General features: G+C 38.0%; 1 protein-coding gene across 2 annotated transcripts; it reads right to left on the bottom strand.

Moving 5' to 3' along the window:
• Nucleotides 1-28,451: 28,451 nt before the first annotated feature.
• On the bottom strand, nucleotides 28,452-50,141 carry tmem74b (transmembrane protein 74B). 2 transcript variants are annotated; one of them, XM_053683595.1, is made up of 4 exons: nucleotides 49,804-50,141; nucleotides 40,626-40,761; nucleotides 39,747-39,835; nucleotides 38,420-39,601 (listed from the first exon to the last, which is right to left on the bottom strand). In XM_053683595.1, the coding sequence occupies exons 1-4, from the start codon at nucleotides 49,835-49,837 to the stop codon at nucleotides 39,435-39,437; spliced, it is 426 nt and encodes a 141-aa protein (XP_053539570.1). In that variant the 5' UTR covers nucleotides 49,838-50,141; the 3' UTR covers nucleotides 38,420-39,434. The 2 variants fall into 2 exon arrangements, with proteins under 2 accessions (XP_047014650.2, XP_053539570.1); XM_047158694.2 differs by lacking the exons at nucleotides 38,420-39,601; nucleotides 39,747-39,835; nucleotides 40,626-40,761 and adding an exon at nucleotides 28,452-31,706 and having other exon boundaries at nucleotides 49,804-50,140.
• Between the last annotated feature and the right edge of the window lie 21,948 nt (nucleotides 50,142-72,089).

The following is a 72,089-nucleotide window of genomic DNA, read 5'->3' as shown; positions in this document are numbered from 1 at the left end:
CTGAACAAGTTAAAGGAGGAGAAAATGTAGATTTACTGTTCATTGGAACTTTATTGTTTATTTAGATCTGTCTTGTCTTTGAAGTATATGGCTGTACCATCTGTCTATTAAATAAATGCCGGTCCTTCATGCTGAAAAAGAAGGATCCGAATATAATACCAGTAGTTTGGCACTGTGACTCAAAAAGTTGTTTTATATTTGACATCTGAAAGCTAACTACTGTCCCCAACTGCCGTACAATACTGATGATGCTCTTACAGTTAAGAGGGCTGAATGGCAGACCTTGTTAAATAATATTTTATGTTTCTTCCTCATAATGTGTTATATTTTATAAATATATTCTTATACATCTTATATTACTTTTTGCCTTTTCTTATACGTTGAAATGGGAGAAGAGGGGATCAATGCTGGTGTGAAGGTAATCCTGCACAAGGACATGTCTTTGTAACTGTAAGGGACGAGTCAACGTAATCCTTCACATGGTATTCATAAGGTGCCATAAGTTTCTGCTTCTCTATGGGTCATGCTGAAGTTTGAACAAAATGGTTTGACTTAATATCCGCAGCAGTAGTGCACAAGTCATTTCTTCCTCATTTTTTATTAGCTTTTATTGTATGCCTAAATGCAATAAAAGTTATTTGCCAGATTCAGATGCTCCTAAACAAATTATTATAAAGTATGAGTTGGTAACTGATCAACAAAGACTGTACTATCATTTCTAATATAATGCATTAAATATGGACCACTATTTTCACTGAAATATTTCAGAGATTTTTTTTTTTTTTTACACTAGTTTACACTAAATGTCTAATATTCTGTTCTGTTGGAAATATGCCTGAACTGTAATCCCCCCCTCCCCCGAACCCCCAGATCAGGACTGGGTAAAGACAGACTGGTGATCTGATCTATATTATATATACGTGTACCATAGATAACGTCTCTCTGAACGCCATGGTGGGACGTTCCCGAGCTGAAGTACTGTACAAGTCCTAAGCATTAGATCACCCCAATTACTCTTGTATACACTTTCCATACCATCGTGATCTTTGCCTGACGAAGCCATACACAAACATATTTGACATTTGGGGCCTAATTCTAAAATCACCACATACCAAATGCACAACCGTTTTGTCTTGCTGCCATCACAAAATAATAATGTTTAAACCTTAAGTAACGTAGTCACGGAGGGTGTATATATTTTTCCACACTACATGAAGTTTGGGGATCCTTATAGACTGTGGAACAGAAATGTACTCAGTGTGTCTCCACCGTTTTATTTCATATTGGAGTACAACCATTTTTCTTTTTTACCATTAAGGATGAAACACTTGTTTCTTTTAAAACATCATCTTTAAATGTTTTTCTACCTCCTAACTAAACCCTCGGACTTAAGACAGGATCTTTGGAGCTGTTGACGCCCTGCTCAGGGTTAAACAACAACGTCTTTACATTACCTTCATTAATAAATTGTCAAACTAACCTCTTGGTTTTTAAAAAAAAAAATTTTTTGGAGCAAAAGTCAGGTCCTCTCTCATTTCAACAGGTCCTCTTGTTGGTGAATACACAGCAATCTTCTAAGGGTATTAGGATTTCTCGGAGCAGACATTGTAACAGATAGTTGCAGAGTTTCTTCTGTGTTTTAACTACGACGTCTTAACCATTATTTTAACACTTTGACACACGACTCCCTTTAATTCGTTAACAAACACATTTGTAAGAATTCTGGTCAGCAAAACCCCCGAAAGAACACCTGTGTCTCTCTCTCTCTCTCTCTCTCTCTCTCTCTCTCACGCCCACCCCCGCACACCCACATGGTCATCAGAGGTCATAAATGTACTGCTGGGACATGGGATGTCAAAGCATAGACGAAAGCTTATGTATTTAGCGATAGTTCTGTGTAAGTATCCTCGTTGGCGAACCATTTTCTGAAATCTTGTTTATAGTTTAAACAAAATGCAAGACTCTTTTAAAACACCGTCTTTAAAAAAAAAGGTTTTTTCACCTTTAAATTAACCTGGTTAGAAGGTAGGATATGTAATACATATTTTCATTTTCTTCAGACATATTGTCACTTCAGTCTCCACAACGAATAACACCGATGGTTTTGACCTTTCTTTCAGTAAAAGAGAACAACGACATCATACAGCCTTGAAGGACTGTAGAAATGTTTTACACATCACAATGTTTTTCTCAACAACGTAGCCAATAAATAGTTCAATTATTTCACAAACCTCAGTCTGTTCATTTCTTGACAGAAGGATTACACATAGATCATACACATAGGGGGCTACACATGCATAACATGTCCAAAATTCTAATACATCTACCACATTCAGTCAGCAGGTCTAGTATTTTCTGATAGATTAGTTACACAAACTGATAATTACCACAGAAGTAATTTCAGAAACAAAGATTCACTTAAACCACAAATGTACACATTGGTAGGGATCGTTAAACCCTGAAACACACGACTCGTCCCTTAATTCGTTAACATAAACACACTGTAAGCATTCTGGTCAGCAAACCCCCAGGAAACACATGACTCTCTCTCTCTCTCTCTCTCTCTCTCTCTCTCTCTCTCTCTCTCTAACACACCCACACACACGCACGCACACCCCCACACCCACATACACACACATTTCAGATGTGTAGGACACTGTGTATAGGCCTACAAGACATTGCCCGGAAAATGTGTCTTCTAGTTTAAACAAAACTCTCGATTCTTTTAAGCAGCACTTTACATCCTAAAGGGTTAGGTTTAGAAGGCATGTAATACGCGCGTTTCTTATAAAACACCGTCTTTAAAACGTTTACCTCCTAAAGGGACCTATTTAGAAGGTATGTAAAAAGTTTTTTTTTTTTTTTTTTTTTTCTTTTTTACATTTCTTCGGGTATATCAATGTTTTAGAGAATTTATTTCAGTAAATTTTTATTCAAAGTCATGCCATTTTCTCAAAAAGTGCAATCAATAAAGTTTAATTTATTTCACAAGCTTACATTCTGCTCATTTATGTTCACATTCAACCATCATGTATTTTCTAACAGCGGAGCTATACAAAACAAACCCCCACAATCTAAATTTAATGTGGGGTTGCAAGATAAAAATTCTAATTTATTGAATTAATTAAATATTTAAAGTTGTACACATTATTTTGATGAGTGGTGTTGACATAATAATGTTGACAATTACATCAACTTAATATTGTGTGTAATTTCTGCCTTAATTGATTTAAAACAAAATTTACGTTGAAGTACATTTACATTTATTCATTTAACAGTAGACTGAACAAATACTAAGGACATTACAATTTGAATATCATTTGACTTACCATTAAATTCTACTAAAGCAATGAATTTGGGGGCATGTTCTCAATTGTGATATGACCAATAGTGGACTCATGTATAGGCTACACCTGCTAATACATTTGATGGACTATTTTGCACTAGTACACGTAGCTAATGCTAGTCATATTTAGCAGTGTAATTTGAATATCTACTCTTTAGTTTACTGTAGCAGTGGAAAAGAAGGAAAAAGTTTCATTTGACAAATCTGTTCATCTAGAGAGGGCTTTTCATTTGTGCTATAGGAAAGATAAGCATGATTACATTTCTGCTTATTCATGTAAACCTCAACTACATTGTGTAATCTAATTTCATGTATTGATACATTTTTTATTTTATTTTTTAAAATCTTTTGTCATTCGCACACGTAGCCTTCTAGCTCCACAGCCTTTGGACTGTGGATAGTTCTATGAGAGATAAAAGTAGTAGACACAGAGTGTTTATTTTTTGTCTATATTGCTCATTTCATTCAGTGCTTTAACATCTATAAATCCTGCAGAGATGTTACGTATGAGATTTGTAATGTAAATCACGCTGGATTTTACTTACTATTGTTATAAAACTTAAAGGCAGTCATTTTTCCTGGTTTAAAAGACTGCATTCTACTGCAGACAATCTAAATAGAGAAACATAATTTTAAAAATGATTGTCAACTTAACAACTTGTGTTCATAATTATGGTAATTTAGTACATAACACTTAAATTCCTTTTAAATAATGTGAAAATAAAGTGCGTTTGTGTGCGTCATATTTTTGTTTGGATGTGTAATACACATGGCCGTACCATGTATAGTAACATTTGTGTCAGGAATGGATGGGACCCCGATTTAACATAACTAGCAACATTTCTGTCACGAATGGATGGGAACCCGATTTAACATGACTATACATATTTTTATGACCTACCACAGAGAGTTTCATATTCTATGTGAAAAGAAAAAACATGAGTGTGCAACTTGTGTGGGGTGGGAAAACACATGGCCGTACCATGTATGGTAACGAATGGATGTGAACCAGATTTAACATAACTATATATATTTTTATGACCTACCACAGAGAGTTAGATGTACCATGTGTGCAACGTGTGTGGGGCGGAAAAACACATGGCCGTACCAGTTATGAGAACATATGTGTCTGGAATGCATGGGAACCCGATTTAACATGACTATACATATTTTTATGACCTACCACAGAGAGTTTCATATTCTATGTGAAAAGAAAAAACATGAGTGTGCAACTTGTGTGGGGTGGGAAAACACATGGCCGTACCAGGTATGGTCACGATTTGGATGTGAACCAGATTTAACATAACTATATATATTATTATGACCTACCACAGAGAGTTAGATGTACCATGTGTGCAACGTGTGTGGGGCGGAAAAACACATGGCCGCACCATGTATGGTAATGAATGGATGTGATCCAGATTTAACATAACTATTAATATTTTTATGATCATGACCTTTGATCTAGATATAGAGAGTTAGAATGTGTATCTTTTTGACCTTTGACCTATACCTGTCAAAACTACGGTTACAATATATACCAACTATTTCTCTCTAACCACAATGGGGCTGGACAAGGGGCTGGTGGACTATTCTATTATGTTGTCTTGAAGCATTCGGCCAACCTCCTCCTCAATAGCCTTGCAGTGGGCCTCCGGGACACTGTAGGGCCGCTGTCTAACCACAACTCCTGGGCGGGTCTTAATCTCATGGTGGACCAGCTGCATCATCCCTGGAGTGGTTGAGAAGACATCAGCAAACTAGTCCACCAGTTCCATCAGCTCCTGTCTTTGTGTGGGGGTTAGGTCCTCTCCCTGCTGGACCAAGGCACATTCGCTGTGATCTGTGTGTAGCAAATGTAATGTAGCAAATGTAATGTAGCAAAAGCAGACATTACTGGAGTAGGCTCGATCCACTTCTTTAACAGGTTTATATGGTATGTTTGTGTGTCTGCTCACTTACCGTGCTGCTGCAGGGGGCAGTTCACGGCACCCACCCTCTCAATGACTGTATATGGGCCTTGCCATCAGGCCAGGAATTTACAGGAGGCATTCGGCACTAGCATGAGCACCCAATCACCAGGCTGGAACTTGTATTGTTTTGTTGTGCTGTTGTATGCTCTTTTTTGTTCTTCCTGACCGGCTTTCATGTGTTCTTCATGTGTATGATCGTGGCCACTTGGTCGATCTGCTCCTGTATCTCTTGCATGAACTCGATGACTAAGTGAAATGGTGAGGGCAGTTTCTCCCATGCTTCTCAAGGTCACCGTCTGAAGAGGAGCTCGAATGGTTTGAAGCCCGTGGGTGCTTGAGGGCACTGCTGGACGGCAAATAGGGCGTAGGGCGGGAGGAGATCCCAGTTCCTCCCTTCCTCATCTACCACCCTGCACAAAATCCGTTTCAGGATCTGATTAAACCGTTCAATGAGCCCATCCATGTGTGGGTGGTAGATGGATGTCCTCAGGTGTTTAACCTGCAACAGCCGACACAGATCAGACATTAGTTTACATGTAAAAGGAGTACCTTGGTCTGTTAGTATGTCCTTCAGGATCCCCACATGGCTGAACAGGAGCACATGTTCCTTAGCAATGTTGCGGGAGGTGGCTTTACATAGCGGCACCACCTCAGGGTACCTGGTGGCATAGTCCATGATGACCAGGATGTATTCTTGACCCCAGGTGGATTTCGGGAGCCGCCCTATGAGGTCCATGGCAATCCTCTCGAAGGGAACGCCTATGATGGGATGAGGGGTGCCGGTGGGGGCTTCCTTGTGGTGGTGCGTTAGTACTGGGGGCACTGCTGACAGAACTCTCGGACCTCTGCATCCATTCCAGGTCAAATAAAGTGGTCCTTCAGTTCTGTATTGTGTTTCGTGCCCCCAGGAGACCCCCGAGTGGATGGGCATGGGCTAGGTGCATCAGTAACTGGATCCTTGTCTTGGGGACCACCAGGAGGTCACAGGTTTCTCCTCTGCAGTTGGTCCTGTAGTAGAGTAGCCCTCCCCTGACCAGAAAGTAGGTTGTGGGGAGTCCTTGATCCGGGTTTTGGTTGACCCCTTCGATCTGTCGCACTTGGACTCAGCAATGTTTCAGACGGTCATCTTCTTTCTGCTCCCACACAAAGTTCCCCAGTCGTGTCACCTGCTAGAATACAGAAGACAATGGGTTAGCACATGTATGTGTCTGACCTTCTGCAGTGGCATCCCCCTCGTCTTGGGCCATGTAGGCCTGCTGGACCCGTGGAGCCTTCTCTCATTGTGGTGCCCTCTTGCTCTTGGGAGCTGGGCTGGCTGGGAACCCTGGCCAGTCTCTTCCCAGGAGTAGTGGCACTGGAAGGTCTGGAATGATGCCCAACAGGAGTGGCCAGGTACCTGTTTTGCTTTGGATGTTTACCTCAGCTGCGGGGACTTCACGTGCATCTCCATGTACACGTCACCATTATGGCTCCTATCCTGATGGTTCTTTTTGGCAGGATTGTTGGTTCGGCCAGGGTCACAGTGCTACCTGAGTCCAACAAGGCCATGACTGCGTGTCCCTCTACCCTTACTGTCAGGGTGGGTGTTTTGGGTGGATTATGTGTGTGGAAGGCACACCCTGCCAGCCAGGGTTTCTGAGCTCTTTTCGAGGTTTCTGGGTCTGGCTCTGTTGGCATGGCCTCGTCCCGGGGTAGTCTGTAGGTGGGACGACTTTGATTGTTCCCTCTCTCCCCGGTGTAGTTTTGTTCAGGACTGGGTGCTCGCCATCCTTCCCTGCCGAGTTCCAAGGTGGCCATGGCTCGTTCCAGGGCAGTTATCGTGTCTCTGGGGTTGTTGGGAAGTCTGCCGCCACCTTTTATCTCACCTTTTTTCTTTCCATAGTCAGCTGCTTCTTCAGGTGAGAGCACATAGTAAGCTGTTCGGGATTCCCCAGAGAGTAGCGGGGTGATGTCCCAGTTTTCATGGAGGGCAGTTCGTTCAAAGGCCTCCAAATAGGCCTCGATGTCGTCCTCCTGGGTCAGGCGGGGTAGAAGGTTGTGAGCATCTTGGCAGGGGTCAGGGAGAGGGATGGCAGTAGCAGTGGAAGTTGTCTTGTGTGCTAGGAGATCTCTTGTTAGGACTTGTAAGCTCTGTGTGAGCTGTTGAGTCACTGCTTGCTGTTGAATTTTCATTTCAAATAAATGGTGCAGCATGGGATCCAGTTGTTTCTGGGCAGGCGGCTCTGTGCTCATGCCTGCATCCTCCACCATGTAGTGAGCCTAGGCTGCAGCAGTTTGAGCACAGATACACAGGAGGCCACTTAGGTGCAGAACTTGGAGGGTTTTTTATTCAAAAAAGTGTTTGATGGTGGGAAAAGGGGCGGTGGAATGAGGCGCTTGAGTGTTGGTGTCTTGAGTGCAGCTCCTGTCGGCTGCTAGATGGTGGAGAGCTGCTGTGCTGATCATTAGCCGCCAGCCATGTGTGTTTCTGTCGCCCCTCCTTGCAGCCACGCGCTCTTAGGCTGTCCAAAACATTAGTGGTTCTTTCAGCACCACGGCAGCAGTTGTGGGAGGAGCGCTTAGCCTTTTTTGTGCACATGTGCCGGCCTGCTATCACAGTACGTCTTACTACTAATTAGATGTATTTAAAGAAGGTGAACAAAGTTTTAATGTGTCATATCTATAAGGGGCCTGAGTATTTTTTTGAGTGTGGTTAAGACTAACACAATCTAAGTTAATAAGGGGAAAAAGTTGCATGCCCTTTAAAGTAAACAGTATTGTTGTACACAGTAAAAAACATAAATTCAATAGACTGTTTTGAATAAAAATTAGTGATATAAAGTGATTAGTGGGTGGCTAGGGAATTGTAAATACTAGGTATTAGGTTAGTGTACACCACAAATAACCTTAGAGTAAAGGACTTTTCCCGTTCAGTAGAAGGATATTAATAAAAGCAATTCAGAAATTGAGAATAATTTATCTTTGCTGCTTGGGGTTGTATTTTTGCAGCCAACAGGCTAGAACTCTTTGATAGATTAAGTAAACATGAGAGTAGAGGACATCACCTTTATGAGTAGTGTTACTCCTTTGATTAGAGAAGTACATTAAACTAAGATTAAGGAATGGATACAAGATTAAATCAAGTATTACAAGAAACACTGGGAGTTAGTGATCATCTGTGGAAAGAGCAATTTCATATTTTATTTATTTATTTATTTTTATTTTAACCTTTATTTAACCAGGATAGCCTCTCTAAGATTACTTAAATTATTTTTAAACCAGAAAATTAATATGATTTGACATACCAACACTCTTTAATCTATGCAGCAATATTTCATGATTCACTGTCTTCAAAAGCCTTCGATAAATCAACAGGGTCGTTTAAGACTTTCAAAAAGGCTGTTGTGGTATTATGTTTTTTATGAAACCTTGATTGATTATTGGATAAGACTTTGTTTGCATTTCAGATAACATGTCAACTGTTCACTGATAAGGCTTTCAAAATTTTTTGATAGGACACAACGCTTTGATATTGGTCTGTAATTATGTAATATAGTGGGCTCTCCCCCTTTTAATAAAGGAACAACAAAAGCTGATTTCCAAATTTCCAGGATGACACCAGTGTCTAATGAAAGATAAAAATGATAAGTTAAAGGAGATGCAATAATATCAGCTGCTAATTTGAAAAACACAATTGAAAAAAAAATTCCACACAATCAGGGCCTGGTGATTTGTTTATCTTGAGCAATTTGAGTGCTTTGTAAACATCAGAACTCTTAATCTGTTCAAAACTGAATTCCTCCTTTTTTTAAATGGCTTTCTGCATTAATAAAATCAGAGTTTGAGCATGTGAGATTTTGTGAATTAAATAAAGACCCAGAGGCAATAAAATGCTTATTAAAACTATTGAGCATCTGCTCTCTATCAGAAATGCTAGTAGAATTGGTGTTTATACGCAAAGGAAAATTGGAGGTATTTTTGTTACCCACTATAAATTTATGTTCTGACAAAATTTCTTGGGATTATTTAAATTTGTTGTAGTTCTTGCAATAAAGTGATCAGCCTTGGTTTTTCTGATAGCAACTGTGCATGCATTCCGAAGCTGTCTAAAACTAATCCCGTCGGAGCTTGAATCAGATTGCCTGGCTTTTGCCCAAGCAGCATCCCGCTCATATATAAGAACAGATAATGCAGCGGAAAACCAGGGGTTATCCCTGCCTTTTTTTTTTTTTTTTTTTTTTGAGAGGTGCATGCCTATTAATAATCGATGTAAAACTATCATAAAAATATTTTCAGACAGACTCAACATCGGGGATGAGAATAATACTATCCCAATCATAATGAACAAGGTCACAGAAAAAACCTTGTTCGCTGAAATATCTCATACACCATCTACCAGTAATATAGATAAATTAAGGAAAAGACAATTGCTAACAGAATGGAAAAAGAACTATTACTTAGTGCAAAGTAACAAAAACATTAAACATAAGCAAGATATAAGATTAAAGATTAAGTGGCCTGATTGTCTGGTAGTTTATATGAGTGTGGAGCAAGTAAGAGATCCAGAATTTAAGTGGACAAAGATTGTACAACAAAGACAGTTAAAAGGGAAAAGGAGTGAGTCAATAAGACACAAACATCTGTATCCCTTAAATTGAGTATTTATGATCCTAAATGCAGTGAATAGAAAAGGGGACCCACTCAGACTAATATTTATATTTCCAGCGATCGATGGGGAGACTTACACAGAGTTCAGTGCTGACAAAGAACAGCAGAAATATTTAAGAAATATATTGACTGTATGTTAATTTATATAGATATAATTACACCCATAGAAGGACTAGAGGGTTGGGTATAAGTAACACAGCAAAAACTGATAAGATTAAGAACAGATTAAGCAGTGTGAGCCATGTACATTTTTATCCTGTAAAGTGAATTGCTAGCCAAGAAGAAGACAGAGAACAGAAGAGTGCGTATATTATAGGAAGCAAAGGGAATAAGAACACATTTTGGGAGAGAAAATCAATATGAGTATTTATTAGCATGAAGATATCCTTTAACTGAAGAAAAGAAAGATTAAGTATAACACAGTTTAAGAATCTAGAAGTGAGTGAAGTGAGTGAGATATAAGTTATAAGATAAGTTCCCATGCATGCTGTAGCCAGTATGAAAGAGCAGTCACAGCATCACATATAAAATCTTCAGTGTCCATATGTACCCCCAGTGCAGGTTACAGAAAAATCACCTGATGATTATTCACCTTTTAATTTACCAGCCCTTGATCTGAAGCATAAATTGAATATGTCACTCATAATTTAATGATGTGCTCTCCAGTTTCCAAATTTGACAGCGATGGTAACATCCTTCATCCTGAACTAGATAGCATACCTGGCACATAATGGGCTATATAAGGTCGAAGTAGGACAGGTAACATGTACACCGTATCAAGCTAAAGTGAAACATAGTCGTCCAGTGTTTTGTAAACAATACCCTCCATCCACAGAAAAGGGAGGAAGGGATACGCCCAGTTATTCTAGCATTATTACAGCAGGGTGTGATTGTGCTAACAGTTCCGCTATATAACACACCCATTAACCAATGTCTAAGGCTGGAGAAAAAGGATGGCATTAATACTCCATTAGTGCCTGATGTCCCAATCGTAACCTCTTCCATTTCACATGATAATCATTATTTTTCTGTTGTTGACCTGTGTTCAGCTTTTTTTTCCAGTGTGCCTGCATGTGAAGGCAGCATTACTCACCTTTACTCACCTTAACATCCCAAAATCAACAATACACCTGGGTGCATCTCCCTCAGAGGTTGCGGACTCTTCTGTGGTCAGAGACTCCCTCACCTTTCTCCCGCTCCCAAGGCCGACAGGACATGATTGTAGTCATCCTCCGCCTACTGCTGTCAGTGGATCACTGATTGCTCTTTTCATGACAAAATCCTGAGAGCTGGGTGTTCTAAAGAAAAACCTGAGGTTGAATGTACTTCTGATATGGAAAGCTACTTTATGCTTTATACTTTATACTTTATGTGACTGAGGGAGGGGGAGCCGCAGAAGTGGTCCTGGCTCAGGAGCATGCGGGCGCTTGCAGGCCTTTAGCTTATTTATTGAAAACACTGGATTTGGTGGCACAGGGATTGCCAGCATATTTGCGTGCCATGGCTGCAGCTGCTCTCTTACAGCAGACCACTGGGAAATTTGTTCTCTCTCAAACATTGATCTTACACTCCTCACAACAAGTCACTGCCATTTTGAATTACATCCGCATGCAACACCTGTCAGCACAACAAAGACCAGGATATGAGGTTATTCTTTGTGCAACTCAAAATTTAACTATCAAATCCACTAGCGTGTCTAATACACCAACTGTAGTGTTGCATTGCCTAATTAATTCTGTTGAGCAAGTCACTGAGAACACTCACAATTGTCTAGCCCCGAAATTCACATTTCCTCGACTCTACGTTCCATCTGAAAGATTTTGTGTTTGAAATTTCACAAACATTATGAACACCTCTGGTCTGCTCAATTGGCTAGATTAAAAGCTCTCACTACAGAGTGCCAACTGGTTAAGTGTAGAATTGCTCATATATAGACTCTGCTTATGCCCATGGAGTGTGCCACCTGTCTGAAAGCAAAGAGGTTTTAGGAAAAGTGTTGGAACACCACTTTAACATTGAACATATAGTTTAATTGATTTCTGCCATGATGCATCCTAGGCGGCTAGCAATTACTAAATGTCAGGCACACAAATAGCCATTGATTTTGTTATCAAAGATAATAACGTTGCAGATATGGATGCCAAGAAGACATCAGACTGCCAAGTCGAAGTGATAGCACCAATGGTTCTTATTCAGCCTCAGCCTAGTGAAGATGACATTGCCCACATACAACATCAGCCAGATACTTATGAATAAGCAGTGTGGCTACAGAGAGGTGACACTAAAGATGAAAATGGCATATGGCATTTGCATGACAGACATATGATTGTACCTACTGCACTTCTTACTGCACTCATTTTGGATGCGCATGGTTTTGACCATTGCATGAGGGGGGAAATTATGAGAAAGATAAAACAGCAAGGGTACTGGTCTGCTTACTTACAGACAATGGTGGATAATTTTTTTATCTGAATGTCAAATTTGTGCTCCAAATAATGTTAGAAAGGGAACATCAGCACCAATAGGGCACATACCAGTACTAGAAGGGCTGTTCAAGCACTTGATGATAGACTATGTAGACATGGTGATAGACAGATTTAGCAGATGGGTGGAGGCATCAGCAAACCAAGCTGCAGGAACAGTGATTAAATTTTTGATCAGATAGGTAGTTCACAAATTTCTCGTTTAAATTGCATATTGATCATAATATTTGCACCTCGCCACGCTACCACGTAAAACGTACATTCACGTCAGCTACTGCACCGAGTTTCATCAATAACCTCCCAGAGACATCAATTAGATATGGATAACCGTCTGATCCCAAAGAACTCTATCAGGCAACTGAATGCTTAGAGTCAACGCTCTGCTACATGCTAGATAGGGTGGCTCCACTCAAAAGAAAAATAGAGAGAAAAAGCTAGCACTCTGGTATAACGATCAAACGTGTACCTTAAAACAGACCACTCGACAATTAGAACATAAATGGCATCAAACTAAATGGGTAATATTTCAAACAGCATGGAAGGAGAGCTTCCTTAACTTAGTGCTTCTAGAAAATTCTATCTTTCCACCTTAATAGAAGAAAACAAAAACAATTCTATATTTCTATTCAACACGGTAGCAAAATTAACTAGGAATAAAACCACTACAGAAAGAAGCACTCAATCACAACCATTACATAGCAGTGAAGATTTCATGGATTTTTTCATTGGTAAAGTTGCAAATATTAGATGTGAAATTCAGGCTATTAAATTAAAACCAGACAGTATTATAACTAACCTTGTAGATGATAATATAGCAATATCTGATCAATGTTTAGAATGTTTTACTCCCCTTAGAGAGACGAAACAAGCTTCATTAATCTCTTCAGAATCATCAACTTGCATACTAGATCCTTTACCTACATGTTTCTTTAAGCAGATTTGTCCTGGAGTAATTAAGCCCCTTCTTAAAATAATAAATTCTTCCCTTAGCACTGGCTATGTACCTAAATCATTTAAACTAGCGGTTATCAAACCCCTGATTAAAAAACCTGACCTTGACCCCTTTCAACTGTCCAGCTATAGGCCAATATTAAATTGCCACTTTATCTCCAATGTATTAGAAAAGGTTGTAACACAGCAGCTATGCTCGTACCTACACAGGAATAACATTCATGAAATGTATCAGTCAGGATTTAGGCCTCATCATAGCACAGAGAAAGCGCTGGCTAAAGTAGTAAACAACCTACTACTGGCCTCTGATCAGGGTTGTGTCTCCTTGCTTGTGTTACTTGACCTTAGTGCAGCTTTTGATACTATTGATCATACTATTCTCCTTGATAGACTAGAAAATGTTGTTGACATTAGGGGAACAGTCCTCTCCTGGCTTAGATCTTATTTGACCGATTGCGATCAGTTCGTAAATGTAAATGGCGACATCTCCACGTATACCATGGTTACATTTGTTGTTCCACAAGGTTCTGTTTTAGGCCCACTGATTTTTACTCTATATATGCTACCTCTAGGTCAAAGTATTAAACATGGAATTAGCTTCCACTGTTATGCTGATGATACACAGCTGTATGTTTCAGCGAAGCCAGACGACAGACACCAGCTTAATAAAGTGGAGAAATGTGTAAAGGACATTAGACGTTGGATGCTTATTAACTTCCTTTTACTTAATTCTGATAAGACAGAAGTACTTGTACTAGGACCACGTGTAGTTAGGAGTAAGCTTTCTGATTACATAGTTACTCTGGATGGCATTTCTGTTTCACCATGTGCAGCTGTAAAAGATCTTGGTGTGGTTATTGACCCCAGTCTTTCATTTGAAGCTCATGTAGATAGTATTACTAGGATAGCCTGCTTTCATCTCAGACATATTTCTAAGATAAGAAATATAATGTCACTACATGATGCAGAAATATTAGTTCAGTTACAGCCTGGAAATTGCTTAAGATGATACTGCTTGAAGTACTATGAAATACTTTTGGACCTCAATTCCACATGGACATTCTCACTGTGGTTTCTGGGATTACAGTTGCTGCTATGGCCTTGGGACTGCAATTACCACATACAATATTGCACTCGGGTCTCCTGTGGTGAACAGTGGACTAGTTCAACAAAGACTTCATGTAAAAACTTATTTTTACTTTCACACTATCCATTGTTACTGTTGTGTCAAATTTTCCAAAAAGTTAAACACTACTGTTTTAAACTTACAGCAGCTTGTGGATGAAGAAAAACACAACGAACCATGAGTGAGAAAAGAAAGGGTCCAATTTATTGTCCCCCACACGAGATCTACACAGTGAGACATCCCAAAGTAATCTAAAAAAACCCTCAGTTGATGGGCTTCTTTTATACAGTTTGTGAAGACTAGTATACGCCCCCAGGTTTGCCCAAATACCAATACATCTGATTTCTGGGTGATTTCCACAACCACTAAATCTGAATTTGGGATTTTTTCCAATCCCATTATGTTTGACTTTCTGGTACTTTTAGAAACCATTAAGTCCGAATTTAGGTGTTATCTGCAACCCTTAAGTTCGTCCTTATCCTCCTTCTATTTTTAATGTGTGTGTGTGTGTGTGTGTGTGTAAAAGTTTTGGGTGTGTGCGTGTATTTCCCGTTTTCAGTTGAGGCTATGTAATCTGACTCAGAGGGGCTTTCCTTTATGAGGAAAAGGATATGACTCTGTTCTTTTCGTGATTTTTCGCTTACAGCTGATTAGCACATCCTTTTTCCACCATCCTTCCATGACTCAGGCCTGGACCTGAACACTCGCTATCAACTTGCACATCTTACTGCTGATCTGTCACTCCTGAGTCTGGTGTTTCCGGTTTTCCTCCACCCTTGCGGTATAGGATTCTTCCTGTAACAGTGTCTGTGGATGCCTCTACTCAGACAGAGCCATCTCTGGTTTCTACCTCTGAGGATCCCCTTGGGCCCTATGATTTATTTTTTATTTTTTATTTTATATGATTTTATTTATTTATATTATTCTCAATAAACTCTCATTCTCCACATTTGGAGCCATTGTGTTTTATTTCTATCATACATTTTATCCAGATGAGGATGGGTTCCCTTCTGAGTATGGTTCCTCTCAAGGTTTCTTCCTCATGTCATCTTAGGGTGTTTTTCCTTGCCACTATCGCCACCAGCTTGCTCAATAGGGATTAATTCACACATTTAAAATCTGTAACCTGTGTTTATATATTTCTGTAAAGCTGCTTTGACACAATGTCCATTGTAAAAAGCAGTATACAAATAAAATTTAATTAAATTTAATTTAATTTACCATCTCAGATTAGCTCTGACAATGTCTGAATGTTTGTTAAAAAAAACAAAAACAAAAAAACTGTGAAAATAGTGTTACAGCAACTGAGAATAAAGCAGAGATTGGGATGTGTTTTTCACCCTCAGCTACAGGGAATGGTGGAAAGAGTGAATGCTATCCTTAAGGCTAAGCTTAACAAAATTTGTGTTGACACTAAATTCACCTGGGTAGATGCTCTACCTCTTGCACTAATGAGCTATTGCATGCAGACTAACAGAAATATGCATCTAACACTACATGAAATGCTTACAGGTCGACCCATGTCTGTGCCATATCTGAGAGGTCCTTATGAATGACCACCTCTGGAGTAATTGCAGATGGAAGAGAATATATGTATTAGCTAACTGCTATATATAAAACTATATTCACAGGAACACAACAAGGCTCTGAGAGAGGAGACAGAAGTTCCTTGTCCAGTAATTCATGGAGAACAGGTACTTATTGGTGTTCGAGCAAAGAAGGGAAGGGCCATACAAGGTTGGCCCCCTAAACCAGATTAGAACAGAAGAGAACAGAAGCAGGCTGAAACAGATTCCAGTTCCTCAAGTGAGGACGAAGGACAAGTTTGAGGAGCCATGCCCTGGGTGTAAGTACTAACTTAACCTGCCCCCAAAGGTGTCCCCCTGCAATACACAAAGTATTTGTGTTGAAGAAAGATATTGCTTGTGCACCCACTGTGAAAAAGAAACGTTGAACCTTTTTATTTTTTATCTTTTATTTTTCAATTTTTTCTATTAATTGTAATCAATAAAAATTGTAATTGGGTTGACTACAGGCAGGGTGATTACTGTCCAACTTATCTTTGTAACCAAACTGAGAAACTATTTTGTACTCATGTTTATTGATCTATACCTGTATCAACTATATGGGCTTAATCAATTTTGTACTCAGCATAACCGTGACAAACACAGGCAAGTGCTGAGCCAAATGCTTGCTTATGCTTATGAACACAAGGTTTGATTTTTGTGGTTAGGGAAAGGGAGACAGAATCGTTTACTCCTTCCTGGTCTATGGTGGAAGGAAATGTTTGGTTATGTACTCAGCCGGAGAGTGGTTTCAGGATTTGGTCATTGATAGATGGTTGGCATGATTATACAGTGATCACAAGTTAGTGTAACAAGAGGGCACTGGATTGTGAGTTTACTCTCTTGAGATAAATGGGATTTAGTAAGTCCCGGGGGGGGGGGGGGGGGGGGGGGGGTTTTTGGTATTTTGGGGCATTTTGATGAAGCTTAATCAATATGTATAACTAACATTTAGAATCAGTACTTGTAACTAAAGCACCCCAAGCCTCCCCCATTATGTGGCATGCCCCCCCCCCATATTGAGGAGATCAGGTATAATGAGTATCTATTCTATATAAAATCTCTCTCTCTCTCTCTCTCTCTCTCTCTCTCTCTCTCTATATATATATATATATATATATATATATATATATATATATATATATATATATATATATATATATATATAAAATCTGGTTTAGATAGATAGATAGATAGATAGATTTTTTTTTTCTTTTCTGTTTTTGTACTTTTTTAAATTACTTTTCATGACTTTTATAAAACTATATAATGGACAGATAAGAATGATCAGCAAATGTCGAACCTAAAACTAACTTTAACGCGGATGAAAACGTAGCAAATTTTCCCAGTGGACATGTCATCTTCCCTTACTGTGACCTTCTTACTGCCTTTGAGAAGCACATAATGAACTTCTAGGAGTGAAGCAACATGTTTGAGAAGCCACAGATGGATTCTGCATGTTTTTCAGTGAGTTAAATAACACTCGGGTAATGCGAGTATGCAACAAAATGAAATAGCTCCAACTAAAAAAATAAGATGGGAAGAAAGCAGCCTATAAATGAGGTAGATTTGAAATATATTGCATTGCATTGAGCAAAATGTGTTTTAAACATAATTAATTAATTACATTTTTAATATTAAAACAAAACAATTAATGAACGCGACATCAATTCTATTTTGTTTTTCAGTTTTGAAACCAAAAACAAATGAACAACGTACAGAGACCCAATTCCCTTTGCATTTGCATTTCCCATGCCTTGTACAGGAACCTGCCGATCAGTGTTGAGGTGAGGGGGTGGGCGTATACTATGGGGCGTGATTTGGAAGTGTCGTCACTCACAATCGACCGCATTTTAGACCTCCTTGCGGTCACCGGAGACTCACTGCACATTCAAGATTCTCTCTTCTGTTTCTCAAACAATAAACACATAGAAAGGACAAAATGTGTATTGTCTTACTCTGGAGTGAAATGAGATCCAAGTACAATTGAATATATATTTTATTTTTCTCCCATTAAATCCCCCTGATGCTAATCTCTCAGAAACCCAGCTCACCAGTGCTTTATAGTACTAAACACAGTACACAGTTGCCCAGGTCATGCAATTTTTAGACGGTCAGTAAGGGACCGTCTAAAAACTGCATGACCTGGGCAACTGTGTAAGATTCTACCAAGATTATAGTCATCTACTTCACAGGATATCATATTGCATTATAATGATACAGTATGGATACAGTACTTATTTATTTTTATAGCATATATATCTTTTATTATATTAATTATTGTTATTATATAATAATTATTAATGATATACATTTTTAAATGTGATTACACATACAAACAATTATTATTATATAAACATTATTGTGCCACATAAAACCCAGGGTTAGTCTTAGCAACTACAGCAAAATGCTGTTAAAAAAAGCAAGTGATTTTTATTGCTACATTTTTTTCTGCAAACAAATAGAAATGAAACTCAACAAATGTTATAATTCACACTATATTATATTCCATTGTTCCAATCAGAGTTTAAAAAAAAGAAAAATAATTTAAATTCAATAACTTTTTGATTGTAGGAGTTAGTCACATAAAACCAAATAAACTAGGAAACAGTTCATTGTTGAGATCAACTAAAGCAAATAGATTTTTACAATTATTTTATTTATAATTTTTTATTTATTTATCTATCTATCTATCTATCTATCTATCTATCTATCTATCTATCTATCTATTTATTTATTTATTTATTTATTTATTTTAGGACATTAGGACTCCTAATGTCCAAAATTAATTTTATTTGTAATAGCTTTTTCCATCAGGGAGGTAGAGACTTGAAACCAGTGTCATTCAGTAGAGGAAGACTATAGACATATTTCACAGCCAATTTTTTTAACCCCTACTGATGGAATACAGAACTGCATGTCCTCTCTGAAGGACAAAGCTATTACAACAATGTGATTAATTTTGGACATGCACTTCCCTTTTCCACCAGTAGGGGTGAAAAGAGTTTGCAGTCAGTTTTCTGTCCACAAACACCTGAAGAGCGCGTGCAGAACGCTGCCTGTCACAGCCTTCAATTTCACGGGTTATTGCACTTAAACGCTCAAATACACACAAAATTAAGTCAAAATGTTGGTCGTGGTACCTGCGTGAAGTTGGCCTCCCACCCAATGCAAAACGTTGGCAAAATAGTCTCAATTGTTTGTGCTCTGTTTGTGCAGTAAAATTTTTTATTTGTGCTTCTCTGGTTTTGGAGATATTAAAAGAATATTTATAGGTAATTCTGAGGTCACTCAGCTCCCCCCCCCAGATGCTCCAAATTCACCCCAAATAGTCTCAAACGTTTGTGCTTCATGTGTGCTGGTTTGTGCCTATAAAAGCTTCGTTTGTGCTGCTTATTTTTTTTTAAATATTAGACATTAAATTATAGGCAAAAATCTCCTCGATGTGAGGACTCTTTTAGAGTTGATTAGCCAGACTTTGTCAAGACTAATCGTCTCGTCATTTGTTCAATAAACAATTATCTTTACTTCATTTACTGGTCTCTCATGATTGAACTTTTCATTTATTTACAAGGAGTATCATCTGCTACACTTCACTGCCACCACTAGGTGCAAGTGACACTTCTGTTCAAGATGCTCTTGTGGAAATTAGTGTTAAGTTAGTATAGGAAAAGTCGATATAGTTACTAAATCAAAGTTCTGGCCAGTGTAATTACAATGTTTTAACACTGTCAGTTACAATATTAATACATTAATACATATATAATGTACATAATACATTAATATAGTAATACAATATTAACTTCAATCATAATAGTACAACATTCAAGAGAGCTAAGATTGTCAATGTTTATTGAACAGAAAACTCATTGCTAATATTAATATGGCTAATGTAGTTATGAAATGCTAATTACAGCTACACATATTACCCATGTTAGTTTTTTGAATACGATGTGCATCTAGGGGTCAACATTACCATAATGGTCCTAATATAATATATAATATCCATATATATTATTACTATTTTATATTTTCCTTGTATTCAGGCAAATACATGAAAACAAGTTTATACTATACACAACTTTTCTGAGTCAGGATTATTTCAGTGGGTAATTATGTTTTGCTTATGCCAGATGCCCAAGAAACCAGCAGTCAACAGGGATTCCATTTTCACAGTTCTCTGTTCATCAAAAGAGGCCATAGTCCAAAATGGCAACATAGCTACTCCTAAACAGAGCATCTGGACAGAGCTTAGTGAGTAGCTAGAAAACAAGATCACTGCAAAGGCTCTATATAATTTTCTTAAATTGAACAGACACAACATCTGGACTGCTTTAGGGTTTATTTATGAAAGTGATCATGAACAAGTGGCAGCAGTGATGACACTGATTTTGAGCCAGCGTCCCTTTCCCCCAGACCAAAACATTGCTGGACTTTTGATCTTCAAGTTCCATTTCAGAAATGATTGAATGCATGCATGAAACAGTTCAATACTCAAACAAGTTCTCTAAAACACAAAAAAAGGGAATACACAATTTTGTAGCCTGGCATCTGAACACGTGATAAATCATCACATTTGGCAAGAAGTGAAAAGCCACTGCATATTTGTCTTTAAAAGAGCCAAGGTTTATCCATCAGCCACAGAGAAATTCATAGAAATCAGAGCCAATTGTAAGGAATGTCATGGCCACATTCACATAAAATTTGACAGAGAGCCTGACATGAACAGCCCAATGGTGCTCAAGTGTTTAATTAAAAACAGTGATGACTCCCTGCACACTGGCTGTTCCAAGCGAACGATGTCTGTAAAATCTGTACTGAGGCACACAAAATCTTTACAGCCCCTATAGGGCACGCTTCAGTCGTTGGGTAGAGGCTGTTGAAATGGCCAATCAGGAGGCATTAACAGTGGCTAAGTTTATGTGTAGGGAAGTTATTCCACAATTTGGATTCCCGGATTTCATCAGCTCAGACAATGCTCCACATTTTGTTAATCAGTTTATAAAGGCTGTAGCTAAGGCTTTGTGTATGGAGCATAAACTGGGGTGTGTGTACCATCCATAGTCACAGGGAATGGTGGAAAGGGCAAATGGAATAATAAAAACAAGGTTATGAATATCTGTGAAAGCTCACGGCTTAACTTGGGTCAAGCATTTCCACTAGCCCTAATAAAAATGCGGACTCAGACTAATTGTACTACTAATCTAACCCCAAACAAGATGTTGACACGCCGCCGTATGCCTATGGTAGTTAACTCGGGGTCCCTACGAGGGCCCACCTCTTGAACAACTAGAGGGGAAAATGCAGGAATATGTGTGCCACCTAGCCCAAACCCACAGGCATTTGTATTTGCAGGTACACAAGGCAATCCTTGGTTAAGACGCCACCACACCAGAGAGACTGATGGAACCATGGGACTACGTGTACATATGCATGTTCAAAAGGAAGCACTTCAACGACCCTCGAAGAGAAGGACCATTCAAGGTGGTTGCAGCAACTCCAACTGCGGTAAAGGTTGAAGGCAAAGAGCACTGGTACCACCTAAACCACTACAGTCACGGGGCAGGAAAAGGCAGACTTTTGTGCCCTACTGAGAATGGGGAAGATAGGCTCTATCACCCTAATCAAGCAGGGAAAGGTAGACTCCTGCGTCCCGCCGGAGAAGCAGACAGCAAACACTCTATAATCAAGAAGACCTAGACTTCGCAAGTGACAGCATCATCCCTATGAGCAGACCAGGTGGTAGCACACCAGAGCACAGATCATTGATGATTCCAGGCAAAGACTCCCCATGGGTAGTACCAGATGTGGCTGACATACCGCCTTAGGAAGTCCCTTCACCTTCAGCCCCTATCCTAGACCCAGGCCAGATTGCTGAGGCTCCTTTCATACTTGATGCAGACTGGGGAGGGAGTGGTGCAGTTGTTAGAGGACGACTGTCACCCATATGAGCAGCCGTTTGGGACTCTAGATCTACAGGATTTGAGAGATCTCAACATCCTTGCTTATCCCTAGCAACCCCAACAGCACCTTAATGCTGTCCGTCATAGATATAAACCAGCAAATTCTACAGCTCCTTTCACCTGAATTTGTAATTCTGTTGTCACAAGCAACCCATGCAGTTGGACCAGATGCCGTACCCCAAGCTGCCATACCCCCGAATGCGGCTGAACCGCACCAGCCATCACATTAAAATCCGGGTGCTTCTTGCAGCAATCATTGTAATAAGTTCTGTCGGAATGACCACACTTATACATTTATCCCATTTGTGCTTGCCAAGGGGGATAACTGCCTTTTCCATTATATATATATATATATTATATATAATATTACAGAAACACTTATATCTACATATATAAGTCCCAGGGTGCAATTCTTCTTATTTTATTTTACTACTTATGTGCAGTTTTTTTGTGTTTTGCTCTCGCTCTCTCTCCTCAATGCAAATCTTAATGGTGAAGTGGTTCCAGTTAATATGTAACAAATTCCCCCAAAATACTTACTCAAGGTGAGCTTTCTATCTGGAAAAGAACATACTAGCTCCCTGCTATACAATATAAACCTTGTTCAAGTCTACATCATAATGAGAAGCTTTGTTACTTACTCAAGTTGAGGTCTGATCCTCCGTGGCAGGAGCGGCCTTACGCCTCAGGCTTACTCTTCAGTCCAAATTGATGAATAATAAACTCTAGTCTTAGTCTATCATAGAAAAAGAGGACTCACCAGTCACTTCTAAAGTTTACAAATCTCCACCTAAGTTGAATAGTTTCAAGCAGGATAATTGTCAATTGTCAATACAGTAATTAACAATAACAATGGCGTAAGTCTTCGCTACAAAAGTCTTGGACAAGAACACAGTTTCACATGCAATATACATAGTATCACCCAGTCACATCGGATCCTTAACGTCAGAATGAGTGGTATTGACAACTTGTCAACAAGTTAAATGTTGACAGGTTATGAGCTGTCAAAAAAAAACAAAAAAAAAACATTTGCTAAGCATTTTTTAAGCATGTGTGTGTGTGTGTTTCAGTCACTTGAGCACAGGATGTTGGGCTAACCCACAATATCCTGTTGAGTCCACTTATGGCTTCATAATGCCTAATGGCCTTTAATCAGTCATATGTCAGCTATAGCATAGCATATAAGAAAACAAGGCTTTTCAGCACTTTGCACCTTTCATATCACACATGTAAGCAAAGCAATACTGCATCTTTCTTATTTTAAAACTTTGTATTCATTCATTTGACATGTATGCTAGACCTTGGCTTAGGTCATGTTCATGTGGGTCAGGACGTGGTTTTTCAAGAAGTGGTTTAACAGCAATATCTTCTACATACATTTTAGTTCTTAAAGTTTTTTGTATTCTTATGACTTTTCTTATCTGTTTCTGAACATCTCCATGGCACTCCCAAACTCAATCAGCCATTGGAGCTAAAGCAATCTGTTGGGCTCTCAGAGATTGCAGGATCATGTGGTAGTTGTCAGTAATCAGCACTTCCCGATGATTCTTTATTCTTCCTGCCCTTTCTTCTGCTCTCTCCTTTCTTGCTCTTCTCTTGTCCCTGTGGTATCTTTTTGCTGTGTAAGATATCACATTGTCCTCTGAGAGAGGCTTTAGTAATATTTGGAAAGAAGTCACCAAGAGTTACAGTTTTGTTTCTGGGTGTAATTTGTTTAGTGTTGAGATAGGAGATACAATGCAATGGGAGGTTGAGGACTCCATATCAGAGGCAGGGCAGTCTACAACAATGGTGACCAGCTGACTCTAGTTACCATCAACTGCTGGCTTGCTCTGATGGTTTCTGTGCCTCTCCACTCTTCTTCCAGACTCTGGGACCTTGATTTTCAAATGAAATGGAAAATGTACTTTCATCTTTCCCATGACTGTGGTTGCATGTGCTGAACCAGACTGAGAGATTAAAGGCTCAGGAAACCTTTGCAGGGGTTTTGTGTTAATTAGCTGACTAGAGCTCTTCTCAGGTTGAAATTTCTGTATTATAAATTCTTTATTCTAATATTTTTAGATACTGGATTTTTAATTTCCATGAGCTGTAAGCCATAATCATCAAGATTAAAACAAACAAAAAAACGGCTTGAAACATTTCACTTTATGTGTAATGAATCTAGACTATATGAAAGTTCCATGTTTTGATTTAAATTACGGGAAAAATGTACTTTTCCACAATATTCAAATTTTTTGAGATGCACCTGTATATATCATGCTAACAGGGCTTAGAAACTGACTAGTGACGAAGGGCTAGAGGATGACGTGTCCAAACAAGTTACGAGTAGCCAGTAACAATATACAACATTGCTGCTTTTCCTAATACATATGTACCAGTGCTACACACAGTCATGCTTCTACAGTGTCAGTGCTGTACTGAGAATGATCCACCACCCAAATCATATCTGTATAGCAATAATTTTATGGTATTGTGGAGACACTTCCACTCTCCTTATAAAACATCAGATACAGCTACATTTCTCATTAATAGGAACAGTCAGATGCATATCTATTCATTGAAATAAACTGACAAATATATTTATTCACAATTATTGGAAACAAAAAAGAACAAAAAAATAGGAATGTATTTACTACACATACATTCATTTACATTAATCAGTATAATTTCAAATACACCGCACAGTGTGTTAAAATGACATCTTATGAACGTTACGGTTGTCTTTGAAATGTAAACAAAAAAACTCATGTTTATATTATGTATGGGGTGGCTGTGGCTCAGGTGGTAGAGCGGGTTGTACACTAATCGTAGGGTTGGTGGTTCGATTCCTAGCCCAAGTCTCCACATGCTGAAGCGTCCTTGAGCAAAACACTGAACCCCAAGTTACTCCCGATGGCAGGCTAGCACCTTGCATGGTAGCTTTGCTGCCATTGGGGTGTGTGTGTGTGTGAGAAAGAGAGAGAATGGATGAATGAGAAACAGTGTAAAGCGCTTTGTAGAATCGCCAAGCTTAAAAAACACTATACAAGTGCAGACCATTTACCATTCACATTATACTCTGATTAACTAGTTTTATAAATTTTACACTACCATTTATAAAGTTTGATATTATCTGTACATTCACATTTATTTGGAGACTGTTAAAAATGACATAACACCTAAAATAATCAGTGTGCTGTACAGAAAATGTGAAGTATGAGGTAATATTTTTCTGATATAAGCTGTAGAAGGGATCCCTTTTCAAACCAACACACTATTTCCATATTACCATGTTTTCATATTTACCATGTTTTCAAGTGGGAAGTAGGGATGCACCGTATGTTCAGCAACCGAAATTATAATATATTATTATATATTAATTAATTAATTATATATAATTAATAAGGGAAAAGGCAGAATAAATTTGACCAAAGAATGATGTGTTTGATGACACGACCAAATAGCCTAACAACCAGAGTGAGACACGCAAATATCACGACCTCCAATTCCGGCAGCGCACTCGGAGAGATGAGGGGGAGCACGCATGCACGAGCTACATGCACGAGTGGTCATCGAGCGCATGCTCTTCGGATGTTAACAACCGTGACATTGTTTACTGTGGACATGTGCGTTTGTTTTGTTTCTGTTCCGGAGTATTATGTCACGTCGCGAGAGGTAAGGGAGTACAGTACGGAAGCAGGTAAAGACGTATTTATTTAAGGGCAGGCAGACAAATCCAAATCGTAATCCAAAAAACGTAGTCAAGACAGGCAAAGGGTCGGGCGATTGGCAAACAAGCATAAACGGGGCAAAGCAGGAATCAAAGTCGCGGTCACAGAAAACAGGGTCACAACACAAAACAAGAAAAATGAACTAGTACTATGGACTGGGAGCAGAAAAACCAGCAGGGACTAAATGAACTAATCTATAGTTTAAACTAACTAAATATATCAATGAAAACAACATTAACAACGTATCTAACTATACTATATCTACTATAATACTCCGCGAGGTGTACAGGGACGCGAGCAGTATATATCCCCAATATAAAACCGAATAGAACCATTTTTTTGCGCTCGTCAATGCACTTTTTAATACACTTTTTTGTTGTAGGCTACAGTGTGTTACATTCTTTCAGCAGTCAGTTATAAGCCTAACTTCGGCTATTCAAGGGGGGCTCAAAGATGACCACATACAAATATTTTTATTTTACTAATTTATTTATTTAAAGTTATATTGTGCCTTGTTGGTAGCCTATGTCTGCTGGAATGAAAAAAAAAAATGTTCAGTGTTAAATAAATATTTTGAAATTGTAGTTTTTGTAATTTATTTTTTCTTTGAAAAGCAAGACAAATTAGTAAAAAGCACATTTTGACTATTTAATTTCTGCAATGGTGAAAAAAATGGAAAAATAAATGGAAAAAACGCGAAAAAACGTGTTTGGTATTTGGCCAAGTTTTTCATTATATTCGGCTCGGCCAAGAATTTTCATTTCGGTGCATTCCTAGTGGGAAGACCTTTTAGCTCTTAGATGTGGCATTACTATATTTGAGGAATTTTCAGAGAAAATGTGAGACATTCATGGTCTGATAACTGCAAAACCCAAAAATGTGATTAAGTATTTCATGGTACCTGCTTAGTACTTTACATTTTTTTAAATAGTGTGTCTCACTGACCAATTTATCAAAACAATGTAGATATACAATTTTCTTCTTTTCCCCCGGTATTTTGTCTTTAATAAGCATATTTATTCATATTTCATCCTCACAGTATACCAACACATATGTATCATATCACATTCCTAGTTCAAAGGACATTCACAAAAAATGCTGTAGTCTCTTCTGTGGCTGAAAAGGAGAAACAGGATCTCATGATCAGATTACATCATATACTGGAAAAGGTGAGCTCAAGTGGAGACAGTATTTTTTTATGCAAAAATATTATAGAAGGAAATAAACCATGTCAGGCTTTCTATCTTATTATCTTATTCTATCTTATTAAATTGTTCTAACCTTGCCAATTTGAAGCTCATGTTTTCTCTCCAGTGTTTATTTTTTTGAACATTAAAGAAGTTTTGCTGTGTTATTTCAAGAGTGATTTTCTGTTTTGCTGGTTTGATTTCTGATTCATCAGTTAATCAATTCAAGCACCTGAAAAAGAGACTGCTTCTGATCAGAGATGTCCTTGGACAATCCTGTGCTTCTTAAACCTTGACCATGATTATAAACTACAACCTAGACTTGCTGTTTCATTGAATCTATACATCAACTATATATTCTCTTAATTTCTACCTCTATAGATTGTACCATTTTTGTGCCTACTTTCTTCTACACTTACAGCACCATATTGTAAATATGATCATTCTTTTAAATTGAGCAAATCATTTGTCAGTGTATCAGATAATCATATAATGTTTTTAATATGCAACTTCATTATAACAACTGCTTTCATGCCATTCTGCTTATACTGAACATGACCTTGATGTAGTTCTAAAAAATAGAAACTATCTTGGCCAGAATAATAATAAAAATGCTCTTGTCCTAGTTAAAATATCTCTATATTTTGTGTGCTAAGTAAAATAGCCCTGTCTGGTCATAATTATTATATGTATACCCTGTTGCCAAACATAATTGGCTATTTCTCCCTTATTTAAGTCTCTATAATGTCAAGTAGTTACAATTATCGCTATTCTAAAGCTGGTCATAACTATATTATTTTCAGAACGTACTGTTCTATATGTATAGTAAACTTGTACAAGGTTTTCCCTAGGTTTTCAGAGGGCGCTATCTGGAATCCTGTGGTGGTTGTTTTTTTTTTGTTTGTTTGTTTTTTTTCATATTGTTGACCATAATATCCTTACCATATTTGTGAAGGAAAGCTGGCAACACTTATTGTACTTAAAGTCTATTAATTTCAACAAGGAACATGCTTGAGATTTAATGAAAATATATGTGGACCCATTAAAATATGCATCACTTTTTAAATGATGTTTCAACTAAATGTTATGGCAATGTTACAAGTTATGGCAAAATATGCTACAACTTATTTTACTTTAATAAAAGTGTAGCTTTTCCAGAAACAGGTTATTTTTTCAATCGTGCAGCAATGTAGTGCGACCAATTGTTATGTATTTTGTCTAGTAATAACGGTCCTCTTTTTTGCAGAACTGCGGTGCCTTCTTGCTTCACAAGCATTAAGAGCCTCAGTGTAGCTCTCATGGATAGGAAGAGACCATCTGATGGACATGTAAAGCGACCAACCACAGTCTTTTACGTGATGTATGGGGTGGGTAAATGATAATACCCTACCATAATAAATGAACACTGGAGCTCTGATACAGAGAATATTACTGGTGCTTTGTTGATAACAGGCAACACAACATTAACTTAAAAATAAAATTAAATAATTCAATAAGTTTATCAGTGCCTGCCAAATAATTTGTAAATGCAATAGTCTGATTGTTATCATAATATAATTTTTAGTGTTTTCAAAATTCATGTTAATTTTTGCAATTAATTAGAAATATTTAACACATTAAAAAAAATTTACACAATTAAAGCAGCTCAGGTTTTTAAAAAAAAATTTTTTTATACTTCCTGTGTCATTTGACCCATGACTTGGGACGACGTGCACCACCAAACCATCCTAGCTAAAGAATAGATAAGGACAAGGAAGGAATTTTAGGTGGAAAGTTTCACTTTAAAAAGATGCCCAGACGGATCATTGCAGATAACAAAAATAATCTTCACAGTTTACAAAGCCTAATTTAGTTACCACAGAAGTAATGCGTCTGACACATCACCTCAAAGAAAAACACCCTACTGAAACCATCTCTAACTTTGTTTAGCTACCACAGAGTGACCATACATCCTCTTTTTCAGACCTTAAAAAAGCGTCTGGCCAGGATTCCTAAATTTGAGTAAATGTACAGGATTTGGCTTTAGTTTCTAGTTTTTGTTATGTGCTTATGGTCTAATACTGCATCATGTTTGTGCAGATTTGCATTGCTTTAACTCCTCTCTGTAATTGCTGCCTTCTCGCACACCAATTGGTCGATTACAAAAGGCTTGCAACAACCATTGGATAAATTCCTGCCACTCAACCATTAGCCTACTCTCCGTGAATGCGTGAAGGGGAAGCGCTGCTGTGTACAGAATCAAATAGTGGCTTGACTATAGCAGCAAATGACAGCTGTCCTGAGTCGAAACAATGCCCATGACCATATAAGGTCATTTTTGATTTCATGTTATCACATTGCTTCGTTTTACATGTACATTCAAATGTGTAAATGATGGCAGAAGGTACAATCGTGGCATGTAATATTTTATTTTATTCCATGGACATTCAAAAGAATGTACGGAAAAAAATATAAAACATGGGTAGAGTGAAACCAGTTTTATTTATATATACACATTTATGTGAATGCAATGCTAATAGTGTGTCTCTTTCAGTGTATTAAATTTTGTAGCCCCTAAGGGGGAAAAAAAAAAAAAGTGTCCCCTCTTTTTGGAATATGGTCACCCTAAGCTATCAAGCCACATTAGATACCAACGTTAGTTCAGTCTATTTTTATCTAACATCAACTAACTAGCTTTGCAGGCTAACTTAATTCAGTACATGAGTATCTATGCAAGTTAGCTAGGTTAGCAGTTTTAGTTGTATTTATAACATTAGTTATATCTTTTGCTATGCTCTTTCTGCTATCACTAGTGCAATATTGCTATCGCATACACAAGAATTACTCCTTCACTTATCCTTTGATGAAGTTTACCTTATTGATGGTTTGCAACTTGCTTAGTCGATAATTGTAACTACCATCCCAAGGTGACAGTACCGAGAAATATCCAATCAGCTGTTTGATTAGCTTGGTGATGAACATCTGTCACACACCAATTACACAAATGTTTGTCCAAACACCGATTGCTCATTCCTTTTGCCAGCTTACCTTTCCGTTTGAGTTCAAGCCACCTCTCTGTTTTTAAATATTTATTTTGCCACTGCATAGAACCCTCACGTTGTTTTAACATCCATTCTGATATGTTGCCTAAATGCCATTTTACTTTCATTCTGCTTAAGGCGTTTGGCAAAAACACAGGCATTGCTAGCCTTTCTATGGTAGGGAAAACCCTGCTTGTATAATAAGTGTGGATATTGTGACTTTTGTGATAATAGTTTTATAGAATATACTATGTTTTCAAGTCATTTATGTATTTCCTACATATAAAATCTGTGTATAAGACACTATATAATGCAAAAGCGCCAACTGGTTACATTCATATGCACTGCTGTATATATTAAAAGGCTTCACTACAACAATTTAAACCCCACAAATAATAAATAAGCATGTCTATCCTAATTCACACATAATCCATAGAATATAATGGTTTCAGGAAATGTTGTAAGCAAGGAGTATCAGACTGCTGTCTTTTAGGACCACAGCAATGCAGAGTTTAGTCTTGTATCAAATTTAACAAACCTATTTCAAATTATTTACTAATTATCTTTAAGACTTTCGTATGCTGAATTTTGTGTCTTAGAAGAAGGGAAAAACTAATCTCCTGGTATACGCCACCTGCTGCCAACATGGTCTGGCATGTTTTACACTAACTCAGACAATATTCAATCTTCACCAAACTTCACATATTTGATAGTAATCCTGCCCTGAAGACATCTACATACCAATATTCATTCATCACTATCCTGGAACTCCTGAGCTGTTTCATTTATTCAGTGTTCTTGTATTCTCTTCCAGGGTAATGTTATATTGTTCCAGCTAAGATTCAAAAGTACCTTAAACCCATCACTATGTAGAATGCAGAAGCCAATATTTGGTACCTTTTATATCATAAAGTGTCTCTTCATGTATATGTTCATAGTGTACTTACAGTCTATAGGAAGTAAGGAGGCATTTGGGCTATTTGAGAGGCAGGCACTGTAAGCTTGTGCTACTGAGATTGTCTTAGATGTTGTATTCCTTCAGCACTCAGTGCATCATGAGTGTCTGTGCTTGAATCACACTCCACGATAGGTTCTCTTCCATTTCCAGATGCTAACTGTCCCATTGTCATGTTTATGGAGCCATACGACTTCATAGGTCTCCTTAAGATGGTGAAACTTCTGCGGTGATAAAGCTCACCTTTGCATATAGAAACCATTAACAGAATGGACAAGAGCATCCCACCCAGAGTAAGTAAGCCAAGTCCAGCAATGATGCACTTATCAAGGTGAGCACCGAGCTGTGCGTAGTACATCTCCAACTTTTCCATCTGGCGTGCTGTAACCTGGTCTGGACTGATTCGAGCCTCCCTTGGTATGGAGTAGGCAATGATGACTAAAGCAATTCCACTGACAAGGAATACCAAAGCCAGCATGAAGCTGTAATCCACAGAACATTCTTCATACACTGGTCCTTGTTCTTCGTCTGAGTGAACATCTCCTTGAAGAATCTGAGGATTAATTCCAACTCCACTGTGAGAGGGAAAATGCCGACTCTGTTCTGTTCTGGAATTAACAACACATATATGGGCTTCCTCTTCCTCATCACAGAAGGAAGTGTTTTCGATGCCATGTCTCGAGGGCCTGAGCTCATGGAGCTCCACACAATTCACACACTCCATCCACACTCAGTTTGTATGCTCATGGTGATTAAACAAAGGGCTTTTTGTTGTGGCTGGAAACAAGAAGTGAAATTATTTATGCAGCACAATTAAAAACAACACAAGCAGATTGCTATACAGTTTATGATGATTGCACAGCATACTGGTATTGAAAAATCAAATTACTAAAAAATCCAGGGGTGGACACATGATTAGCCTGGGTGCCCGAAATGAACAGTTTTTGTGGCCAGGCTATTACGTTTATTTTTTGTTTTTTTTTGTAGTTGTTCAGTGGACAAGTAAGTTGAAGAACCAAAAAAGGAAAAAAATAAAACTAAAAAACCTAGTACATGGTTCTGAATCTGGCTGACTGCAGCACAAGTTTTTACTAGGTGGATTAATTAGTGTGCATGGATGACAGCTGGGTGATTTGTCTGCCCCTGAAATGGTACAACAGAACACTTTTACCTGGTATTGAAAAAGTATCAAATTACTGAAAATAATACAATGCAACACTTTTTGCACCAATATTAACCTGCCACTTATGTCACTGGAAACCTATGTAGAGCACTATGAAAACCTCATTGTGCATCACTAGGGAAGCAACTTGTGTAATTGTTATGAAATGAAAGTACTGTCATTGTGATGACAGAAAGCCAACAACTTTAGATTCAACAACCATATTTCCCATATGAATATCAGTGGAATGTACTCAGTCACACAGTCTGAGATGCATCATCAATGCAAATCAACCTGCCATTTTGTTGGTGTGCAACTGATGTGAGGAAACACCTGGAATTTGGCGAAGCACCTGAAAGACGGTCCAATATTATGTTTGTTTGAGGCAGCTGGCATTGTGGCCGTGAAACCAGCTAACGTTATGCTCCATGTAATGTTTGTGATAGCCAGTTATTTTTAATGATGCTAATGCATTGCAGTGTTATAAACTACCTCCTAATGGGCCACCATGCATCGCCATTCAGCCCGTGTCCTGTCAGCTAAATGTAGCCTCATGTCACTAATAATTATTCAAATGTTCATGCTTTTAATAAATCTTTTTGGCCTGCCAACATATCAGTGAATTTAAAATTTATTTAAATTCGCTGAAAAAACATCAAAGAGGTGCAAATATGATGCGAAATATATTTCTTTGGGCTTTACATACGCTGACAGTGAAGAAAATCCCCAGCCACAGTGTGTGTATGTGAAAACGTACACTTTCATAACTGCATGAAACCAGCATTTCTGCACAGATATTTAGAAACAAAGAATACTGCTTACTTTTTGCTAAATAAACCTTGAGAGCTTTTTGAAAGACATTTAAGACAACTCAGGAGTAATAAGGCTTTTATAACAGTGTAGGAAACCCTAAATAGGAAGGATCTGGAAGCATCCTACATGGGGAGTTGCAGAGTGGCTCAGACGGGCAACCCCCACACATGATATAGCTGCTTTAATGCTTAGGGAAAAGGCCAAAAAAAACAAACAAAAAAACAAAAAAAAAAACAAAAAAAAAACCCCAACACAGGGGATGCCATCGTCAGACAACACAGTTTTTTTTTTTTTTTTTTTGGGGGGGGGGGGGGGGCTTTTAAAGGCCTGGAAACAGGATTGAGAAATCCCCAAATCCTTGTGACATTGGTTAAATAATAGTTCTAAGCAGCAGACAATTTTACTGCTAACTAGTCTGTTGTGCAGTCTAGGAAATCACAGAGCATCTGAAAAGTACTTCAGAAAGACTTTTTGTGCAAATATTGCATTTTGGACATGTTGAAGGAAAGATGTTTTTAAAAATAAGCAATATACAGGCTTGCTATGAGCTGGACTACCTGAGAAGTACACTCTGACCAGAAAAAATTACAAGAGCACAACTTTGTATGATTATTTAAATTGAAGCCACAAAAAAGTGGAAAAAGATGAATTTGTTTAAAAAATTAACGTTATTTTCTATGGATTACATTTTAAAAACCAATGGTCATTTCACTACAATATTTGAGAGTTTTCAGATTTTTACTAAATGCTTTAGCAAATTCTGAGATCATGGTGCAACCACCTCTGGTTGAAATTATATGGAATGACCCTTACAGTATTACATGTACAGTATTGTGTGAGGGTTATAACTTAGGCCATGCATGTTGCATGGCCATGCATATATATATATATATATATATATATATATATATATATATATATATATATATATATATATATACACACACACATATACATACATACATACATTATACACATACACACACAAATAAAATAGTATTTTATAGTTGAAAAAAAAAAAAAACAATTAAAAAAAAAAGCACTGAATTAAACTGCAGTCCTAAATTAATAATATGTTTTGCTGTGTGTCTGTGTGTATTGGGTTCTTGCAGTCTTATATAATTGGACAAACAGTTGTGTAAAGTTTTAGTCTTAAGTTTATATTTGTAACCCTCAGTTTGCGGGTTTATTTTAAATAAATGAAAAAATGGTACTGGAAGTACCCCCATCCGATTAATCGAAAAAATAATCGGCCAACTAATCGATTATGAAAATAATCGTTAGCTGCAGCCCTACTGCGTACGTTACTAAATTTCACATCCTACCCTCCTCCCCAGCACCATTTACAGTGCTGTGAAAAGGTATTTGCCCCATCTGATTTCTTCCGTTTTTGTTTATATTAGGGATATAACAATACATTCGGCTTACCATTCGATACGCTGCACAATACTGGGTTCACAATACGATACGAATCATGATATTTTGAACAAAATTTTAAAAAAAAACAAATTTAAATAACAGATTTATTTCCAAAAAATTACCAATTTTCAATAACTTTGCACATACAACTTTCAACTTTTCAATATTTAAAAATTTTATTCAACCTTCTGTATGTAAATTAGCATTTGACTAGGTGTGTCACTGAACAACAAAACTGAATCTTAACATGAAATTATAACTAAGATGGCTGAAACCTAAGAGAGAACTTCTTACAGTAGTAAAAGTGCAAAAATAAAAAAATTAAACATTTAAATAAATAGTGTTCTGTTCAAGTAAGCTCAACTCAAGACAAACAGCTTTTGGGTTTCTTAAAGTTATCGAGCTTTTATTGTGTACTAAAAGTTGTTGTTCATAGGAGGGGAAAATGCAAGAAATTGGCTGAAAAATGCAGGAAAAAGTGGCTTGTAAACCTGCGTCTGTGGTCAGGAGGAGCTGAGTCGGATAATGCTAGTGTGTGCAGTGACCACTACACAGTAACCAAGTAAGTTAATACAACTTACATATCCTATGTTTATGTAATCTTAGCTGTTTCCGTACTTTATAAAGTTAAAGTAACTGTTTTGCGATTATCCATGCCTTTCGTGGCAATTCGGCGGACCTTTGAGAGTGATTAACTTAATAACAAAGTATAACTGTAATGCTTCGAGAGGTGCAGCAACATTGAATGTTTGTTGCTAGGTTAATTCTCAGGACAAAAAAAAAAAAAGAAAATCCACTCTCCCTTGGTACAGAGGTCGTTGACCCGACAACTAACAAAAAAGTTGTATGCCTCCGTACTTTTGTATGCTTTCATTTGTTTTCTGGAGTAGAAGGATGTCTGGAGGACAAGGTAGTTGCTGATATCTACCACTTCAATGGCAGGCAAGTATTTCAATTCAGTAGAAAAATCACTCCTCTTCATAACAGGGATGTCACAATACCAAAAATCTAGTAGTCAAGACCGATACCACCAAAAGTACATGATTCTCGATACCAAAGTCGATATCATGGTGTGGTTAAAAAAAATAAAACATTTTAATAAAATAAAAAACTCCTGGAGGACATACTCCTCTGGCTAATACTGGCAAAAAGAGAGAGGGGGGGGATATTTTAGTTATCAAATACTGTCTGACAATGACTAATAAAACAGTGCTAAGTGTTAATAAGTGCTAAGGTGCACTCCTAAAATGCAGGCACGCACACATACACACACACCTTATACTCTGAATGCAAGTATTAGTTTAAATTCACTGATATGGTGGCAGGCCAGAAAGATTTATTAAAAGCATGAACATTTGAATAATTATTAGTGACATTAGGCTACATTTAGCTGATAGGACACAGGCTGAATGGCGATGCATGGTGGTCCAATAAGAGGTAGTTTATAACACTGCAATGAATTAGCGTCATTAACAAATAACAGGCTATTGCTAACATTACATGGAGCATAACGTTAGCTGGTTTCACAGCCACAATTCCAGCTGCCTCAAACAAATATAATATAGGACAGTCTTTCAGGTGCTTCGCCAAATTCCAGGCATTTCCTCGCTTTGTTTGAAATGAACGATAGCATCGGTTGCACACCGGAAACCGATACTAGCTTTCCTCGCAGCGAGCTTTCCTCTCTCTGCCCATCAACGAGTTGTGTGAAAATCTCATGTTTTAGGTCATATTTATGCAGATAAATAGAAAGTTATATCAAACTTTCAAGCACCACTGTATGTTGTGTGCACATAAGTAGAAAGTGGTTGTCTGAAGTACAGTTGGTTTAGTGTGATTAGTATTTCCTTCCTTCAGCTGCTACACACTGATCAGCTCTCGCAGTACTCTAGTTGTCTGGGACAACCAACTGAGTAAACACACTCGGTCGTAAGTAAAGCGCTAAGGTCCCTACATTTCATGCGGCAGCATTATTTCCTAATATATTTTCACAAATTGATACTTATTTTAATATTTGATTTTTTTAAAAATTGACATTTATATTAAATGAGATATTTTTTACAAATTACATCTTGCATTGACTGGCATGGGCCACCAACAACTGTGTGTAATTTATTTTCCCAAGCAGGCTGAACGCATCTTACAGCAGTGGAAGGAAAAAAAAAAAAAGGACTCTGTGCTTCAGTGTGCCAGCTCGCATATTATGAAGGACGTCATCGTCGAGGCGGCTGGGGTAGTGAGATGAGAGAATGCAGCGAAGAGGAAGAGGACACCGCTGCAGGGGCAGCATGAATGCAGGTGGAATAAATGTGTGTTACAACTGCAATCAACATGGATATTTTGCAAGAGAATACCCACAGATGGAAAAAGAGGAGGCAGAATTCCAGCAGCCCCGGTTCACAGAGAAACAGCAGTTCATGATTACAAATCCTGGGGGAAGAGATCAGCCAACAGCATAGGATGAGGCAAAGGAAAAGGTAGATTGTGGTCACTTTCTAAAAGTTACTTGCAATCTTGATCAAAATCAAATGCTTTCTTTGCATGTATGTGGAAAATACACCTCATTAATTAATACCCATAGGCCTGTAACTATAACTAATTTTATCGGATGATTTATTGAAATTATTTATGGGACAATATATGATAGTCATTTTAAGACCATTTTAAGCCACCTATATAATAATGGCATAGTTTTTGGCTTCTGACAAAAATATCCTTTAAACATAGTCAATATTGTCATGTCTCATTTATTAGTCAATGTTACTCTGACTAAAATGGCAGTGAATATTAGTCAACAGCATTTTAGTTGATGAAAAAATGTCAAACTTAAAACAAATACTCATACATCTGTATATTAAACAAAAGTGAAAACTCTTTGTTTTGAAAACCTGATCTCCTGAAATAATATTACAATGAGTACACTATTGTAATATAATATTGTTTATGCTTTATTTATTCATTGTGCATTTTAATGCATTGTTACGGAAAGAACATTCACAACGTGACTTACTATTCTACCTAGTGCCTTACACGTTCAAGTTAATTTGTGCAGTCATGTAATTCTGTGCAGAAGAATGTTATACTATTACATTTATGTTGCGTATATGTCTGATTACTTTCATGTGTATAGGATGTGTTTGGTTGAGTTAATTAACCAGCTAGTGCTTCAGTTTACCAGTGTTCATTCATTGTTCAGCTTCAGCTCACAAAGCTTAAGCGGCTCAATCCCTGTCATTAATGACTATGACTAGATTATTTGAAACACTAGAACTATTCTTTCTAGATTTTTCTTAAACATTGTTAGTACATTGTTCAGTGTGCATTTTAATGAAAAACCGGTGCTTGCAGGACACAAGTGGAGACAAGACATGAATCAAAACAAACAAAAATGCATGCTACGTGCTGAAGGCTCCTGCACAAAAGGTTAAACAATAAAGACAATTTTGCACAACCTCTCATATTTAATAAGGGTGCCAATATTAGTGGAGGGCACTGTACATCTCAGATTTGCAACTTTATTTCTCACAATTACAACTATACATTTTATAATTCTGACTTTCATTCTCACAACTGCGACTTTATTTCTTGCAAATTTGAGTTCATATAGCACAGTTTTGACTTTTTTCCCCTCATAATTTAGACATCCACTTGATGCAGTACCTGAAATGTGAGCACGTGCTACCACATGGTTTTCTTTGTCTTGACTAACGAAAGTGTGTTACTGTATATAGCCTATTTATAGTGAATGATTAATGCTTTGTTGGTGCATTCTTTGTAACTACCTAAATGTCAAGGTGATATCTAAATTGCAAGAAATAAAGTCAGAATTGCGAAATTTAAACTCACAATTCTGAGATACAAAGTTGCAATTACCTTTTTTTTTCTTCGCTGTGGTGGAAACGGGCTTCCGTAGATCAGAGAGACAACATGTAGCTTGAACAAAAATAACTCTGTTTTGTCCAAAGTTAAATCTGTGACTCTTCAAGCACCTCAGTGAGGGGTAGTCTTTCAACTGACTACAGAAGATTTGCATACATTAAAGAGCATTTTACTGTCATTAATCCAGTCAAAAATCTTTATGATCTAGCAAGGAAAATTCACAAAATAACTGCTGTGTATAGACTTAACTTGCCTGCCTAGTTCTGCTATAGTCTTTCCACAATTCAGCTTGCTGTGGCAAAACTGATTAAATTAAATTAAGCTAGGAGAAAATGATTTGACTCTTGAACAGGATTCAGTACACATCAAAGCACTTGATGACCAATGAAAGGAACAGTGTTTTATGTATGCACTGACAATCCTGTATCTTGTCATATAATCACCTGTTTTCCACCTGAGATCCTACAGGATTTCTTTGAGGGAACAGTCCCAGCTGAATTGTCTGTCTGTAGGAATTGATATCAAAAGGATACTTCACTCAATATCCTTAACAGAGAAATCAAGGCTTTTCCTTATGAGGACTTTGATGGAGTGAACAAGCCAAAGACAATTGACAAAGCCAGCTTTAACAAGGGAAGCATAGATGGCGATGGGCATGGAAAGTGGGCATTGTTATGTCTCTTGCCACTTATCATTGGAGACGGTGCCTGAGAATGAGGCTCCTTGCTGATTTTAATGGTTTAAAAGACATTGTTGAATTGGTTATATGACTGAAGCGCCTCTGTTTTTTAGACATAAAAGTAATGAATCACCTGTCGTTGTTGCTCAAGACTTTACACTAACTTTACACTTAAATCCAAACATCACTACATCGAGCATTATTCCCACTGAATGTGTTGCTCGGACCGTTAATAGATCTTTGGACCATGAGATTTGAGGCCAAGCACAGCTTATTTATTTATTTATTTGTTTGTTTGTTTGTTTGTTTTTATTGTGAACATTGTTCTTGAAACTGTGCACATTCTTGTTACCTTGCCCACACTAGACGCAACCGGGCCTGATTACTGCCAGCCCTGTTCAATCCAATAATCACTTAAATAGAACTTGTTCAAGAGCATGAAATTGGTTAAAAGGTCTTACCCACTAACACAAAAGTTGCAAAAAGTTGAAAGAAATTCCAGAAATGATGAAGGCGACTGAAATACATCAGTCTTGAAATACATACGTTAGTTTCAAAGGCTCAGGCACCCCAAAGAACCACACTGACAGCCATTACCTCCAAATGGAAAAACTCGGCACAGTAGTGAACCTTCCAAAATTCGTCCAAGAGCACAGCAACAATTCATCCAGGAAGTCTTAACAGAGCCAAGGACAGCATCGAAGGACCTACAATGCCTCTCTGGCGTCAATAAAGGTCACTTTTAATAACTCCACTACCAGAAAGACAATGGGCAAAAATTGGAAAAATTGGCATCCATGGAAGATGAAAACTACTGCTAACCCAGAACATCATTAAGGCTTATGTGAATTTTGCCAAAACACACCTTGATGATCCTCAATCCTTTTGGGAGAATGTCCTGTGGACTCACGAGTCGAAAGTGGAACTGTTTGGAAGACAGTGGTCCCGTTACAGCTGGTGTAAACCAAACAAAGAATTCCACAAAAAGAACATCATACCTATGGTCAAGCATAGGGGTGTAACAATATATCGTGGTACAACATATCGCAATGCAAAAATGTTCTGATATGTACGATATGATATGCGATTTTTTTAACGATATGGCGTCCATTTTAACCTATAGCTTTTTTGCAGTCACGTGATTCTGATGACGTGTGAAATTCAGATGAAGAGGAGGAAGTGAAAAGCAGAATAGATGAGATGGAGGAAAATCCATACTGTACTGGTTTAGATGCTAATACAAGAGAAAGTTATAAACGGAAAATAACATATGTTTGACGTGATCCTTATTATGAAAAGGAGCGATTTTTCTACTGAAGTGAAATACTTGCCTGCCATCGTGGCGGCAGATATAAGCAACTACCTTGTCCTCCAGACATCCGCCTATTCCAGAAAACAAATGAAACCATACAAAAGTATGGAAGCATACAACTTTTTTTGTTTGTGGTTGGGTCAGGGACATCAGTACCAAGGTGCTCCACAATGCTTATCGTTTGGTTTACGCTCAGATGAGTGGCATTTATTTTTTTGCCCTGTGTATTAACCTAGCAACAAACATTCAATGCTGCTGCACCTCTAGATGTTAGCGTTACGGTTGTTTACGTTATTAAGTTAACCACTCTCAGAGGTCCGCCGAATTGCCACTAAAAGCATGGACCATCGCAAAACAATTACTTTAACTTTACAAAGTATGGAAGCAGCTAATGTTACATAAACATAGCATATGTAAGTTGTATTAACTTACCTTTTGACAAAGTGGTCACTGCACACACGAGCATTATCTGACTCTGCTCCTCCCGACCGCAGACGCAGGTTTACAAGCCACTTTTTCCTGCGTTTTCCAGTCAATTTCTTGCATTGTCCCCTCCTATGAACAACAACTTTTGGTACATGATAAAAGCTCCTTGTGGTTTCTTGGTTTGATCGATTTGAACAACCATAAACAATGCAAAACATTTAGAGATTGTGATAGTGCTTCCTATGTGGAAAATCACTTCCTGCCCTCCATCTGCATTTTGGAAAAAAAAACCAAAAAAAAACAAAAAAAAAAACCACACAACAACCTGTAATTAACCTTAACAAACCCAAAAGTTGTTTGTGTCGAGTTGAACTGACTTGAACAGAACACTATTTATCTTAATGTTTAGTTTAGTTTTTTTTGTTGTTGTTGTTTTTTTTTTTTTAACAGTTTTACTGCTTTAAGAAGTTCTCTCAGGTTTCAGCTATCTTAATTTTAATTTTATGATAAAATTCAGTTTTACTGTTCAGTGACATAACTAGTCAAATGTTAGTTTACATAGAAAAGGTTAAATTAAATCTTGAAATATGGTAAATTCTTTTAGATGTATGTACAACAAAGGAAGTTATTGAAAATTGTTAATGTTTTGGAAATAAATCTGTTATTTGAATTTGTTTCATTTTTTAAATTTTGTTCAAAATATCGTGATGCGTATTGTATCGTGAGCCCAGTATTGTGATACGTATTGAATCGTGAGCCAAGTGTATTGTTACACCCCTAGTCAAGCATGGTGGTGGCGGTGTGATGGTGTGGGGAAGGCTTTCCTGCTTCAGGGCCATCTCGCTGTAAATTGAAACTCAAGCACAACTGGATTATGTAGCAAGACAATGATCCAAAGCATAGGAGTAAATACACCTCTGAATGGTTCAAAAAAGCTAAATTAATGTTTTGGAGGGGCCTAATCAAAGTCCTGACTTGAAGCAACTGAGCTGCTGTGGCAGGAACTTAAACGGACAGTTGATGCACGAAAACCTTCCAATGTGGCCGAACTAAGTTCTGTAAAGAAAAGTGGGCCAAAATTTCACCACAGTGCTGTGAAAGACTGATCTCCGGTTATGGAAAGAGTTTGGTTGCAGTTATTGCTGCTAAAGATGGCACAACCAGGTTAAGTTATAATGGAGCAATTAGTTTTTCCCATGGGTAATAGGTGTTGATCACCTTAATTTTTTTCTTCAATAAAAAAAATAAAATAAATACTGCTACTAATAATAATGGTACATTTCCTGAAGAAAATGTGAGTGATGCTTGCCGTGGTGAAACAGGGACAGGGCGCCAATACTTTCGAGAGCCGATGGCGAAGGGCGCCAATACTTTTGAGAGCTGGACAGATAGGGCACCAGCACTGTTAGAGCTGGCCATGTAGTGCGCCAATACTTTTTAGAGCCAACCGTCAAGGGCGCCAGTACTTTTGAGAGCTGGCTGTGTGGGGTGCCAATACTTTTGAGCGCCGGCCGGGAAGGGTGCCAATACTTCCGAGAGCCGAACAGATCGTGTGCCAATACATTTCAGAGCCGAATGTGTACGGAGGCAAAACTTTTAGAGCTTTCTTTTTAGAGGGCCAATACTTTTGAAACTCAATGCAAGTCTATGGGAAATTTTCCGAATTTGAGCTTCCGTACCGGGAATGCCGACATTCCGATCGCTTATAAAAGTCATAGCACACCTCTCCTCAATAATCCGATTGATTTGACACCTCACCCGTCGATCTCCGACAAACGGTGCGGGACTAGTTACGTGCCGAAAAAAAAAGTGGAATAATAATAATAATAATAATAATAATAATAATAATAATAAAGTATGCAAGAGAACAATAGTAGTGCTTTTCAAGAACCACTAATAATAATAATAATAATAATAATGATGCAAGAGAACAATTGTAGTGCTTTTTCAAGCACCACTAATTATAACTAGACCAGTACATTTCCTAAAGAAAATGTGAGTGGTGCTTGCGTGGCAAAATTCGGATCGGGCGCCAATACTTTTGAGAGCCGACAGCGTAGGGCACCAATACTGCTAGAGGGTTTTAGCATGATGCTCGCATGTTTTAGCATAATGCTAGCATCTTTTAACATGTGTCAGCATCATGCTAGCATGTTTTATTGAAGTATCAGGAAATCCTAGGAGAAAACATCATGCCGTCTGTGAGGAAGCTGAAGCTCGGGCGTCAATGGACCTTCCAAAAGGACAACGATCCCAATCATACCTCAAATTCCACCAAGGGTTGGTTGAAGAAAAAGTCCTGCAAGATACTACAGGGCCAGTCACCTGATTTGAACCCCATAGAAAATCTCTGGTGGGATTTGAAGAAGGCGGTTGCAGCACGCAAACCCAATAATATTACTGAACTGGAGGCCATTGCTCATGAGGAACGGGCTAAATATTCCTCAGGAACACAGCCAGAAGCTATGCATCTCGTTTGCAGCAGGTCATAACAGCAAAAGGATGCCCTACTAAGTACTAAAGATGCTCGCCATGAAGGGGGTGAATAATTTTGAAACTGGAGAAATCATAAGTTGCATTTTCAGTTGAATTTGGGGAAACCACTTGAAGCATTTATTGTGTCGAACTATTTTGTTTTTTGTTGAACTAATTGCTTTTGTTTGATTTTTTTCATTTCAAACATCAGAGTCTCTAAATTTTTACAATAAACCTGATTTGCAAGGGGGGCTGAATAATTTTGATTGCAACTGTATGCATGATGAATAGAATAGGCTTATGACCCAAGGTCAAGGTTTAGTAGTTCTCACAGTCCTAGTATTTTTATGATTTTACCATTTACATATTTCCTCCAAACATACTGGATCAGCAAGGCCATTTTTTTTTTTTTTTTTTTTGCTATACACGAAGAAATTTGAGTTTGAGATAAAAGGGTGAATCTGAGATGACTGATCAGAATTTCAGCTTTCATTTCTTGATATTTACATCTCAATGTACTAAACAACTTAGAACATGGAACCTTTGGTGGCAGACTACCAAAAATTTAGGTAAGCAAATGTATTGGCGTGAGATGCATGAGAGTTGCAGCACAGATCAGCAGGAGTCAGATTCATTTATCACATGATGAGAGTGAGGCAAGCTGACTGACAAGAAGCGTTGATGAAGCAGTCTTATACGTTTGGTTAATAAGAGTCCCATGTTTAATATAAGCGAATGTGTCTTTGTACTGCTTTGTTGTTGGTGTTTTCATTAAAAATAATAAGAAACACCCCTGCGGAGGTTCTTTGTGATATCACTGTCTGATGTTTTTGGGTTTTTATTCATAGCTCTCACAATGTTTCTTGCATCAACTGCTGTTGTTTTCCTTAGCCAACCAGTTCAGTGTCTGGTTGTTAGAGACTACCGGTGTACTTTCTTTTTCAGGACATCCCAAATTGTTGAATTCGCCATGCTCAATTTCCCTATTTTCTCAGCTTCAATACGGCTTGCTTTTCTCCCATAGACAGCTTTCTAGTCTCCATATTGGTTTATCCTTTTACAGTCTTCACAAGTGAAACCCTGGGCTCAAACCAAGAGTAGACATTAAGAACTATAAATTGTTCACTCACTCACTCTAACAGGGCACACCTGGACAACAAGAAACAATTGTCAATCAAGTTATTTAACACAATATCAAATATCAGGAAATGAAAGCTGAGATTCTGATCTATGATCCCATTCATGTTCTGATCTCAAACCCAATGTCTTTGTCACTTAATTTTTTTTCACATGACTGTATGTGTGTGTGTAATTTTAAATTTATATATATATATATATATATATATATATATATATATATATATATATATATATATATATATATATATATATATATATATATATACACACACACACACACACACACACACACACACATACATACACACACACATGAAATAACCGATTATTTTTCCGATTAACCAGATGGGGGGAGGCAAAGTTTCAGTACCATTTATTTGTTTAGTTAAAATAAAATCCACAAACTGAGTGTTACAAATAGAAACTTAAGACTAAAGTTTTACAACTGTTTGTCCAATTATATAAGATTGCAAAGAACCCAGTACACAGATACACACCAGAATTGATATTATTAATTTAATACTTAATTTAGGAGATATATATAGATTAGGGATGTCACGATACCAAAAATCTAGTAGTCGGTACCGATACCACCAAAAGTACACAATACTCGATACCACGGTGTGGTATAAAAATCAAATTAAAAATGTAATAAAAAAAATTTCCTGGAGGATATCCTCCTCTGGCTGTTACTGGCAAAGAGAGATTGAGAGGGGGGGGGGGGGGGGGGGTATTTTAGTTATCAAACACTGTCTAACAATGAGTGGAGGTGCACTCCTAAACGCACACACACACACACACACACACACACACACCTTATACTCTGGAGGATATTTTAGTTATCAAACACTGTCTGACAATGAGTCTCCGGAGGTGCACTACTAAATGCACACATGCACGCATGTGCACGCACACACACACACACACACACACACACACACACACACACACACACACACACACCTTATACTCTGAATGCAAGCATTAGTTTAAATTCACTGATATGGTGGCAGGCCAAAAAGATTTATTAAAAGCATGAACATTTGAATAATTATAAGTGACATTAGGCTACATTTTGCCGACAGAACATGGGCTGAATGGCGATGCATGGTGGTCAATTAGGAGGTAGTTTATAACATTGTAATGCGTTAGCGTTGTTAACAAATATCTGGCTATCGCAAACATTACATGGAGCATAACGTTAGCCTGGTTTCACGGCCACAATGCCAGCTGCCAATGCCAACAAACATAATATAGGACCATCTTTCAGGTGCTTCGCCAAATTCCAGGCGTTTCCTCGCTTTGTTTGAAATGAACGATCGCATCGGTTGCACACCGGAAAACGATATTAGCTTTCCTCTCAACGAGTCGGGGCGGAGCTAAATTTGCAAAGATAAATTAAATTTGCAAAGATTTCAAACAAACTTCTTTCACATGGTCATTATGGGGTATTGTTTGTAGAATTTTGAGAAAAAAAATAATTTAATCCATATTGGAATAAGGCTGTAACATAATAAAATGTGGAAAAAGTTAAGCGCTGTGAATACTTTCCGGATGCACTGTATGCATTCCTTTTTATGGATGCACAAAAAGCACTGAATTAAACTACAGTCCTAAAGTAGTAATAAAAACTACCCTTCACTGCACCTTATGGTTTCTGTTACTCACTGCCTTTAGGCATATTGTTTTACTTTTGATCATAGTGTTTTAATTAGACATTACAGATCTTACTTGCGCTCCCACTGCAATTGAGGAGCAACACAGCCTCATTACTAACAGATCACTTTAGTTATAATAAATGACAGAAGTTACACTGCAAGCATGCAAATACACCATATAATGACAATAAACTGGAATTAAACTAAACTTTTTAAGCAACTTGCAACAGTTTCCCCTGCCCCTTGCACACAGTGGAGCATTTGGGATACAAACATAGGTTTGTGCTCGTGCACCACTGTCGTGCTTCAACACTACACAAACTCCACTTTATAAAGTTTGATCTTCAGGGTGTTTAATATAAAATGCTCTCCTGCCTTAAAGGACTTTGGTCACACACTTTCTTCCTCAGTCACTTGATGACTATGCCTCCGTCTGATAGTGACTGAGGTCATGTTGGGAATAAAAGGTAATGTTGACAAACAGTAAACTGAAGAAAGTCATGTCGGTGACTCTGGGTGTCTGCTAAAGCTATCAGTGTCGCATTACGTGCGTATGCAGTCATGTGCCACGGACTAGGAAGCGGAAGGATACTTCCAGTTAATAAAAAACTAATGTGTTCCATTTGAGACGATACTACCCTTCTAAAATTCATACACTAGACCATTGGTACTCAACCTTTTGTGAGCTCTGGACCCCTAGCATATTTCGAACAATCCACAAGGACCCCCTCACTCCACAACAAATATATCACTATATATTAAACAGTTGCTTTTATGACCAAGTCATTCTCTTCAAATGCTATTGAGCTTTAAACTATGGTATATTTTGTGCACATGTCCATATGGTATAAAAACATCACAATGTTTAGATATGATTTGACAGTTTATTTAATTAAATATCAAAAATCTAAAACGTGTTATAGCTGACACCTAAATGAACACTTTACAGTTGGTTATATGACTGTAAGTCATTCCCTTCAAATGCTATTGAAGTTAGAAATGTGTATACCAATGTTGGATCTAACTTTAGAGATGGTCCCTTAATTTGCGCATATCTGCCAATATCGAATGTCCAACGTCAAACAAACTTTATGCCAGTACGCTAGGTTCATCTTCTCTTGTGGCTTGTCTGCACAATCCCACCACTACTCACAACCATCAGAGTTTGAGGCCGGCCCAGAGTAACATGTTACAATAGTATCAGCAATATATTGCTCTTCCTGGAGACCCGGATGTGAAGACTTGAATTTTAAGACCCGAATTTTTGCAGCATGAATTTGTGAGGTTGAAAAATAATGTGTTGAAATACTACCTGACGAATAATGAAGATGGTATTTTAACAACTGAATATTTTGGAACTGTATTTTAGGAAGGTGAATGTGTGTGCATTGAAATTTGAATGCTGGAATTTCATTTTCAAACTAAATATACAAGCCCAATGAATTGCAGAGTAAACTAATTCAAGTGTTGTTATTGCGATACGTTTTTTATTCAATTTATGTAATTCAACATGCCATTTTGCCTTGAGGACATTTGGCACTGTTATAATTCCATACAAAGTTGATCGTGAAGGTAGGGCATTCCATGACAGGTGGGAGTTGGAATACTTATTTGTCGACCATAAAGAAAAACCTGTCTGTCTCGTTTGCCAGGAGACTCTGGCAAATTAAAGAATATAACAGAAGACATCATTATGATACAAAACACCGTGACAAATATGGGGACTTGGATAGACAGAAGAAGTAACAGAAGTTGGTAGAGATAAAGAAAGGCCTTGTACAACAGCAAACAATGTTTTCTAAAGCAAATGCACAGAGTGATGTAGCCATAAAACCCACTTTTATCGTGGCTGAAGAAATAGCTCAATCAGGCTGACCATACACAGAGGGTGATTTTCTGAAGAAGTGTATGCTTAAAATTAGCAATGTGCTGTGCCCTGATAAAAGGCAAGCATTTGCGAATGTCAACAAGTAGAAAAATCTGTAAAGGAAATTAAATTGCCTTGGGATATACATACTGGACTGACAATGGATGGGGTACATGCAATGTGCGGTGAAAGGAGCAGATTGATATCGGAGAGCAGGTGCATCTCAAAAAATTTGAATATCGTGGAGAACTTCACATTTCAAGACTTTTTTTTTTTCAATCTTGATGTTTACATCTTACAGCTCATGGAAATCAAAAATCCAGTACGTCAAAATATTAGAATAAATAATTTATAATACTTTTCAGGGTCGATATTTCTGTATGTTAATTTCTGCACTCAATACTTGATCGGGGCTCTTTTTGCACAAATTTCTGCATCAATGTGGCGTGGTATGGAGGCAATCAGCCTGTGGCACAGCTGAGGTGTTCTGGAAGCCCAGGTTGCTTTGATTGCCTTCAGCTTGTCTGTATTGTTGGGTCTGGTGTCTCTCATAGATTCTCTATGGGGTTCAGGTAGGATGAGTCGGCTGGCGAATCAAGCACAGTAATACCATGGTCAGCAAACCAGTTACTAGTAGTTTTGGCACTGGGGGCAGGAGACATGTCCTGCTGGAAAATGAAATCAGCATCTCTATAAAGCACTGGCACCCTGTCCAGGGGGCACCCTGTCCAGGGTGTACCCCGCCTTGTGCCCAATGCTCCCTGGGATAGGCTCCAGGTTCTCCGGGACCCTGAAAAGGAGTAAGCGGTAGAAGATGGATGGATCTCCGTAAAGCTTGTCAGCAGATGGAAGAATGAAGTGCTCCAAAATCTCCTGGTAGACACTGCATTGACTCTCGACTTGAGAAAACAGTGGACCAACACCAGCAGATGACATGGCACCCCTAATCATCAGTGACTGTGGAAACTTCACAGTGGACTTGGATCCAAGAAACTTGGATTCTGCTCCTCTCCACTCTTCCTCCAGACTCTGGGACCTTGATTTCCAAATGAAACGCAACATTTACTTTCATCTTCCCCGTGATTGTGGTTGTGTACTGAACCAGACTGAGAGATTAAAGGCTCAGGAAACCTTTGCAGGTGTTTTGAGTTAATTACCTGAGTCTTCTCAGGTCGACATTTCTGTATTATAAATTCTTTATTCTAATATTTTGAGATACTGGATTTTTAATTTCCATGAGCTGTAAGCCGTAATCATCAAGATTAAAACAAAAACATAAAAAAGCCTTGAAATATTTAACTTTATGTAATGAATCTAGAATATATTAAAGTTCCACTTTTTGAATTAAATTACTGAAAAAAAATTAACTTTTCCACAATATTCGAATTTTTTGAAATGCACCTATATTTTCCCCAAAGGCTAAACCCGAGAAAATAGTACACATTTCCGAATTTAATTTTTTTTTTTTTCAACTGATGTTTTGAAACCTTGTAAACAAAATACAGTTTATTAACACAGAATGTATGATCTTATGCTTAAATGCCACAGGGGTTAAATATTGCAGTTTGAATGGGTTTCAATGGGGACATTTTTGTCCTTAAGGTCCTGAGTGTAACTATTTTGTGTACCTAGTTTAAAATAGATTTATGAAAGCAAATGAGGGTGAAATATTAAAAGTCCAATAAAAACACAACACTTTTGCAAAATTTATGCTGTTTGCATTAACACAGACAAAATGATTTTTAAATAATTAAAAAGAACAAAAATGTCCATAAGGACGCACAAGGGTTAAGATAGCCACTGTACCCTAAACTTACTATTCCATTCATTGTTTATTCATGAAGCATTTATACTGTAAAAAATACCTATAAGGCACTGTGACCTTGTTCTGTGCAATAACCTTCCCTTTGCGCATTTGTGCACAATGACAATTTCATAAACGCTTCAATGCCATAATAACATGTTTTTTTAACGCACGGTAAAGAAAGCATGAACAGGGAGGACATTTATACCAGTGATAGGCTATATGGAGTATTTCACCTACCTTCAGGTCCTGATGAGCGCCAATCACATAGCATTGTTAAAAAATGCTCCGTGTTGCGAGGTAGTCCTCAGAAAAGAAGTGACCGTGCGTGAACCAACATATTAAATGGGCGCTTTTTAGACAGTATACGTTAAAAAGGTGACACATTAGTTCATTAAAAACTACAACTACACACATAGCAATTTCGACGTAAGCTATAATTCTGAGCACGGGTCGGCGGTGCCGTTAAGGACGCGTTACGCCCTTCGGTCTCAACCAAATGCGTGGAAACAAAGAGGGGGTCCGGGATGCTTGGTGTTTGCATTTCTTTCTATAATATCAAATTCCTGAGTACTGTAAAGAAAACAAAACTGTAACATTAGCAGGTACCGTTCAATTAAGTCTAACACGATGCTGTAAGAGTGCAGACAACATAGATTTTCCTTTGTTGTGCACCCCTTCGCTTCTTCTATTATTGATCCGTCGGCTTCTCCAGTGGAGAAACATAAATATAAACAAATGCCTATAAACACTTGTGGTTATAATTTGTTTCTAAGACAAATGTAAATAGTAAGAATATAAAATGTATTTCTCAATCAAAATGATTTAAAAACAAGTACAGATTTTGTTGTTTTGTTTGTTGTTTTTAAACAAAATACATTTTATTTAGAACTTATGAGAGGCAGTTAATTCTGGGTGGCAAAGCTTCATTTGGAATACTGTTAAGAATTTAAAATAGAAAATGTTTTTTCTACACCTTACTTGGTCACTGCTTAATTCCTTATGTAGTATTTCATAGTGCAGTGTTTCTCAACTGGTGGGCAGGGTTGTGAGGATTATTTTAAAAATGTATTCCTTTGAAGTTACAAATTACTTCCTAAAAATTTTAATCAGTAACGTAATCACAATGAAAGTAATGTAATCTGATTATTATTATTGGATAATGCTCACATATGTAAAAGTCAAAAGAAAAGCAATATGATGTAAAATACTTTTATTTGGAGCTTAATTTAGAGCTCAAAAACATATCAATGTTTGGATTTGTTTTAATAAAATAAATAAATAAAAGATCACTGACCCTGATAACATTAATGTTACTGTCTGGGTAACATTACATCACAAAAGCTAGGGTGACCATATTCTGGTTTTCCATATTGTCTATATTGTGTTATTGTCAAAAGATTAGTTTCTTTGATTTTAAATGAAAAAACATTAATCCTCACAGTATTCACATTTTTTTGTTACAAAATATACCTGTAATGTGATTGCTTTGTTTTTTGACATAACTTTAACAGTTTACAATTACCTTTTTTTTTTTTTTGTATCCTGATTAAGTAATGTCATTACCTGTATTCTGTTACTCCACAAGCTTGCTGGTGGGTCACATTCCTTTCATGTCTGGGTCATCTATGAGTTTTTACCTGGGAGGAAAAAAAAGTTGCTAAATGCAACTAAAATACAACAAAACAGAAAACAGTGGGAAAATAAAAAAAATTATTGGTTTACAAAATAAAAATAGATAAATAAATAACATAAAATATAAAAGGGACACTCCCCATAGCTGTTGTTATAGCCAGTAAAAAAAAAATCCAGATCTCCACTGACACCATTCAGATGAGAATACATGATATGCCCAAGGACAAAAAACAGCAGACAGTAACAGGTATTAATACACTACAACCAGACAAATCAACTGATTCAGATCATGCCATACTGATTTTGTTCCTTGAAATCAGCAATGCTCTCATGAAATTCCTGTAGGTTGTCAATAGCAGATATATATTTATCACTACTGAATGATGTGCCCTCCTCCACAAGAGATCTGCATGATGGGAAATGGCTAAGGTTTTTTGCAGAAAGCTGACATTTCCACAATCTCAGTTTTATGGAGAAGAATTTCACGTTTTCAAAATATCTTTGGATGTGGAGTGGCCGTGCATTGGACACAAAGTTAGCAACTCTTCTGTCACTTCGAACTTCTCATTTATACCCCTTATGAAAATTGCGAGCTGAGCATTATCAGTTTTATCTGTGCTTTCATCAAGCGCCACAGAGTATGCAGTGAAAGCTTTAACTTTATCACGTAACTGATCATAAATGTCACTTGTAACTCTCTGATCCGCTCCGCCACCGTGTTAGCCAATAGCGCTATATTGTTGAACAAGCTCTTTATTTCTGGACATAAAATATCTGCAACTTTCATCATGCAGTCCCTCAGAAACGGGCCTTCAGTGAATGGCTTTGCAGCTTTGGCGATTAATTCACTCACCACATAACTTGCTTCAACTGCAGTTTCAGCATCCTTTTTGGCTTTATGAAAAATACTTTGCTGAGATATAAATCCTCTCTGAAGCTGCATGGCTCGTGTTGCCCTCTCATTTCCCTCATACTTCTCGTACTGCTCTCTGCGTTTAGTCCAATAATGACGCTTGATATTATATTCCTTTAAAACTGCAACTTTTTCGTTGCATATCAGGCAGGTTGCATTTCTATTAAACTGCACAAAAAATACCGGGTAGTCCATCTTCATTGAAACAGTCTGTGTTCATCATCCACCTTACGTTTTGATTTTGACAACGACATCTTTGTTCTTCAGCACCTTGCGTACATTTTGCGTGCACCTTGCGTGCATGGAAACTTTGACCTTTGCCATAACAAATGAAATGCATTTAATAAAAACAGAATGTTTTTATTTAAATTATTTCAAAAGGGTAGCTTGAATTGGCATGAAAACGCTATAAAATATCATTAGATTCGGCGGGCCAGATTATATAATTTTTTTTACATCCTGTCATGGGCCAGACTGAGGGGGAAGGCGGGCCTGAAGTGGCCCGCGGGCCGGGAGTTTGAGACCCCTGCTCTAGGCAATGTGTTTGAGAGCAGTAGTCATCCTTGATGGATCCACACTCCACACATATTCCCATGGATAGACTGGAGTTAATAGAACTTTATTTTAACTTGGGCCTCATATATACAGACATCCTCCATATTTTGAGTGTTAAGCACAGGATTGTTCTCAGTCTGATAACCCTAAAACGAATCCTGAAGAAGAATGGACTGTTTCGCCGGAAAATATTTGACAATTTAGCAGAAACTGTTCAATTCATAAGGGAGGAGTTTCAAGGCTCAGGGGCTTTGCATGGTTACAGGTGGATGTACACTAAGTGCAAAGGAAGGGGACTGTCTGTACGGAAAGAGGATGTCCGCCTAATTCTATCCACTCTTGATCCAGAGGCCACGGAAATCCGAAGACGTAGAAGATGGAACAGATGATTCTCAGCCATTTCCACAAAATATTAACATCCAGCTTGGTTCATCTTCATTGACCCCAACTAAAACTGCATGTGAATTGGGTGTTATAGTTGATGACTAATTTCATTTCTTTGTGCATGTAGCCTCTGTTTTGAGGTCTTGTTTTTCTCACTTCATTCGGAAGGTCAGACCCTATCTCACGCAATATGCTACACAACTCCTAGTGCAGGCCCTGGTTGTTTTTAAACTAGATTATTGGAATGCAATTTTAACGGGCCTGCCAGCAGACCACTGCAGATGATTCAAAATGCGACAGCGCATTTGGTCTTTGATACACCAAATTGGACATATGTAACTCCTATATATATATATATATATATATATATATATATATATATATATATATATATATATATATATATATATATATAAGCATCTGCCAAATACCTAACCGTAGCTGTAAATTTTATATGGTTTCACAATTTCTACTTTTGTCACCTATGCAGGATGAATTGTATTCAACCAAGGAGGCCTGGAACAGCCACCTGATACGTCCATCAACGAATGAACGCGTTCCCCATGGTGGGCCTGATGTCATGTATAATATTCCAGAATTATATGACACAGTGGACTATTTGTGCCAAGTGTCAGAGGAAGAACGTATCAGGTGTGAAGGTGACTGCATCCACCACCATGACATTGCTTGTGATGATGATGTATTCACGCTCTGCACCGACATAATGGCACAAAACAATCTCTGTGTTCCTTTGGATACATACACTGCCATTGACCTCTACTTTTCCCTGTGAAAGGAACTGACTACACTATTAAACACCCCCCTCCTATCCTCCCCAGAGGATGGACACACAATACATAGTATAGACATAGTTTAATAACTATAGTTCCTTTTATAAACTTTTACACTGTCATTAGTATGCATTGCTTTGCCTGTTTGTTTTTGTGAGTACACTTAACAGCAGGGCCCCTACCCACTCCCTATTTGTACACAGTTAAATGTCTAGAGTTTCTTTTTCAAAGCTATACACTGTGACATTGGTACTCACTGCATTGCTTGTTTGTTTCAATAGTTCTTATGCCTGTAGTTACTTTTACAAGGTGGTAATACTCCCTGCATTTGCTTGCTTGTACGTAGGTCATGTGTGCATATTTAATTTAATTTATAAACCTATACAAAGCAGCAATGTTATTGACTGCCTTTACATACAGGGTCTGAATTTGCATGCTTGTTTTGCAAGAAGAATCTAAACGTGATTCCTGCTGTGTCTCCAATACATACCATTACTTGCTTATGAAATTGTACAACCATCTGTCCTTCTCAGTCAGGGCATTTTTAAATGTCATTGTTCGTGTCAGAGTCTGTCTTTATTACAGTAACTTGTGGGATAAGGTGTAAAGCACCTGATAAAAAAATGTTCAAAAATAATGGGAGTGTTTTTTTATGAAAGCATATTAAATGTTGCCTGGTAATACACTCCTTTGCCTATAGTTTCATAGGTGGCTTCATAGACCTGCTGAAACCATTTGTGCTTTCAAAGGGGTGTGAAGTGACTGTTTTTTTTTGTTTTGTTTTTTTAACTGTCCTTGTAGTGGCAGATGAAGACATGAATGTTAATAACTCTGAAATCAGGAAGATTCAAATCCAAAATGACAATTACTTAGTCTTCAACGTCAATCTTGCAAATTTGGTTTGTGAAATTACTCCTCTGGTCTTTTATCCCTGGACAGCTTGAAAAAGAAAAGCATCTGCAAACACAGCAATATTTTATTTATTTTTTGAAAAAAAAAAAAGCATGGAACAAGAACAAAGTGAGAGCCATCACTCCTAAATATATAACTAATTTATCCCTTTTAACATTTACAAATATAAAAACACTTATAAAAATAGGAATAGTTTTCTTTTTGCAAAAAAACATGAATAGGAAATATGAATAGAACATGAATAGAATAACCAATTTATCCCTTTTAACATTTATAACATTTACAAACATAGAAAAACACAAATATAAATATGCTGTCCCTCAGAGATTCCCCAGGCAGCCAAGCATCCAACCACCTACAACAAACAAACAGGACATGGATATGAACACACTAGGGATGTCACGAGACCAAAAATCTAGTAGTCAGTACCGATACCACCAAAAGTACACGATACTCGATACCAAAGTCGATACCACAGTGTGGCATAAAAATAAAATAAATAAAAAATGTAATTAAAAATTCTCCTGGAGGACATCCTCCTCTGCCTGATACTGAGAGAGAGAGAGAGAGAGAGAGAGAGAGAGAGAAAGAGAGAGAGAATTTTAGTTATCAAACACTATCTGACAATGAGTCTCCGGAGGTACACTCCTAAACGCGCACGCACACACATATACAGACGCACACATACCTTGTACTCTGAATGCAAGCATTAGTTTAAATTCACTGATATGGTGGCAGGCCAAAAAGATTTATTAAAAGCATGAACATTTGAGTAATTAGTAGTGACATTAGGCTACATTTAGCTGTCAGGACACGGGCTGAATGGGGATGCATGGTGGCCCATTAGGAGGTAGTTTATAAGATTGCAATATGTTAGCATTGTTAACAAATAACAGGCTATCGCTAACATTACGTGGAGAATAACATTAGCTGGTTTCTCGGCTACAATGCCAGCTGCCTCAAACAAACATAATATAGGACCATCTTTCAGGTGCTTTGCCAAATTCCAGGTGTTTCCTTGCTTTGTTTGAAATGAACGATAGCATCGGTTGCACACCGGAAACCAATACTAGCTTTCCTCTCTTTTCCACTCAACGAGTCGGGGTACTTGTTGTTAAACTTGTTAAGCTAAGCTAATCTTCTGTAGTTTTTTCCGTGTGCTTGTAGGCGTTCTTCTTTTTCTTCACCACTTGTGGACCGACCAAAACACTTGTATGTATTTGCTGCCCCCATCAGGTCCAGAAGAATTGCAACCTCAGTACCTCCATTAGAATCGGTTCCAAAGCTAGTGCAGAAAAACCAGTACCAACACCTTTTAAGAATGTTGGTACTGATTTGGTACCAATGTATCGATTCTCGTTACATCCCTAGAACACACACATGCAAGTACAGATGTACAGACTGTCACAGCCCTGCCTAGTTCCTCCTCTTCTCTGTGTGCTACCTGTGTCTCCTGCAGGTGGAGTTTGTGCTGGTGTCCTGAGTAATAGATAAGCCCTTCCTGGTTTGGAGTTTTGAAGAGGCTCTCTGTACATGGCATGGCGTCTACTGTCACTGCTGATTGCTTTACACTTTTATCTTACAAATCCGATACTTATACTGACTTCACTTAACCTCAGTTGTTATACTACTCACTTCCTGGACATCCTTGTCGAGATTATCGATGTGCCTAGTACCCCATTACTACTATTATGCACGCACTGCCCTTATAAAATGAAACAAATTAAAGAGCCCATTGTATGCTCATTTTCAATGTTTATAATTTTATTTGGGGCATCTACTAGAATAGATTTACATGCTTCAGTGTTCCCAAAACACAGTATGTTTCCTCATACTGCATATCTCTATCCGCCCTATGTCTGAAACACTGTTAGTGCTCCTTTTGCTCCTGTGTCTTTAAAACCCCACCTCTGATGAGCCCAGTGTGCTCTGATTGGTCAGCTCACCCTAATAGTGTTATGAGATTACATCATCATGTCAGGGAAGAAGTGGAAGGAAAGACGTTTCAGGCAACTGAGAAAAATAGTTTCTGTGGGAGAGAGCTACTCCCTCTGGAGTGTACTTTGGGCTTTGTAACTGTGCAGACCGTTTACATGCACAAGATCTACAACACACTAAAGGTAAGGGAAAAAGATGGAAAAGCATACGATGAGCCCTTTAAAGTATTTAAAAATCCCAGATATGTACCACAATTGTCAAATATCAGTGATAAAACCATCTCTCAAAAAACCCAACCTCGATCCTTATAACCTGGCAAATTACAGGCCTATATCCAACCTCCCTTTTGTATGTATCATACCATCTTTTATGCATGTCATCTATATATGCCACATGTATGACAATATGTTTTATCCTGATATCCCCTCTATCTACCAAGCTTGCCACAAGCAGATGGGTTTCCCAATCAAATTCACAAAATGTAATTTTGACTTAAACTCACATCAGTCACTTACCACTAAATAATCTCCATGACCCACATGTTTGCATCAAGAACATTAATGAACTCTTCAGCCAACTCTGGGTATGACACATAGTTGTTTGGGACTTCCAACACACAGCCGCATGTGTGGGCCTGGGGTGTTCTAGTAAACATACTCTCCGGCTCCATGAATCGGACCTGGATATTCTGGGCAACTAGGTGGTCTGCACCTGTTGAAGATATGACAAAAATAATGTGGCTATTTAAATGGTACGGATTTAGTCTCAGTCAGCTAAGACTTTTTAGTTTAAACTTTTTAGTTATAAGTCATACCACTGCCAACCTCAGTTCACTTGGAACCCGAACAGAACTCCGACCAGGGGACTTGTTAAGCAAAGTAACTCTTATGCATCAACTACATTACTGGCATTACTAAAACATCACTACATTACTGGCATTACTACAAACATTACTACAACATCAACTACATTACTGATGAGTTTTCCTTACCACTTAAATGTACAAAAATTCAAACTATCCCTTTAAAAGGACAATAATATAACAAATTTGGATTTGTTTGATTAAAAACATCGTTGATTAATTAACAAAATTCTGTATTGGTGAAGAGTATTTCTTTAGCTCTTAACTATGTTTCTGTTATCTGAAGCCATATGATCAAATATTTGTAACCAATTAAAACAATTACCAGTACAAAACCTGAGAAATTTCCTCAGCTGAAATTCACCACAATTCCTTATAAACTTCTTGAGAAAATCAAGAATATGATTTTCTCTCTTGTTGAGGAGCTCATGTTGTAGCATGGCAACAACCTTCCTGGGTGTAGGAGTGAGGCTGGTGCTGGCTCAAATTTTGCCTATTACCTGAAGACACTTAACATAGAAACAGATACTCACATATTCAATTGGAGAAAGAAAAATAAGACACCAGCCGTGAGTGAGAAGAAGCAAGGGTCCAGGTTTATTTGTTCAGTTCTACCACACGAGATCCCCACAGATTGAGACATCCCAAAATGCGATCTAAAAAACCAGAGCTGAAGCTTTTCTATTTATACAGTTTTCTTAGGGTCAGGATGACCCAGACATCAATACGTTTAGAGTTAGCTATCCCAGAACACCATTACGTACATCAATTGCCCCTGTTGAGCGACCCTTATCATGCAGGTGTGGTTCCGGCTCCAAAATATACTTTGTTTTGTTTCACTCTTTAAAAATAACTTGACCTTGTCTGTGTCGCTTCCTGACTGGATTTTCGTTGAGAACGGACACTTTCAAACACACCATCTCAACATTATGAGTAAATTTTATGTTTGTTCTACATTTCATTTTTTTTGTTTATAGTGCTTGCATGTACATTACACTATAAGAGTTTTTCATAAAACAGAATATGAAACAGAATATGAAACAGATTAATTTCTGTTTTCTGCATACACACCAGGCCTCTTTGTGTGTGTGTGTGTCTCTTAGTTGACCTTCTGCCTGTGTCCAGACGTACTCCACCTATGCTCTGAGGCCTGCCGCCCTTAATCAAATACATGGATTGTTATCCCCCTGCGCCTTGCTTATCTGTGTGTTGTGTCTTAGGTGAACATCCGTTCATACAGTCCACCAGCCCAGTGAATTCTCAAAAAGATTACATATTACTCATACTAGGTCTCCCTCGTGTTTATTTCATGTATATTTTATATACAACACTGGCCAGCACTTCATCCAATCCTTCTGGGGGCAGTAGCTATCCGATCTCCAATTTTGGGCACGTATTTAATTAGCTGGTCATCTGTCATACCATGGACAGCATGGTAGTCAATCTGGAAAAAAACAACAACATTAAATTACAACACACATGAAACATCTATTCGCCCCATTCCCTCTGCTGCAATGTTAGTCGACTTTGATGCAACAAGGGGTACTGATGCGGATACAAATGCAGAAGTATCCATTCACTGAGATCGCATGGGTTGTTATAACGGATTGTTTTCTAACAAGTGAGGATCCTATCAAAAGCTGCTGTGATTATAGAGTCAGGTTTAGACATGGAAGTATAATAGTGCCAAATGTCCTCAAGGCAAAATGGCATGTTGAATTAAATAAATTGAATAAAAACATATCGCTATGACAATACTTGAATTTTTCTTCCCAGCAATTTGACACAAATCGAAGAAAAAACCCCCACAGCAATATCAGTGCTTGAATTAGTTTCCTCTGCAATTCATTGGGTTTGTATATTTTGACTGCCTCTCAGTCTTCCGGGTCATGTAAAGACATTTTGCCCAGAGGGCCAGGGAGGGAGTGTATTTTGGCGCTTCAGGACAAGCGCCATTGTGTCGGGGGGAGGGGAGGGGGGGTTCTGTCATGTCGCAGAAAACCAGTAACTACAGTTCCCATCCTGCACTGTGGCCCACAAAAATGGCCGCCATTGACTACACTTCCCACACATACACATGTTCACCTTCTCTGGAATCCTAATCACACACACCTGTTGCCAATCTCACACTCACTCACTCCACGCTATCCATCCATCTATCTATCTTCTATACCGCTTATCCTTCCTTCAGGGTCATGGGGAAACCTGAATCAAAAAGATTCATGTTTATTGACTTTGTTTCTCGTTTTGGATTTTAGCCTTGCCCAGTTTATGTCTGTTTGTAGATCGCTTGAGCCACTGCCTGTTTTGATCACGCTCTGTATCATGATTTGGATTTGTCTGCCTGTCTCTCTCTATTAAACGTCTTTTACTGCACTTGCATCCGTCCTATCCTCCCTTAGCAAAATGAACAAAATGTTGTTTTTTCAATAAGTTTGAAAATATTTGTTATAAAACTCCTTCCCTTGGTAGTTTTTTGGGGACTCTACCTTCCATTACTTTCAGATATGTTGCTCATATCAACTAAATCAGCTTGCCAGTTTTCATAAATGTTCTTTACAAAAATTCTGTTTCTTTACAACTTTGCAGATACTGGTTTATGTAGACTGTATGTGTCCTGCTCTGCTAACCAGTTTTTTGTTTTAGTATTATTAACTGTTTTACCTATTTTCTCAACAATAGCTCTTTGCAAACTCTCAACACCACCATACGACCCTTGGTTTGATGTTGTATAATATACAGTATCTCACAAAAGTGAGTACACCCCTCACATTTTTGTAAATATTTGATTATATCTTTTAATGTGACAACACTGAAGAAATGACACTTTGCTACAATGTAAAGTAGTGAGTGTACATCTCGTGTAACAGTGTAAATTTGCTGTCCCCTCAAAATACCTCAACACACAGCCATTAATGTCTAAACCTCTGGCAACAAAAGTGTGTACACCCCTAAGTGAAAATGTCCAAATTGGGCCCAATTAGCCATTTTTCCTCCCTCATGGCAAAGAACTCTCTGAGGATCTGAAAAAAAGAATTGTTGCTCTACATAAAGGCAGCCTAGGCTATAAGAAGATTGCCAAGACCCTGACACTGAGCTTCAGCACGGTGGCCAAGACCATACAGCAGTTTAACAGGACAGGTTCCACTCAGAACAAACCTCGCCATGGTCGACCAAAGAAGTTGAGTGCACATGCTCAGCGTCATATCCAGAGGTTGTGTTTGGGAAATAAACGTATGAGTGCTGCCAGCATTGCTGCAGAGGTTGAAGGGGTGGGGGTCAGCCTGTCAGTGCTCAGACCATACGCCGCACACTGCATCAAGTTGGTCTGCATGGCTGTCATCCCAGAAGGAAGCTTCTTCTAAAGATGATGCACAAGAATGCCCACAAACAGTTTGCTGAAGACAAGCAGACTAAGGACATGGATTACTGGAACCATGTCCTGTGGTCTGATAAACTAAGATAAACTTATTTGGTTAAGATGGTGTCAAGCGTGTGTGGTGGCAACCAGGTGAGGAGTACAAAGACAAGTGTGTCTTGCCTATAGTCAAGCATGGTGGTGGGAGTGTCATGGTCATTGAGGGAACCATGAATGCCAACATGTACTGTGACATACTGAAGCAGAGCATGATCCTCTCCCTTCGGAGACTGGGACACAGGGCAGTATTCCAGCATGATAATGACCCCAAACACACCTCCAAGACAACCACTGCCTTGCTAAAGAAGCTGAGGGTGAAGGTGATGGACTGGCCAAGCATGTCTCCAGACCTAAACCCTATTGAGCATCTGTGGGGCATCCTCAAACGGAAGATGGAGGAGTACAAGGTCTCTAACATTCACCAGCCCCGTGATGTCATCATGGAGGAATGGAAGAGGACTCCAGTGGCAACCTGTGAAGCTCTGGTGAACTCCATGCCCAAGAGGGTTAAGGCAGTGTTGGAAAATAATGGTGGCCACACAAAATATTGACACTTTGGGCCCAATTTGGACATTTTCACTTAGGGGTGTACTCACTTTTGTTGCCAGCGGTTTAGACATTAATGGCTGTGTGTTGAGTTATTTTGAGAGGACAGCAAATTTACACTGTTACACAAGCTGTACACTCACTACTTTACATTGTACCAAAGTGTCATTTCTTCAATGTTGTCACATGAAAAGTTATAATCAAATATTTACAATAATGTGAGGGGTGTACTCACTTTTGTGAGATACTGTATATTCTTCATCAATCATTCAGTCATTTTGGAGGTTCAGGACAATAATGACCAAACACAGGTGTAGTTTAAATATTTTATCTTAGAAAACTTACATTACATGAGTAAGGTTTAAGTTTTTATGCATTAAATATTCAGGCGATCAAAGATTTTAGCATCAACATTTTCCTTTATAAGCACTTTTAAAACACACATATTGGTTATTTAGGTTAAGAGTCACATGATACATGACTAGTTTTGCATTCAAAAGGTTGAGCCAACATGACAGATAAAACTTGTTGCACATAAGTGTGTAAAGGATACACAGTACTTACATTGAACAAAGAATACCAATTTTTAGTAAAATCTCACATGTTGTTCATGAACATTTCTAGTCATTTGAACATTTCTATATCAACAAGAAGATAATTAGTAAGAATACACTGGTTGTCTATGTACTTTATATGTTCCTTCCATTTTAGTTTTATGTCAAAGTATACTCCCAAGAATCTAAAACACTCTACTTTCTCTAACATGGTTCCATACATTTCCACCTTGAATTCTTTACCTTTCTTTTTATTTGTAAAGATCATTGCTTTTGTTTTTCTACTGAGAAATTAAATCCCCATTTTGTTCCACACTCTTCAACTTGATTAATTCCCTCTTGTAATTTATAAATTCACCATTTCTTCCTCTCTTCCATATAGCTCCAACATCTGCAAATAGGGACCTCCACCTCCCCATATTCACTGGGAGCTCTGAGTATATATCATTAATCATAATGGAAAATACATTTGGGCTGATTACACTCCCTTGTGGTGTCCCGTTTTCTACATTATCTTGATTTGATAAGACTAGTCCTATCTTTACCTCTATAGTCCTTCCATCTAAGAAATCCATGATCCAATTGAACATTTTCCCTCCGATTCCCATTAGATACAATTTAATTAAAAGTCCCTCCCACCACATCATGTCATATGCCTTCTCCACATCAAAAACACTGCTCCCACTATCTCTTTATTTATTTGGGCTTTTCTTATGTCATCCTCCAATTTATTGCAGGATCCATTGTATTTCTTCCTTTTCTGAATCCGCTTTTACAACTAGCCATTATATCTGTACTCTCCAAAAAATACATGTCTTTCATTTATCATGCGCTCCATTAATTTACGTTTGACATAAATTTACATGTGACATTTATACATGTGACATGATGCAATTGGCCTATAATACCCCGATCTACTTGGATCTTTACCAGGCTTTCTTATTGGGATAATTACTGCCTCTTTCCAACTTTTTGGTAATCTACTTTCTTCCGCGCACTCTGTTATATAACATCAATAATTTCTCCTGACTTTCTGGACTTTAATGTTTTAGCATACTGTAACATAGTTTGTCTTTCCCTGGTGCAGTTTTACCTATCCTATTCAATGCCCATTGCAGATCTCCCATGCTAAAAGGGGCATCTTGTTCTCCATTGCCACTATTTATCCTGCATAATGCAACCATGTCCTCTCCCTTTGTTCTTTCTCCACCTCTTTTTCCCTCCTCTGTTAAATTATTTGGAACTATTTATTTTAACAAAAGCTTTGGTCATCATTTCTACCTTTTCCATGTTAGTTACTGCAGTTTAATTTCCTTCTATCATAACTGGATAACTCCATTCCCTTCTAAATCCCCCTCCCTTTTTAATCATACCCCATATTTCTTCTATAAGAGTGGTGTTTCCATTTGAATCACAATATGTTCTCCAAAATTGTCTTACCGTCGTCCTTACTGCTTGAGCTTGTTTAGACTGAACCATGTGCTGAAAATTATGCATCCTTTTAACTAACCTGAATGCTTTATTCCTATCTTTAATTACTTCCTTGCATTTATCATCCAACCACATGTTCTGCTGAACATTTCTACTGAACATTTCTAGTGATCATTTCTGCTGATCATTTCTAGTGAACATTTCTGCTGAACATTTCTACTGAACACTTCTAGTGAACATTTCTGCTGAACATTTCTAGTGAACATTTCTGCTGAACATTTCTGCTGAACATTTCTGCTGAACATTTCTACTGAATATTTCTAGTGAACATTTCTGCTGAACATTTCTGCTGAACATTTCTTCTGAACATTTCTACTGAACATTTCTGCTGATCATTTCTAGTGAACATTTCTGCTGAACATTTCTACTGAACATTTCTGCTGATCATTTCTAGTGAACATTTCTGCTGAACATTTCTTCTGAACATTTCTGCTGAATATTTCTGCTGAACATTTCTTTTTTTCCAAATATTTTATTGAGAAAAAAAAAACAAACCTACTAACACACAGCAACAATCATTCACAGTTTTTTTCTTTTTTATACTAACAAAGGAAAACAAACTTAAAAAGTACAAACACCGAAAACAAACCCACCCAGGAAAACATCTAGAAACTAAATTCCGAATTTGAAAATAACGAAAGAGATGCATCACAGGAAGGTCATAAGTAGATGACAGATTGGCAAAACTATCAAAGACACCATTGGCATACAGATTTCTAACTTGTTTAATGCCATTGCCATACCACACTGAAAATGCAGAGACCAAACACGATATAGGAAATAGATGGTTGTTGTCTAAAGGACCCAAAGAGGAGATATAGGGAGAGTTTTGTAGGTAGAGAGGAATAAAGTAAAGCAGGTAAAGAGGCTTCCCTTCAAGAAGATCCAGGAGATTTAACCCAGTAGCAAAGTTTATGGATGTGTGCAGCCCAGTAATAGAATTGAAAATTGGGTAATGCAAGTACTCCACTAAGTTTACATTCTGCAATAAAGATTTACGAACCCTTGGTGGCTTCCCACCCCAAATAAAAGTACTAATTATCTTATCCAATGAATCGAAGAATGATTTTGGGAGAAAAAGAGGAACTTGCTGGAACAAGAAAAGAAACTTCGGTAATATATTCATTTTGACGATATTGATCCTGCCAATTAGAGAAAGGGGGAGGTTATCCCAACTCTGAATGTTGGATTTAACCTTTGAGATAAGGGGAGTGAAATTAGCTGATAAAAGATTAGATAAAGAACGTGTCACGTTGATACCTAGGTATTTAAACCCTGACTGACTAAATCGAAAAGGTAGATCTGACTGTTGGAGAGAAAATGCTTCAGTATTGATGGGAAAACAGTCGCTTTTATCCAAATTTAATTTGTAACCAGAGACAACACCGAAGGTCTCCAGAACACCCAAGACAGCAGGTATAGAGGCAATAGGATCGGTTACATACAATAACAAATCATCAGCATATAGCGACAATTTGTATTCTACACCGTATTGAACTATTCCTTTAAACAATGGAGAAGATCTTAATGCGATAGACAGAGACTCGATAGCGACAGCAAAAAGCAGAGGTGATAAACGACAGCCTTGGCGACACCCACGTCCGTGAGAAAAATAATCAGAATAAATATCGTTTGTCTGAACCCTGGCTTTAGGGGATGAGTAAAGGAGGCTAATCCAAGAAATAAACTTATCTCCAAATCCAAACTTCCTCAAGACTGCAAACAAATACTCCCACTCAACCCTATCAAATGCTTTTTCAGCATCTAAAGAAATCACAATCTCAGGAAGCTCAGCCGAATGCTTTGAATAAATTATATTAAAGAGCGTACGGGTATTGAAAAACTATTGACGTCCCTTTATAAAACTGTTCTACTCTTCAGATATAATATAAGGGAATACATTCTCTAATCGGGATGCCATTACTTTCGCCAACACCTTTACATCTGCATTAAGCAGAGACAGCGGTCTATAAGAACCACAGGAGGTTGGATGCTTACCCTCCTTAAGACGGAGAGCTATCGTGGCTTGTGTCAGAGCTGGAGGCAAAATTCCAAGGATTCGTTGAACATAGCCAAAAGCAATGGAGCTAATTTTTCAATAAACGTTTTAAAAAATTCAATTTGAAACCTGTCCGGGCCAGGAGCTTTGTTAGATTGCATAGTTTTAACTGAATTTAAAATTTCTTCAAGAGAGAGTGGGGAGTCCAGTTGCATGGCAGATTCGAATCAATCACAGGGTTACAAAGGTTTTGAAGAAATGCATTCACTTTAGTATTGTCTGTAGGAAATTCGGATTTATAAAACAAAGAGTAAAACGATTTAAAAGTAGCATTAATTTCCATGGGATCTGTAGTGACAATATTATAAGTGTTTTTAATACGAGGTATGAGAGAGGAAGTGGCCTGTCGCCGTAGCTGATGTGCCAGTAAACGACTCGGCTTGTTGCCATGTTCATAGTATGAACCACGAGTACGTAACAACAAGCGTTCCACCTCCTTAGTCGAAATAAGATTAAATTCTGCCTGTAAGGCGAGACGCTGTTTAAGAAGTTCTGGAGAGGGATTCAATACATATGCTGATCGAGGTTAATGATCGCAGATATAAGTTCATTAACCCTAGCAGTGTGCTTTTTATTACAGAGAGCGGCGTAAGAAATAATCTGCCCCCTGATATAGGATTTAAATGTCTCCCATAACATTGAATAAGAGGTGGAGTCATTCTGATTGAAGAAAAGAAAGTCATCAATGGAAGTGGAAATGAACTAACAGAATTCACTGTCTGCCAAAAGTGGGCTATGCTTATAAATAGAAAGATGAATATCTAATTGTAGAGGCATGTGATCAGAAATTACAATACCCAGATAGTCAGAAGAAACTACACATGAATCAAGAGTGCTGTCTATAAAAAATAATCAATCCTCGAATAGGAATGATTCACCTGGGAGAAGAAAGAAAACTTTTTAAGAGAGGGGTTACGGGATCTCCAGGGATCAACGAGACCGTTCTGACACATAAAATCGGAAAATGTTTTAGACATAGCAGATTGATTCAGAGTACGGGGATTAGACAGATCCAAGTTTGGATCAAAAACACAGTTTAAATCTCCCCCAAAAATTAACAGTTGAGTATTTAAGAAAGAGAGATTGCTCAATAATCTATTAGCAAATTCCACATCATCAAAGTTTGGAGCGTGTACATTTACCAGCAACACCTGTCTTTGCATTAGAGTACCAGCAACTATAATATATCTACCGTTCACATCAGCAATAACGTTAGTGGGGGAAAACTGTAACCTTTTGCCAATTAAAATAGCAACCCCTATTGCCTTCGAATTAAAGTTCGAGTGGAAGACTTGACTCACCCAAGGGCAGTCTAACCTATGATGATCTTTAATACGTAGGTGAGTCTCCTGTAAAAATTCTATATCGGAGTTTAAACGTTTCAAATGTGTAAAAACCTTAGATCTCTTGACAGGATTACCCATACCTCTGACATTGGAACTAATAAATCTTAAAGGTGTGCCTGTCCCAGCTATGCTGGGATCCATATTACTACTAACTATTTAAATAAAGTAAACCATAGGGATATAAATGGCCAATTAGAGCCGAAGTGGGATCCCCCCCCCCTCCCCCCAACAATCTCCCAAACACTCACACACCCAGGGTCTCCATAAAACAAAGGAGACAGCAGTGTTTCCCACAATAACCAAAAGTTGTCCACAATGTGAAAACAACTCGGAGAGTAAGCTGAACTCACCAACAAAACTACCTAAACAAAAAGTTCTAGTAAGAGAACTTCCTTCAGCATCAGCTCTACGTCAAAGTAGAGAAGTGTGAGTTTCATCGGCACACCATCTCTCTCTTGGGCTACATCATCAGCCTTGAGGGAGTCACCATGGACCAAGGCAAGGCGCAGATACTGTTGGATTGGCCCACTCCAGGAACTATCAAGGATTTACAGCAATTTCTGGGCTTCGCCAACTTCTACCAACGTTTTATCAGAGGGTTCAGCTCAATAACACACCCCTTAACATCCCTGCTACGAGGCAATCCTAAGCAGCTAACCTAGACTCCAGCCACCCAAGAAGTGCTAAATCAACTCAAGAAAGCATTCACCACCACTCCCATCCTCAAGCACCCTGATCCATCCAAGCCTTTTGTTGTGGAGGTAGATGCCTCAGAGACAGGAGTGGGAGCCATCCTCTCACAGAGGTTCGGAGACAAGCCAAAGCTTCAGCCCGTGGCCTTCTTCTCCAAGAAATTTTCCCCATTAGAAGGAAACTATGATGTGGGGAACAGAGAACTCTTGTCAGTCAAAGTAGCCCTGGAGTAACGGCGACATTGGCTGGAGGTAGCTATGTATTCCTTCGTCATTTTCACAGACCATAAGAACCTTGAGTATCTCTGCACAACCAAGAGTCTGACACCTCGTCAAGCCCATTGGTCCCTCTTCTTCTCACGATTACAGTTCAACTTGTCCTACAGACCCGGGTCCAAGAATACCAACGCCAATGCCCTCTATCTTCTACACAGCACAGGAGTTCGAGACACCCATGATGAATACATTCTACCACCTTCCTGTGTGGTCAGCTCCATAGAATGGGAATCGGATCAAACCCTTGCATGCATCCTAAGATCACAAATCCCAGCAGCATGTCCACCAGGGAAGCAGTTTGTTCCTGAGCAGCACCAGCTGGAGCTCATTTCCTGGGCCCACATGGCGGTATTCAGGTATTTTGGGATACCAGAGGAAATCATCAGTGATCAAAGGCCACAATTGTCATCTCTGATCTGTCATATCACAGCAAACCAGCGACTCCATTTCCCAGAATGCACCACCAACTACAAACATGGACTACATTTCCCACACACAAACACAAACACACACACACATTCATCTTCCCCGGAGTTCTAATCACACACGTGTGTTGCCAATCTCACACTTACTCACTCCAAGCTATATAAGAGACCTTTTGAACACTAGGTATTTGTGAAGTATACGGTCAGTTGACCTGTTCTCTGTCTATACTAAGCCTTGACATCATGTTTGTTTTCCTGGTTTTGTCTTTGCTCTTGTTTATGACCTAGTTTCTCTGTTTAGCCTTGTTTTGGCTGTTTGCCTGAACATCTCACCTCTGCCTCTTTAAAGTTGTGGGTTTTTACATTACCCTTTGGACTTGTTGTTACCTAACCTGCACTTGCTTCTGTCCACGCTTCCTTTATGTGACAGGTATGTACCCCCTATTTTATAAATGTAGCAGACCCTACACCCCTCTCTCTTCTATCATGTCTTACTGTCACATAATCAAGTTTTTAGTTTGAGATTTTAACCAAGTCTCTTTTACACATATGACTTCTGGTTTTTCTCTCCTACTAGCAACATATTGCTTAAAGTCTTGTCGTTAGCCAGTAAACTTCTTGCATTCCACTGCAAAATTAACATTAATATTATTACCCAACATGTGAATTCTCTTAAATTGCTTGCATTCTTAGCTCATCATTTATTTCCTCCCACTTCAGTCCTATCATATCTAAATGATGTTCTGCCGCTTTCACAATCACCTAAATCCTTTCTGTTTTTGATTTTATTTCAAATGTTGCATTTATTACTTCTGCAATAAAAGTGACCAGTTTCTTCTGGACTTCTTATCTTGCTGTTCATTTACTTTTCCTTGCTCTTTATTCCCTATTCTCTCCATTCTGCTTTTTCTGTCCAGCCGACTTAACTGCACCAGCATATGATACCTTAACATTAATCTGTAGCACCTCCACTTCTTTCTTCTTCTTCTTCTTCTTCTTCTTGTTTTATGGTTGTTGGCAAACCAGCTTTTGGTGTATTTCCACAACCTACTGGGTTGTAGTGTGAAGCATCAATGTGAAGGCAAAAAAGGAAAAAAAAAACACCTATCGACTAAACGCTACTACACAACTTTGTTCCCTTATGATAAGTTAAGAGAACTTTGTACACTCATGAGGAATTATTTTAGATTTTTAATTGACACATTATTAATACCCATTGACATTAATTCTTCTATTAACTGAAATTTTTCTCTGTTATATGCAACACAATTTAACAGCACATGTTCGACTGTTTCAAATAGACCACATTTATTGCAGCAACCAGATTCAAGTTTACCAGTGTTATACAATGATTTATTGAGGGCAGAGTGACCAATCCGGTGTCTAGTTAATATTGTGCCATCCCTTCTATTTTCAGATACAATACTCTCATATCAACTTGACTTTGAATATTGTACAGATAGTCCCTCAATTTCCTTATCCCATTTTTCTTACCACATCTATTTGACAATTTTACTGCCCCTTTAACTAATCCTTTTACTTCCAATTTAATCAATGGGACATTAATATGTATTCTTGAACCTCTACTCTTGTCTCAGAACCTGCTATGCCACCGACCTCCTCATTGTCCTCCACACCAACATGAACCGACAACACCAACAGTACCCACAAAAAGAAACTAATATTTACAATTTATCTATCCTGTATAGAATCTGGGGAATTTTAAATAAAATATCTTGCCTCGATGAGGACTTCCCACTAGTTAAACTATCCAAAGTGAGCAGCACAATGTTGATCATTTAAGAATGGACCACAGCGATGTTGTTTTATGACGTAACTGTATTAAGACTTTATTAAGAATAAGAAAGCACAAGCTGAAATAAGAATAGTTCATGCAGCTAAAAGGAAGTACTGGAGAGATTCGTGTAGCACAACAGGAGGAGATACTGACATTATGGAGTCTGGAGTACAATAAAAAAAAATGGGTGGAATATATAAAAATCATAATTTATCTGTCTTAAAAAAATAATTAAAAAGCTATATAAAGAATAGCTGTGACAGACAATGACAAAGCGTAAATGTACATAGTGACGATAATGTATCAAAAGTTATAAATAAAAAAAAAAAGTATAGAACGCAGAATATGACCAGAATCCAGATGTGCTGGTCAAAATAAATTCTTCTGGAGACACTTTAGATATAGAATTTTCCTTATTCAAAATGGAAACAGCTCTAGGAGGAGTTAAAATGACATGAAACCTCCCTCTTTCAGCCCAAGTCTACCTCTCAATGTTTTTCAAAAATGCAGCTTAAATGGGTGTGGACGGCTGTGCAAAGAAGGGAGTGGGAGTGGGCGTGGCAGGGAAAGGCAGGAGAGGAAGAGGGGGGCGAGCCTTCAGAACACTCAAAAAAAAAGATGGATGGTGACAAAGTTTGCAGATGAGGCAGAGGACTTCTCTCCTCCTGAATTCCCAGGGCTAAATGGAGACATAATAGATAGCAGTGCAGGTGCTAAGCCCTATCTATTTGAATCATTAGCCCCTGGCATGACTATGGAGGAAAACATAAAATAAAACCGGAGGCAGCGTGGATGGGAGAAATGTCGGAATGGTAGTTAGCTAATAGGCTCGAGCTTATTAGCTATTTTATAGCATGAATAAAAAGGAGAAGGTTCTTCCCTTCAACACAGACTCTCGTTGCATAATTTTACACGTGATGGCCCACAGAGCTTTAATATTATATAATATATTGTATGTACAGTTTTTATTATATATTTCATTATTGTTTTCCTCGAGCCGGAGGCATCGCAGATGGGAGGAGTGTTGGAATGGTAGTTATCTAATAGACTTAAGCATTTCACGAATAAAGGTGAAGGCTCGTCCTTCAACGTGGACTCTCGATGCATAGTTTTGCATGCGATGGCCTGCGGAGTTTTAAGCGGTTTAATTAGCTCACAAGGTAAGTAAAATGGTCATGGTGAAAAATTAGACACATACCTCATTTGAAGAGATGGAAAAGTCCTCGGGACTGAGTACCACATCATTGTGTAGACAGAAACTGCTTTCATGAGCAAGTCCGAAGTCCACCTTTCTCAAATTCTCATAGCTGTCCCGAATAAACACATTTGAACTCTTACACCACTGAAACAAACACCTGCAACACATTTGAATGCCTCTCTCATCTACTACATCTGTAGGAAAGCACCACGTGCTGTCATGAATAATTATAGGATATAGGATATAGGATAAGAACATGCAGGCTCATGAATAATTATGAGACACTGACACGTCATCGAAGTACTATAGGACATTGCCATGTCACTGCCTGTGATGTATGACAGGACGAGATTTTAAACCAGGAAGATGAAAATAGCGGAAAAAAAGCTAAAAATTAACTAGTTTTCTCCTACAATTAAAATTAACAGATGCTAAGATTGTTTTTTATGATGTGTGAACACCTCTGTTAAAATCTCAGAAAATGTAGTTTAGTGTTTCATGACGCTTTAATTATACATCTAATGGCAAAGATGATACAGTGCCCTCTACTAATATTGCCACCCTTGGTAAATATGAGCACAGATGGCTGTGAAAATTTGTCTTTATTGTTGAAACTTTTGATCTTTTGTTTTCTAAAAAAAATCACAAAAATACTCTGCTTTCATGGATATCAAACAATTGCAAAAACAACAGGTTTATAAAAAAACAATATCTTCTTTAAATATAGGTATGC

This window comes from Ictalurus punctatus, chromosome 11, assembly GCF_001660625.3.
Source record: "Ictalurus punctatus breed USDA103 chromosome 11, Coco_2.0, whole genome shotgun sequence".
NCBI lineage: Eukaryota > Metazoa > Chordata > Actinopteri > Siluriformes > Ictaluridae > Ictalurus > Ictalurus punctatus.
This window is presented reverse-complemented; position numbering and strand designations above follow the sequence as displayed.

Excerpts from the sequence above, each read along its gene's own strand:
- tmem74b (XM_047158694.2), bottom strand. The coding sequence starts at position 31,653 with ATGGAGTGTGTGAATTGTGTGGAGCTCCATGAGCTCAGGCCCTCGAGA.